The 69,742-nt window shown below is 34.0% G+C and overlaps 6 protein-coding genes across 10 annotated transcripts; 4 read left to right on the plus strand and 2 right to left on the minus strand.

Moving 5' to 3' along the window:
• Positions 1–9,091: 9,091 nt before the first annotated feature.
• Positions 9,092–22,889, plus strand: LOC114275537 (putative LRR receptor-like serine/threonine-protein kinase At1g07650). Its single transcript, XM_082911675.1, is given in 25 exon segments — positions 9,092–9,407; positions 9,547–9,721; positions 14,324–14,395; positions 14,591–14,659; positions 14,754–14,825; positions 15,338–15,409; positions 15,521–15,592; positions 15,977–16,048; positions 16,232–16,303; positions 16,403–16,474; positions 16,560–16,631; positions 17,568–17,639; positions 17,777–17,842; positions 17,997–18,062; positions 18,150–18,191; positions 18,373–18,431; positions 19,059–19,438; positions 19,534–19,729; positions 20,053–20,199; positions 20,787–20,905; positions 21,091–21,301; positions 21,409–21,649; positions 22,105–22,255; positions 22,419–22,446; positions 22,449–22,889. Coding segments are annotated over 25 exon segments (3,066 nt in total). The 5' UTR covers positions 9,092–9,292; the 3' UTR covers positions 22,802–22,889.
• A 1,034-nt stretch (positions 22,890–23,923) lies between these two features.
• LOC114275504 (uncharacterized) lies at positions 23,924–37,936 on the plus strand. 4 transcript variants are annotated; one of them, XR_014358032.1, is made up of 12 exons: positions 23,924–24,261; positions 25,303–25,344; positions 25,450–25,594; positions 27,045–27,274; positions 27,608–27,665; positions 28,378–28,455; positions 28,703–28,791; positions 29,881–29,962; positions 31,234–31,425; positions 31,550–31,698; positions 37,202–37,327; positions 37,476–37,936. XR_014358032.1 is itself a non-coding variant. In XM_082911677.1 (11 exons), the coding sequence occupies exons 1-10, from the start codon at positions 24,092–24,094 to the stop codon at positions 31,694–31,696; spliced, it is 1,233 nt and encodes a 410-aa protein (XP_082767803.1). In that variant the 5' UTR covers positions 23,924–24,091; the 3' UTR covers positions 31,697–31,698; positions 37,328–37,936. The 4 variants fall into 4 exon arrangements, 3 of the variants coding, with proteins under 3 accessions (XP_082767803.1, XP_082767802.1, XP_082767804.1); XM_082911677.1 differs by lacking the exon at positions 37,202–37,327 and having other exon boundaries at positions 37,328–37,936; XM_082911676.1 differs by lacking the exon at positions 37,202–37,327.
• Positions 32,190–33,586, minus strand: LOC145814711 (uncharacterized). The gene is made up of 3 exons (XM_082911718.1): positions 33,133–33,586; positions 32,917–33,035; positions 32,190–32,824 (listed from the first exon to the last, which is right to left on the minus strand). The coding sequence occupies exons 1-3, from the start codon at positions 33,584–33,586 to the stop codon at positions 32,333–32,335; spliced, it is 1,065 nt and encodes a 354-aa protein (XP_082767844.1). The 3' UTR covers positions 32,190–32,332.
• On the minus strand, positions 33,501–34,458 carry LOC145814712 (uncharacterized). Its single transcript, XM_082911719.1, has 2 exons — positions 34,066–34,458; positions 33,501–34,009 (listed from the first exon to the last, which is right to left on the minus strand). Exons 1-2 carry the CDS (start codon positions 34,315–34,317, stop codon positions 33,644–33,646), a joined length of 618 nt encoding a protein of 205 aa, XP_082767845.1. The 5' UTR covers positions 34,318–34,458; the 3' UTR covers positions 33,501–33,643.
• Positions 37,937–40,003: 2,067 nt separating the features above from the next.
• On the plus strand, positions 40,004–54,180 carry LOC145788639 (actin-related protein 2/3 complex subunit 1B-like). 2 transcript variants are annotated; one of them, XM_082911679.1, is made up of 16 exons: positions 40,004–40,129; positions 40,286–40,365; positions 42,425–42,510; positions 42,732–42,808; positions 43,036–43,130; positions 46,663–46,732; positions 48,536–48,605; positions 49,409–49,482; positions 49,586–49,628; positions 51,919–52,000; positions 52,349–52,437; positions 52,532–52,617; positions 53,089–53,152; positions 53,412–53,518; positions 53,673–53,731; positions 53,828–54,180. In XM_082911679.1, the coding sequence occupies exons 2-16, from the start codon at positions 40,296–40,298 to the stop codon at positions 53,890–53,892; spliced, it is 1,137 nt and encodes a 378-aa protein (XP_082767805.1). In that variant the 5' UTR covers positions 40,004–40,129; positions 40,286–40,295; the 3' UTR covers positions 53,893–54,180. The 2 variants fall into 2 exon arrangements, with proteins under 2 accessions (XP_082767805.1, XP_082767806.1); XM_082911680.1 differs by having other exon boundaries at positions 40,077–40,204.
• Positions 54,181–58,202: 4,022 nt separating this feature from the next.
• On the plus strand, positions 58,203–60,937 carry LOC114276117 (G-type lectin S-receptor-like serine/threonine-protein kinase SD2-5). The gene has a single exon (XM_082911452.1). The coding sequence runs from the start codon at positions 58,518–58,520 to the stop codon at positions 60,711–60,713; it is 2,196 nt and encodes a 731-aa protein (XP_082767578.1). The 5' UTR covers positions 58,203–58,517; the 3' UTR covers positions 60,714–60,937.
• The last annotated feature ends 8,805 nt before the right edge of the window (positions 60,938–69,742 follow it).

Raw genomic sequence — 69,742 nt, forward strand, 5'->3', positions numbered from 1 at the left:
CCAAATCACTATAGGATGAGTTAAGAGATGGGAGGGAAAAATGGGTTTTAAGGTCCGAATAGCTAGGTGTAAAAAGTGTACCGAGTGGTGAAAGTACTAAGAGATGGAAGATATCAAGAACAGTGGAGGCCATCATACCACACCGAAACTGAAAAAAAGTTAAAAAGCCATATTCCAAAAGCAAAGAGCGACATAAATAAAAAAAGGGTCTTCAGGAATGATAAACCTGGAAAGACGAAATGCGTTGAGAATACAGAGCTCTTACATGTCCCATTCTCTTGCAGGCATAACCCTGTCATACCATTCCTCCCACTCAGTCCTTAATGTTGGCCAGCAATGATGAGGTCAGTTCACCCTCCAATTTCTCCAGTTAAGCCCTCCTTCATAGATAAGAAAATGGTCCTCCATATGAGGGTACAAAGCAGGAAGTTGGACGGGAACCTCTCGAAAGATAGGACCTAGGACATATTCTTGTTTGTCGCTATGGCGAGGGACAAAGAGGTGTCTGTCTATGGCACTCGACCCATCAGCTTTAAATTTAGTAATCTCTTCCTCAATATATCTTTTCAAAGCCATTGTTGGACTTATACGTTCGCCAGTTGGTGTTTTCAAAGAAGAGGACTCCATTGGTAGCAAGCAGCGAGAAAGAAAGGGTCAGTAGAGATGAAGGGTTTGTGTGATAGGCAAATGGGTGAATTCAAAGCACGAAATAAAAAGGTTTTAAAACTTTTGTGTCTGAAAAATATACCTAGTCGTTTTATGTAGGCGGAATTCATAAAGAAGTACTAAAGGTACGGATGCAAAAAGTTTCCCTCAAAATTGATAGTTATGGAGGGAAACACATCTCAAATACTGATGGCAGCTTCGAAATAAAGTATTTGGCTTCGAAGAGAAGTTTGGTGCCAAAATCAAATAACAAACAGCTTCGAAAGCAGGAAGTCTACTTCGAAGCACATTCCACACCTAAGGATGCAAGAATGCTCATGTATTTGTTTATTTCGAAAGGATTAAAGACCTGTTTTAGGTTTCTTGATAAGAGTATAATCCTTCGAACCAAAACTCCAAATACCTTAAGGTAGGGAACTGTTTGTTCTAAGTTTCAAACCAATAGTTGGTTTGATAGTATACAGAAGAAATCACCGTTTTAGAATAAAACAGTGCAGTCCTTAAAAGAGATTTCCATATTTTGGAAAATATAGACTATTTGTTTGAAACAAAAATTAGTTGATTTTTACTTCATCATATTAACCATATGTTGGGGAATTGAATATGATCAAATCAAGTTTCGAAGGACAAAGTTGGGTAATTCGAAGCTGATAGCTGAATAATTATGTTAGTCCTAGAATCAGTATGAAAGGCAATGCTTGTTTTCTCAAAAGAAAGTATTTCATACTTTAGAAGAGTTTGAGTTGGAATGGAGTCCAAGCACATCAATCATGTAGTTTACAATTGGAATGGTAAATCAGAATTTGATAAATGAAATTCGAAAAGCCCAGTTGTATTGATAAGTGCTATTTACACCAGGATTCATTTGATTACATTCTCGTTTTCGTAGAAATATGGAATGGAGAAAGTTACAAGGTCATGGAATTTAGTCCAGCAAAATTCAATAAATGAATACTCTTTCCCTACTCTATCCTCTATCTTGTTTAGGTTTGGTTTATCTAATTAGTAAGCCCTCAATTGAGAAGAGAGTTGTTGGGCTTTCACTTCGAATTCTATCTCTTTTAGAGCTTTATCTGTGGCGTCCATTTCCTCTTCTTCATGCACTTCATTCATAGCAGCATCCTTCCCATACTCAAAATCCTGACTCTTGAAGGCTTCATATTCATCAAGAAGGTTCTCTGCCTCATACTGAACCTGGATTCGAGAAGAAATGGCTTCATCCAGAGCTTTACTGGTAATGGAAGCATGAAAGTGCCAGTTGAGCAAGAGAGGAAGCTGGTCTAAAAAGGTATAGAGCTCCATTTGGGCCACAAGGTTAAGGAGATGGCTTCGAGACATAATGTCACAAGCCCATAGAAAGTTTTGGTGGGGAATGTCATTTCGAAGGACTTCAAAGGATATATAAGAAAATGCAGCAAGCAATATCTGAGCCCTAAATTGCTGATAAGGAGTTGGAGGCGCCAGGACCCTGAAAGGGAAGAAGGATTGGCCCTCAAAGAGAGTGAGCCTAAACTCATCAATCCAATTTGGATTAGAAGGCTGAGGAGAAGTAGTCGGAGGTTCCCTGGGTGAGTCCAGAAATTCAGGTCTGGCCACACATTCTAGCCAATCAAAGGGCTAAAGTTTTGCCTTTTTGGCTAAAAGCGCAGGACTGATCCCTAGAGCTTCATCAGGATGTGGGACACTTCGAACCATCCAAGATGACAAGATTGAAGTATACCATGATGTATGCAGATTGTTTTCAAGGCTGCGTCTACAATTAATAGGAACATATGAATATACTACAGAACTGTGTTTGGAAGGAGGAATGTCAAGAGGGTCATCGAATTCAGGGAAACGATGATGAATGCATTCCCTTGTCTGAGGTTGAGTAGGGGCAGACCAAGTTCCCCAACCAGAGGCTGTAGAAGAAGAAGAAGCAGCAGCATCTTCGTCCCACGCGGATGGTTTTGTTCCAGAAGAGGAGCTTCCGATATCCATGGCCTCAAATTTGTGTTCCAAAGAATCGTAAACAGTAGGTTCTTGGTTCGAAGGTTGATGATTTGCGAAAGCTTCCATAACTTGCATAAATGGAGGTGGATAAAGGTGGCTAATCAATGCATAAAGGTTCTTTCGAGAACGAACAACATCATCAAATAACTCTTCGTATGCTTGATCAATGTAAGAAAAGCCTTGTTTGGTTATGAAAGATGTATCAGTCTTTTCGAATACTGAGATAGTAGGGATGATCAAAGGATAGAAGAGAATTTAATGCAAGTGTTTCATTGATGAATGACGGTTGCATTTCTGAAAAGTGTAAAGCCCATGCACATTTTAAGACGTGGGTAAAATACCTTGATCCACTAATATCACAAAGTATTGGGTATATTAGTGCGGAGGGTAATGTTGGATACATATTTTGTATAAGCCAATCATAGTTTGACACGTGGCAGGATAAGGGCAATACGAGAAGATAATTCAAATCTTCAATTGTAATTGTACACGTGGCAGTCAGTATTGGTTATTAAAGATCTGCGTAGTACTGGATCGGCAAAGGAATACAAGATGACGTGGCTTTAACGGTTATACATATATTTAAATTCGAAATCAGGAAGGAAGCCTAACTGCAGATATGGCATAGTGGAGCTATTTGTAAGGAAACATTAGCGATCATGGAGCAGTGGTTCGACAGTTAGAAGTTCATTTCGACGGTTGGCATTGAGAAGTATAAATAGCAGAGAAGGTCCCAGAAAGCCCCCAGACTCTGATCCAAAAAACCAGTTTTATTTATTTTATTTTTTCAGTTTTTACATTTTTTGTTCTTTACATTCCTGTATTTTAAATTCCTGCACTGCACTTCGTTCATAAGAGCAGTTTTAAGTAGTTTGTCACTGTAAACCTCTATGAGGCTGATTTGGATCTTTGTAAGTTTTCTATTTTATTTAATGAAATGTTATAATTGTTCTTTATTTAAATCATTTTCTGTTTAATTCTCCTAAAACAAAGCCACCAATAAAAGTCCTCTTCATTGAGGCAGAAAGAACTAAAACACAATCGTCTAATAATTGGTTAACAATTAATATTCTGTAAAGACTGATTGATCCTTACTGGTACGCTCAAAATTACAATATTAATTTTCAAAAACTAAAAAGTCAACAAGTGTGTAATTATTTATATGATATGAGTATTGCATAAAAATTTTAATAGAATTTTTAAAATTTTTAATATTAAGCAAGAGGTTAACATTTTGCTTGTTACTTTCTCTTGAGACGAAGACCACGTGTTTGAATTTTTTTTAAGCTCCCGTTTTGAGCAATGGGTTAGTTGTTTAGTTGTTTTTTATTATTTTAATTTTAGATTAAAAAATCTTGTTTATGATAGATATTTTGATTTTTTTGATTTTTGTAAAAAAAAATAAAATAATTATGGTTTAAATATAACATTTTGTCTTATTAATTTTTTAGTCTATTTAGTCTTTTTATGACTAAAATAATCAAAAAAAAATTATGCCAAATATAGCCTAAGGCATAAGAAGGAATTTTTAGAGAAAAATAAAAAAGAAATGTGATAAAATATTTATATTTTATTTTTTTCACTTAGTTATTTCTATTTTTGTTCTTTATAATTTTTTGATTCAAATACATCTACATATACTTAGAAAATTAATTGTGACGAAACTCCCAATAATGACAATACATTTACAAGCATAAAGAAATCTATAAAAAATGAATGTATAATTCAAATTAAACTACACCTAAACTACGCATTGGTCCCGTGTGCATATTACCAAAAATTTTTTATTTTTATTTTTGTATGCACTTTAACATTACATTCGTGATAAAATAAAAATCATATGGGGAGAGGCAGGCGGCAGCGAGTCAAAGTCTTGTGGATTTGTTTTTATGTTGATGATGTGTGACCAGAGGGTGCTCAGTCTCCACTGATTTGATTCGTTCACATCCGCACCACTAGGGCTGAGCAAGGAATTCGTAAAATTTGTAATCTGATCTAGTCCAGTCCAATCTGATAGGTTTGGATTAGTTTTTTAAATCCGCGGTTCGGTTCCGGATTGAAGAATTAAAAATCCGTAATACACGGATTGGTTCTGGATTGAACCCCAAAGTTCCGGATTGGAACCGATCCGAACCGTATACAAATAGTATATATTTTTATTATACATACTCAAACCTAAAACCGTATAATATTTTCTTTTATTACTTTTGTTTGTTAGTTTTTAGTTTTAATTTGTAATGGTTTAAATACTTATGGTGAAACCAGTTTTCTTATGGTTGTTTAAATTCTAAAACAATATGTAGCTATTATAGAAATAGATGTTGTTATTGTGGAACTAATATAGCGCTATGTTTATATTTTTATGAAATTAAAGTGTTATATATATATTTTTATTATTTAATTATGTGAATCCGTGGTCCTAAACCGATCCAATCCGTATTTAAATGGATTGGTTTGGATTGGTTCTATGATTTAAATGGATTGGATTGGTTTCAATTTTTCAGGAACCGTAGATAACGGATTGGTCCTGGTTTTACCCCAATCCAGTCCAATCCGGACCATGCTCACCCCTACGCACCACAACTATTTTTCCATCATTGGTTCCTGAAAAAGTTAGTAGGTTATATTATAAATTTCCTGAAAAAGTTAGTAGGTTATATTATAAATTCCCATAATTTTATTATAAATTTTTATATTATTAATTAAAAAATATGTAATTTTGTTACAAATTAACATAATAAAATATTTAAAATTTTATGATTGATATTAAAAAAAATTATGATTTAATTACGATATTTTTTATTACGTTAATTTGTAACGTGACAAGATTACATATTTTAATTATTGTTATAAAATTTTGTGATAAAATTATACTAATTTATAGTGTGATGCATATGGTAGGCATCGCTTTTATAATTATTATAGCTTTGTAATCATAGAGTGACAGAAAGTTTGCTATTGAAGTTGCTATTTTGGGAGAAAATTTCAATTCAATGTAAGTTTTTAAAGAAAATGACAGATAAATAATAAATTTTATATACATTAATAATTAAAGTTATAATTTTTTTTAGTGATTCTGTAATAATTTTATGATAATAAACTCATGGATAATTTTTTCGTCATTCAGTAAGCGGAATTTCGTAAGAAATGCACTTTTGCAATTATTACGTCCTTTGAAAAAGAAAGTTAATCTTTTCCTTATTCAGATAAAGGAATGGCTTCCGTTCAATTTGTGATCAGCTTAGAAAGTATTGTTGGATCTGTAAGAGTTTATCATAGGTCTCGTTTTGATAATCTAAACCGTTCAATATATAAAACTTGTCGAGTACTATATGTCTATAAAAAATCACGTTGATCGGATATCGATAGTTATGTGATCAAATCAGATTTTTGTAAACCGTTTATTTTTCACCGTCCATTTTTTCATACAAAATTGATTAGATCACATAACTATTGATATTCGATCAATGTAATTTTTTTTATAAATATATAGTACTCGACGAGTTGTACACATTAAATGGTTCGGATTATCGAAACGGGACCCGTGGTGGGTCTCCACGAGCCCAATAATACCTTTCAGTCCGTGATTGAACTGGAAGGAAGCCATTGTTATTTAGATAAATATTGCAATTCTTTTTATCAAGTCCAACAGTGTTTGGAAAATGTTTTTTTAATATTTTTTTAGTTTTTTAGTTTTTGTATGAATTTAAAAAGTTAAATATGTTTGGTTTGGATTTGCAGAATGATTTTAGGAAATTTTTTTAAAAAATTTGTTTGGTTTGTAAATTTTCTAAAACAATTTTCAAAATCACTTTATCTCTTTTACCTATCAATCAATCACTTTTTCTCTTTCCTCTCTTCTTCTCAATCACTTTTTCTCTCACACACATCTACTCAATTATAACAAAATATCAAATCATTTCAAACTCCCAAACTCCAAAACTACTTTCAAAATACACAACCAAACAAATCAAAAAAATTTCTAAACTCTCTCCTCAAAACAATTTTTAAAAACTACTCTTTCAAAACCAAACCAAACATAAGTGTTTGGAAAATTATTGAAAAAATTAATGTGATATTTAATTTTTTTAATTGATAACAAATAATTTATTTTTAATTTTTTTACTTTTTTTTTCTTTAAGTCAAAAGCTAGTTTTTTTTGTGAGTTCTTTAAGATGAGTTGTGTAGGATCATTTTGATTGGAACTTCTCCTTCTCCACCCCTTAGGACTAGGATAGATGTATATATTGTATTTGAATTCTTTGGAAAAAAAAAAGCTATAAATATCTTCAAATTGGTGGTGGACAAAAAAAAAAAAAAAAAAAACTTTAGGAGAGTCACTTCGTAATTACAAATTATGGAGAGAAAAAAAAATCAATAATCGATAACAATAATACAATACAAAACTTTTTGAAGAGATATGAAAGGACAAATTATGTACCATAAAATTCTCCTAGGAGAAGGTGTGAGGAAAGACACAGAAGGGAGAAATTAAAGAACTAGGATCCGCTTTTCATTCTTTTCTTATTTTTCTATTTGTTGGGTTATTGAGCCAAGCCAACTTTTGAGCTCAATTTTAATAATTTAAACAATTTATATTTTAAGATTTATTAAACAGTTTTTTGAATACATAATTTTTAATATTTGATTAATTTAATTTTTTACATGTATAATATATTTAATAAATCTTAAAATGTGAATGGTTCAGATTATCGAAATTGAGCTCAAAAAATAGGCCCATGGCCTAACAAGTAGGAAAGTAAGGAGAAATAAAAAGGAGAAAATCCTTATTCGAAATTAAAATCAATAATCGGAGCCAGAAAAAAGAAATTGACTAAAAAGTAATTAAAAAATAAATTATGTGGTGCAAATTTATTTTAAGTACAGCACACATCACACTCATTTAAATTTATACTAAATAATTAATTTTTTGATGGACTAAATTATTTTAAATACAACATGCACGACACACTAAGTGTATTTTTTTTGAATTTTTACAAAAAGATGTATAGAAAAGTAAAGAAGTGATGTGATAAAAAAAGATAAAAAGATAGATTATTTAGGGGATGGCAAACCACTCCTAAATTTAAACCAATTCTTTAATTTTATATAAAATTTTCATTATTTTAAAATTTATGTCTCTAAATCCCGTGCAAATCTCACGTTAAATACTCACTAATTATAATAAGTTTTTTGGGATCCTGACTTTAAATAGGACCACCGTAAGTGGGTGGTGGAATTGATCTCTCAAAATTAGTTCACGTGTATATAAATTAATCTAAATACCTTATTATAAATATAAAAAAAAACCTCTTGCATAACATGAGGTTAAATAGCTACTATTTATTAGTAGTAAGAGCATCTCTAATGACAAATGTTATAATAACATTATTATTGTTAAATTATGGTAATGAATAGTAGGAAATGGATGAAAAATAGCAATGGTGCTCAAATAATTCAACTGTCATTTTTGCTATTTTGGCACAAAAACTGGTGTGTCTAGACAATCGGCCGGACGTCCGAACACACCAATTTCTGTGTTTCTTCTACAAAAATGGCACATATGGCAGTTGCCATTTCTCCCCATTGGAGCACATTTTTCCATTTCTCCGGTCAAATTATGAGTTTAGCCACTCTCATTAGAGATGCTCTAAACAAACTCAAAATGGCCCTATTTGGGAAGGTTTATTTGAATTAAAATAGTCAATCAAAATAAAATATGTGAAAATAACTAATAAGATAAAATATTACATTCAATTCATAATCATTTTTTTTACAACCCTTAAATCAATTACAAAAAAAAAAAAATCACTATTTCCTAAACATAACTTTTTTAGTTGACTTCGTTTGGAAATATATTATTTTACTGATTTTTTGATTTTATATAAAAAAATATGTAAAAAAATAAAAAATGATGTGACAATTTATATTAACTTTTTAATTAATTTATTTATTTTGATTAAAGTTAAGAGTTATGATAGGAAGCTCAAATAAATTACTAAATTTTCTACCAAACTTCTCACATGGGTGTGGAACCCACACACATGTGATTTGTGTTGGTCCCACATCTATGTGTGAGATTTGATAAAAAATTTAGAGAAATGTTATATATATCAAATATTTTACCAACTCTCACACATGGGGTGAGACTCACACAAATCTACATATGTATAGATCCCACAACCATATAAAAAATTGGATAAAATATTTAATAGAATATTTAAAATTCCTAACCTAACTAAAAAAATTAATAATTTAAATTTTTTTTTGAACATAATTTAATAATTCATTTGGTCCATAACATTTTTCTAAATTAAAAGTTGCCAAGCCCACTTGTCAGAGGAGGCCAATATTAATCTCACGCGCTGTTCACCCAACTGTCCACTCTCCCATCTCCAATTTATACTCTCTACATCCACTCTGTATCTCTTTTGTTTCAGCTTTGTCTGCGGTCAAAGACCCCATCATATCTTTCTATATTATATATGAATTGTATGTATGCAATCACAATGTGGTCTCTCTCATCATCTCTCTAAGTTTTCAGTAGGAAGGAGGAGTGAGTGAACCTCCTCCACCATAACTGGATCCAACCGACAAAAAAGAAACAAAGTGAACAACTCAATTGGGAGCTGTAATGGATGCTACCACTTCTAAGCTGTATCTTCTTGTATATATCGTGTTTTTCCTTCACTTGATTTTCTTCCATAGCTTCGGATTCGCAGCCACTCCCAAGCTCCACCCCGACGAAGGTATATTATACCTCAACAATATTCAAATCATTTGTTTAATTACAGCATTATTTCGTTTTTCTAGCGGTTTCTCGGGAACCAAACAATACAATGTTGTTGTGAAAATGTAATCATTGATTGATTGATGATTGGGAGACAGTGAAGACGCTGAGAGAGATAGGGAAGAGATTGGGGAAGAAAGATTGGGATTTCAGGAAGGATCCGTGTAGCGGAGAAGGGAATTGGAGCCCTCCTGTTCTCGTGAAGGGATTCGAGACCTCCGTCACTTGCGATTGCACTTTCAACAACAATGCCACCTGCCATGTCGTCGCCATGTATCTACTCTCTCTCTCTCTAGATTAATGATTTATTTACGAATTTATTTAGTCCGAATGAGCCTCTTTGGTTCATACGAATTCAAACTAAATAAATTCAGTGAATGTATGGGTGTTGTATATATATATATAGGCATCTACATCTGCATATATGGATTCTACACATGCAGTTAGGGTGTGTGCTTGATTGGTTAATTATAAATTTTAAAATTTAAATCGCGGTTACTGATTAGAGCGGCACAAATTAATACGAATTAATGTGATTTTAGCAAATTAGATGATATTTTACATAGCCTATCCACAGCAACTTCTACTTGTCAAGTAGAAGAAAGTGGCTACTATACATGTTTTTTCAAACGCAAATTTCGCATAATTCAATGATTTCATTCAAATCCCTTTATTTATTTTCTTGAATTCTAATTCTGGGCTTTGTGGAGATAAATTAATTCTTATCCGACATTTACTAAACAGAAATAATATTTGCACGATTAAAATACAAAAAAATATATTAAAAAAATATAATGAATAGTTAAGATTCATCTTAAATGTTAGGTCATGTGTAAATATAATTTTTCTGGACTTGAATACTAAAGTCACATAAGAAAAGAGTGTATAATGAAATTTTTAATTCTACGCTTAATACTTCACTAATTTAAATTTTAACAATGTTAGGTGATTCAAATTTTCATGACTCGAATGACTCAAATGTGTTCGTTTTAAATGTAAAATGACGTTATTTTGACACATTCGAACCATTCGGACCACCAAACATTTTTCTTTAAATTTGATAATACATTTGTTTGGAACTTGGAACCTGTCCAAACTTTTGCGCTTACTGTTAAAATAAACCGTATATATATTTTTTTATGTCGGTAGTTGGTGTACTTCGAGCATAACACTATTTTTGGATATTTAAGTAAGAAAAAAAAAAAGTGATTTGTTAAGGCTAAGTTTGGGAAGTTGAAAATAATCCATTTTTTTTTTTATTTTTTCATTATATCATTTCTCTATTTTTCTGCACATCTTTTCATAAAAAGATAAAAAGTACATTTATTCAGGTCATCCCAAACAACCCCTTAGTTAAAAATAAAAAGAAAATAAAATAAAATGGCTATGATTTATCTTCCTCTTGCTTGGTTTAATTGGAAAGACAAGAAAATGAAAATATAGTGAGCCTCCGTTTGAAAAGTGGGTTGGCTTTTTGACTTTTTTGGCTATTTGAGCCTGGGCTCAAAAGCTTGGTTTGGGAAGAATTTTTTGACTTTTTGACTCTTTTTATGAGAGAAGAGTGTAATGATTATGGGTTGGATGTGATGTTTTGTATGTTGTAACTCAAATAGCCTATTCTGTTTTTTGTTATTCAAAGAGCCAAAAAAACCCAAATGAATTCTTTTCAAACGACACCTAATTTCTATCCAATCTTGTTTGGATAGATTACATAAAAAAAAATAAGATAAAAAAACTCTTGCAAGTTATATTATTAAAATAATCTTTTATTTTTTTTATTTCTTTTGTGAGTAGATGGACAATTTTAATAATATACAAATTAGTAATCTTTTCCTTTTTTTTTTCTCCCAACCTCTTTAATTTAGAAGAGATTCAAAAAATGAGTTATGTCTATTTCTTTCTTTCTTTCCTTTTCTTTTCTTTTCTTTTTTCTCATTTCTCTCTTATTTAATAATTCAAACAAGTGATTAACATCTGAAAGAGATTGATTTTTTTTTTTTTTTATATATATATATTTTCTCTCCAAATTATTCAATTCAAACTAGGTGTAAAAGTCTCTACTTACCCTTATTTTCTCATCTCGAAAGGAAAAGTCTGCAAAATTTTCCTTGAAAACAATCAATCTCGCCGGAAACTGATTACTCCAAACGAATTCCTGAAGTAGATTGGGGGTTTCCGGGAAAGATAGGTGTGTGGCAATCTAGAATGCACACAACGTTGACTTTAAAGTAGTCAACGATTCAATCGTACCATTCTGTTTTAATGGACAGGTTGGCAGCTGACTTCACTTGTAAAGTTGCCGAAGACCAGATGTACGATATTTTACTCCCACAACGGTGCTAGGGACCCCCACCCCCAGCACCCCCAGTTTTTTTTCATTGGTCCAGAATTTTTTTTTTTTTTTTTTTTTCTTTCTTTTCAATCATCCACAGCCACGTGGGCTGGGGGGTCACTGGGGGTCCGGGGAAAGTGGAGGTCTGCCGCATTAATCTTTACTCCCATATCTGTAGGCCCCTCTCGCGTGCTTTTTTTTTTTGTTGAGAAATTTCGTGTATGTTTGGTTTGAGTAGGGATGGCAATTTAAACCCGGCCCGACGGGGACCCGATCCCCCGACCCCGAAATAAGTGGTTTTTCCCCGAAAAATATCCCCGCGGGGACGGGGATGGTATTAAAAAATCACTCCCCGATCAATTTCGGGCCGGGGACGGGGATAGGCTCGTCGGCCCCGGCCCCGGCCCGGCCCGGCCCCGAAATTTCCCCGATTCATCCATGCCTCTGTATCTCATTGTATTATATAAATATTATTAGTTGTATTATATAAATATTAGTTGTACTTTTGAAACACTCTCACTGACTCACTCTCTCAACTCTCATTCTGTCTCTCACTCTCTCGTCTCTCTCAGTGTCTCGTCTCTCTCGTTCTTCTCACTCTCACCGACACGGCGTCACTCTCATCGACACGGCGACACAGTCACCGACTCCTCTCTCTCACTTTCAGTCACCGACACGGCGACACCACCACCACTCTCTCTCACATCTCGTTTGCTCTCTCAGCTCTCGTCTTCAGCCGCTGATCGCTGGTCCAGTCTCCGATCTACACCACTACCACCGCTGGTCCAAACTCCGATCTACACCACTACCACCGCTGGTCCAGACACTGATCTACAGATCTGTTGTTTGAATCTGTTTACTAGATGATGATTATAGATCTGTTGTTTGAATCTGTTTAATGGATGATGATGATTATGAATCTATTTAATGGATGATGATGATTATAGATCTGTTGTTTGAATCTGTTTACTTGGATGATTATAGATCTGTTGTATGATTACAGATTTGTTTCCACCGCTGGTCAAGACGTTGATCTCATTTTTTTATTTTTTTTAGCCGGGGAATGTTCGGGGTCGGGGAAACCCGATCCCCGTCGGGGGTCGGGGGTGGGGGCGGTGATACGTTCCCCGTCGGGGATCGGGGTCGGGGCCGGGGGAAATTTAACCATCGGGGATCGGGGACGGGGAGGGTGATCCCCGGCCCCGCCCCGCCCCGTTGCCATTCCTAGGTTTGAGTATGGGATATGAGTTCTCGTTTGGGAACAGGCTAATTTAGTAACTTTTTGGCTATTTGGCTAAAATGTGATGTAAAAAAAACTAGTATGTTTGGGATGACTTTTTGGCTTTTTACGAAAAGATGTGCAAAAAGTAGAGAGAAAAGGGAATCTTTGACTTTTTGATATGAGTTGTTGGCTTTTTAGCTTTTTTAGTAACTTTTTGGCTTTTTGGCTAAAATAGCCTCTTGCCAAACGAGAGAAATAAAAAGTACGAAAAGTTGTTTGGTTTAACTTTTTTCAAAAGATGTTTTGAAAAATTATTTTGAGAGAGAGTTTTGAAAAAAGTGATTGATTTGATGTGTATGAGAGAGATTTGTTTGGGAAATTTTTTTGAAAAAATTTATTTAGTTTAATTACTTTTGAAAACTTATTTGTAGAGAATTTTTCCCAAAAATTTTTGGGAAACACAAACCAAACAAGGCCTTCATCTGTGTGTACTTTAAAAAATAATTATAAATTAATAATAAACTTTACTAATATTAATAATTCAATTCTTAAATTTTTCCATCAGTTTGTAATAATTTTCTGGAAATGCAATTGCGTGGTAATTTCATTTCTCTTTTTTTTTTTTTTTCTTCTCTTTTTTTGTGTTTGTGTTTGTGTTTGTGTACAAATTTTTTACTTTTTTTTCGTACAAGTATTCGCATTAGTGCTGTTGATTATTTTATATCTTCCTAAAAGAATTAATTATTAAATTTTGTAAAATTTATCACATATCTGAAAAAAAAAATTCAAATTTTACTGAATTGTTATTATTATTATTATTATTTTTACGGGTACAAAAAAGTGTTTTTAGATACACATAAAAAATTAATGGTGAGAATTGAATAAATGAAATTGATTGACAATGAATAAAATAAGATACAAAAGCTTTAAACTAATCTTAAAATTTAGCCAAATTGTCAAAGTATTATTAAAAGTCTGATAACATATGAACTTCTTTATTTCATATTTTTAAAACCAATCTTTAGGCTTGAGGTAAATAAATTCTCTAACCAATGATAATTTGATTGCACCTCAAACTTGAATTCGGCCGGTCAATGACTAGGGACCAAAAAGTACAAGCTTCAATAATACATTTCTAATGTTGCCAGTGCAGTGGTGAACCCTATTCTTTGAAAGAACAAAAAGGTTTTCTTTTTTTGATCAGTTTTTTTTTTTTTCCTGTTTGGGGGGGGGGGGTGGTGGTAAGTCTCAGTTTTTTTTGTTAATACTGCTGAAGGCTTCTTTCCTCTGCTGCTCTAATTTGTTGTACAAAACAATGCAGGGCTTTGAAAGCCCAAAATATTTCAGGACAAGTGCCGCCAGAGTTTTCAAAGCTTCGCCACCTTCAAACGTTGTAAGCAAAACAAAACCTGTTGTAGAATTCCATATTTTATTTGTAACTCATGGGAAGTTTTGCTGCATCTGTCATTCATTTGATATTATCCAAACAAATCAAAGCAACAAAACAATTACAGCAAATAACGCTAGATTTAACTTCCGATATAAAAAAATAGAAAACCCACTAATCCTGTATTTTTTTGTCATGCAGGGACCTTAGTCGCAACTACTTCAACGGTTCAATACCTTCCCATTGGGCTACCATGCGCTTGGTTGATCTGTATGCACAGCAGCTACCATTTTTAGTATGTTTCTTTTGTTTTTTGAAAAATAATTCACATAAACATGTAAATGTTTGTTGCATGATATTGCAGCTCTGTCATGGGAAACCAGTTGTCCGGTCCATTCCCAATAGTTCTCACCAATATCACCACCCTTGCAAACTTGTAAGTTGGACTCTCTTCTTAATAAAAAATGACTGGTTGATTTAAAAAATGGTTCCATAAGAATCCTGTCCTGATATGTTTGTAACATAGGGAAAAATGCCTCAAATATACATCATGATGATGATGATGATGATGATAATTGATAACAACACTTGAGCCTGGAAACATAATTAAACCATTATAAATTCCAGTCCTTGTAATGAAAAGAAATCAGAAAGTGGTTATCACAGAAACCATAAATTATTAAATATATATTGTCAAATGTTACCCCTCCCAGAGCTCCATCCAATGGGGACTAAACTTGGCAGACTTTTTATTCGTTTTGGAGCCTAATGCAGTTATGCTTTAATTTCTTCGGTCAATTTTAAAGCATTCATGACATGTCCAACTAAAACCAGTTTTTTTCAGGGGGCTGAGTTGGTCTAAGCTAGATTTTACTAGTTCTTGCTATGAATTTTCAACTGATAAATGTAGCTTTGCTTCAAGTTAACGTGAATACGTGCATCTTACAGGAGCATTGAAGGAAACCGCTTCTCAGGGACCATTCCCCCGCAGATTGGGAAATTGATTAAATTACAAAAGCTGTAATTATTTTCACCATGATTATGCACATCAGTTCTTGAAAGTTGGTTGGTAATAACTGCTAATTTCATGTTCAATGTATTGTCTTTATGTCACTGCCATTGTATTTTCAGTGTTCTATCATCAAATTCTTTCATGGGAGAATTGCCAGTGGCACTTGCTAAGTTGATCGAATTGACTGATATGTGAGTATACATTTTATTTTTCACTGATGTTAATCCATTTTACATTGATGTTTTTGATGTCTATTTCACATTAATCATTTTCCATTTGATGAATTAATTTTTTCCTCTCTTACCACATAAATTCACTGCACTAACAATTGGTTTATGAAAAAGACAAAAGAAAATAATAAAACAAAAGATAATAACAAAGGCAAAGGCAAATGTAAAATAATAAAGCTTCCCATGTACAAGCATATTCCTCTTCTCTACTTCTTAATTGTGATGCTATTTTGTTTTGATGTTTCCTTTTCATGGTTCAGCACTGCCATTTGGGTTTAAGAATGCTGATTTTTTCCATAATTGAATTGAATCCTACTAAATGTTTGTCCCTTCGATACATTTTAGGAGGATAAGTGACAACAATTTTGTTGGAAAGATACCATATTTCATTGGGAACTGGACAAAGATTGAGAAATTGTAAGCTTCCTATTTTTCTAAAAGCTTCAATGTTAGCTTCTTCTACTCCATTGCAGGTGCACAGGAAGTCAATAGTCGGGTAGGAAGCCAAAAATAGCGTTCCAATAGGGAATCCTTTTTAGTTGAATTTATTCATCTTATTTATACAAAACGCTAATTATTTACTTATGTCACAACTTACAGGCTCATACAAGGTTGTCCACTTGAGGGACCAATTCCTTCTAGCATTTCTACTTTGACAAGCTTAACTGATCTGTATGTAATCACAATACGTTATTTCTTTCGTATTTCTTCAACAAAAAGGTGAATGTGATGACCTCTTTTTTTTTTCTTTTTTTTTTTTGTGGATTGTAGGAGGATTAGTGACTTAAAAGGTGGAGGGTCTAATTTTCCACCATTAAGTAATATGGAATCCATGAAAGTGCTGTGAGTTGGCTTTGCTGCTTTCTTCTAAGACACAACTTGGTATTCTCTTTTTAAAGTAAAAATTAAACTTAGATGTCTGATGCAGGGTACTAAGGAAATGCTCAATCTATGGAGAGATACCTAGATATATTGGGGATCTAACAAAACTGAAAACTCTGTAAGGAACTTGTGTTCATTTTTTTAATGCTTGTGATTGAAGATGTCACTCTGATTAATGGTTTGGAGAATTACATGCCTGGAGTTAGTGTAGAAAGTCTTATCATAAGTGTTCTTGCTGCACATCATACAATTATTGAGTTTACAAGAATTCTAAATTTCTTTGAAGGGTGCAGAAATGTCTTCCATGTATCTTTTCTTGTCCACTTTTCAGATAATTTCAGGACATATTAGCCTTATTTCATCTCATGTTATTCAGGTTATTTAATACTACATCTTGGATTTCACGTATACTTCTGTATGAAAGATCATAACTCAATTCAATAGTATGGAAAGATTTATTTCAACTTGAAAATCACTGGGATAGGTCGTAAAGGTGCTCTGAATTTACAGGTTTGGCAAGGCATCTGTACCTGACCTAGTTTTGGTTACCATTAGATGGCATTGGACATTGTTTCATTTGTTGTTTGTTTATCAAATTGTCTTCTATTGTCCTTGAATATAGCATCAGTTGATTGTGTGGACTTGAGTTGCAGGATTTTACTTCCAAATAGGAGCAACAAGTATCAGTTGAGTTGTCATTATGATGCTTAAATAGAGCCCAATAAAGGGATCAAAATCTTCGGGTGTACTGGTGTAGTATTTTCTAAAGTGGATTCAAATCTATTCAAATACAATTTTTTGGATAGGTGGTGCAGCAAGATCAGTTATTGCTTGCTCTAGGTGGTTATGTATCAAAACTATTCTATTATACCTGCATACTGCATCCTTTGTTATAACGTTGCAATCATTGAGGTTTTATTTCTTTTGAAGTTAATAGCCAGATTCTTCTGATAAAAATCCAAGCCTAGTAATTTTGCTAAACTATTATGCTATCAGTTAGCATTCATTGATTCTATATTTGGTGGACTTATGTTCGTGCTCTTTGTCAATGTAGAGACCTCAGTTTCAATCACTTGAGTGGTGAAATTCCAACATCTTTTGTCCAACTAGCTAAAGTAGATTTCATGTAAGTGGATCTCTAGCATACATTCTTCTTTTTCCTGACATCTGCTCATTGATGGAGACATGAGAATGTTGTTTGTAGGTATTTGATCTTTTCTTATGTATGTTCGTTAAACGACACTACAAGGATGTTTTTTGTAGGTATTTGACGGGGAACCAACTTACTGGACAAATACCTGGATGGATCCTTTCAAGAAACAAGAATGTGTATGTACACTTTTCACATTAATCAATTTATCATCCGACTTTGACAATTTGTGACATCAATTTCCATGAAAGAATAATGCAGGTTATTGTTCAACTTGTTTAAAGTTCTTAGTTAAGACAAATTTTAATGTTTTCCCTCTATTTTAATATACAGGGATATTTCTTATAACAATTTCACTTGGGAAAGCTCAAGTCCAGTTGAATGTCCTCGAGGGAGTGTGTGAGTGTAATTTTATTTGTTCCTTCTGTTTTTGTCTCACAGAACTACATAGAAATGTAATAGTAAATCTCTTCACTGACTTTTCAGAAATTTGGTCGAGACCTACTCTGCCGCCTCCACCAACAAATTGTAAGATTCTTGTGCCTGTATTTTGTATTAATGTATTTTGAGAAGATTGCCATGTTTCTTTTGCTCTTTGGTGGGTGTTTGCTTTTGGTTTATGAATAATAGCTCCAAACATTGCCTTTTCATTTCTGAACTATAAGCAGGCTACTATTAATGCTTGCATTCCTTTTCTTATATACTGCAGAAGTAAAGTTCATCCATGCCTAAAGAAAAACTACCCGTGTTCTGCTATGGGTAATCAATGTAAGTAAATTAACGATTCAATACGAGTTTCAATCAAAATGATCGAATCCATTGTCGAATCTTAAATTGAAGAAATTGTATTTCACTATGATTCAGTTCAGTTCACTATGATTTTCTATAATTTAGTTCGATTTGCATAATGTATGAAACGATGTCATTTTCGCAACATGAGAGAGAGAGAGAGAGAGAGAGAGAGAGAGAGAGAAATAAATTATGATTTTATTAGTATATACATGTATATAATTTAATTATATTGATATTTATTTCATTTTAAACATTATGTGTGTATTTTTGTAAGAAGATACATACACAAAATTATATATTATGCTAAATAAAGTGAAACTTACGATCATGATTCACTGTTTTAGTAAAACGATTCACGATTTGACCACAATGTATGGGAAGGAAGGGAACTCAGTTGCTTGCTAAAGTTAAACTGGTAAAATTAAGGAATATTGGATAATATCAGGATTTTGCAACAATCCATCAAACTTTTCTTAGATTTCAAGAAAAGGAAAATAATTGTGTATTTCCAATTCAAAGAAAGCACTTACTACAGGTTTGTTTCCCACTATTTTTCGTTAAGCTTGTTTTTGTAAATTCTGTTTAATTGTTAACTCTCAACAGATTATTCCTTGCACATTAACTGTGGTGGCAAGGAGGCAATCTTCAATAACAGCAAGTATGAAGCCGATTTAGAAGTGAGAGGTGCTTCAATGTTTTACTCAGGACAGAACTGGGCATTTAGCAGCACGGGGAACTTCATGGATAATGATCTTGAGGCTGATGTTTACATTGACGCTAACACTTCTACTCTGCATAATGTCTCTGCTACTGATTCAGAACTGTATACAACAGCACGTGTATCACCCCTCTCTCTCACCTACTATGGACTTTGTCTTGGGAATGGGAATTACACTGTCAGACTCCATTTTGCCGAGATTGTTTACACAAATGACCAGACATTCGACAGCCTTGGGAAGCGTATATTTGATGTCTATATCCAGGTAACCAAACTATACATAGCTAGAAAATAAGGGAGTCCCCTCTGAATTTTACATTAATTAATGTTAAATCCATTTATGTGTTTTGGAATATACAGGGAAAATTGGTGCTGAAGGATTTTAACATCGAAAATGAGGCCGGTGGGCCTGGTAATCCCATAGTTAAGAATTTTACTGCCGAAGTAACAAGCCACACATTGAAAATTCACTTTTACTGGGCTGGAAAAGGGACAACAGGCATCCCACAAAGAGGAGTGTATGGTCCTCTTATATCAGCTATCTCAGTTGACCCTAGTAAGCTATTTAAGTTCTCTTTGGTGCATCTTCTTCCTGCATTTCCTTCTGGTTAAAGCTCCTGGGAATTATATACTTGACTTATCATCACATCAAAGCTCTATAATGAATTATGAAATACAAAAATGGATCCAAATCTGTGTTGCTGAAATGGTTCAGCACTTACTATACCAAAAATGGGTCCAATAAAAAATATTTGTATATATGTAATATTTTAACTGGTATTAAATGAGATTAAATTTCTACCATATATATGCATCTATGTATTATTTAAGCCTTTTATTCAGTAGCCGATGAATCTGCAATATTTTCTCCTTGCACAGACTTTAAACCTCCTTCAGAGCATGGCAAGAAGATTTATGTCAGAGTAGTGGCTGGGGCTGTGGTTGGAGCAGTATTTATTGTCTTTCTGGTCCTAATTATTTTGTGGAGGAAAGGCTGGTTGGGAGGAAAGATATCTGCAGATAAAGGTAGAACTCTCTATAGAATTAATCATAGTATCTTTCTCTCCTATGAAGCGTGGGAACTCCCAAAATTACGCCAGACCATGTATGTATAGTGAAATACCTATCCGGTACTGTTTAAAAAAAAAATTGAATGTTGGGTGCAGCTTGGGTACGACATGGGTTCGTATAGGGTACTTTTTGTGGGTACGTCGAGACATAAATGTAATTTTTTTTTTTTAAATATAGGGGTACTGAAATAAATATATAATGTACTTTGGCCAAATGAACTGAAAATTATTATGAGAGTTGTTTTCTACTGAATTCAGAATCCAAAACAGGCTGTGTATTCTAAATTTATGGTTGTAGTTTTGAACCATCATAATACCTCTATCAATCATAGTCCATATAGCATGAATTATAAATATATTTTTAATTTTAAGATAGTTACATCATGAAGCATTCAAAATATCTCTGTTCTTTTGTCATCATTACTTACGATTTTTGTTTTTGTGGGGGTGGCGTGGAGATGTTTTTGTTCATCTTGAATTCTGTAGAAATTAATTTGAACAATTTTTACTCTTTACTGACATCTTGTAATGCACTTGAGACAGAGCTTAGAGGGCTGGATCTACAAACTGGATTGTTTACATTCAGACAGATAAAAGCTGCGACTACGAACTTTGATGCAGCAAACAAGATAGGGGAGGGTGGTTTTGGCTCAGTTTACAAGGTAATTTATTTTCAAAATATATAAACTTGCATCTGCTGGGAAGTGCAGATCTTTGAAAAATTAAGGTGATCCTTGAGTGATGGTATCAACAATTACAGAGTAGTCATTTTTTTATTATTAGAATCCACTAGTCATCCCTAATGATGCTTGAGCATAACATTGGAGTTTTACTTTCACGAATGCAGGGTCTATTATCAGATGGAACAGTAATTGCAGTGAAGCAACTTTCCGCAAAATCTAAGCAAGGAAATAAGGAATTTGTGAACGAAATAGGCATGATTTCTGGATTGCAACATCCAAATCTCGTAAAGCTGTATGGATGTTGTGTTGAAGGAAACCAGTTAATACTGATATACGAGTACATGGAAAACAATTGTCTATCCCGTGCTCTTTTTGGTGAGCCCTGACTCTCAACTTGACCAAGATGTGTATACCAATTAAACTAGTTAGGCAATGTTGATAGACACTAGAGAATTAACTATCTTGTCCTTTTCTTTTAACAGGACGTGATGCAATTTGCAAATTGAAACTAGACTGGCCCACCAGGCAGAAAATTTGCTTAGGCATAGCTAGGGGCTTGGCCTATCTCCATGAGGAATCGAGACTGAAGATTGTGCATAGAGACATTAAGGCTAGCAATGTGTTGCTTGATAAGGAATTTAATGCTAAAATTTCTGATTTTGGCTTGGCAAAGCTTTACGAGGATGACAATACCCACATCAGCACTCGGGTTGCTGGAACTATGTAAGTCCTATAATAATTACCCTCATAAATTGTTCTTATTTCAGCTCAAACTTATCTGATATTAACGTTTGAAATTATGACTTGTATAGATGGAACTGAATACTTTGGCTTAGTTCCTCTCTGTGGAAAAGATAACTAAAAGCTTAACAAGAAGGATATCAATGTTGGGTATTAGAAGAACTCAACCAGACTAACTTTCTTTAATTGAAAAGGAAGAATAAAATAAGAGGAAAAAAAAAAAAAACGGAAAAGTAAATTTTCTACTAAACACCCTGTGGGAATAGAAATGTTTAAATATGGATTAAACAGCCTTTGACATGTGTTCATCTTTGATAATTTTTATCTGTGTCTTATAAAATTAATTTTATGATTTAAGTTCATTCTATACATGCATGGTTTGATACTTGAAACTATACAGATTATCTTAAAACTTCCATTGCCTTTTGTCTATGCAGTGGTTATATGGCTCCCGAGTATGCAATGCGTGGTTATTTAACAAACAAAGCAGATGTTTACAGTTTTGGAGTAGTAGCACTGGAAATTGTCAGTGGAAAAAGCAACACAAACTACAGGCCAAAGGAAGAATTTGTTTACCTTCTTGACTGGGTAATTAAGATCTCTTCAAAATTTTTGTTCTTATTTTTCAGTACCGACTTCCCGGTCTTTGCCACTATTTCAAAAAATTGCAGATTATTTCAATGCTAAACACTTTGTATTCATTGTCAATACTTATTTTTACGGAGTTGATCCTGTTTTGATATTTCTTCAGGCGTACGTTCTGCAAGAGAGAGGAGTCTACTGGAGCTGGTTGATCCAGAATTGGGCTCAGAGTATTCATCAGAGGAAGCAATGGTGATGCTAAATGTGGCACTTTTGTGTACCAATGCATCACCAACTCTTAGGCCTACGATGTCTCAAGTGGTGAGCATGCTCGAAGGCCGAACTGCCGTTCAAGACCTACTTTCCGATCCCGGGTTTTCAGCCATCAATCCAAAGTTTAAGGCCATAAGAAATCATTTCTGGCAGAATCCAAGCCAAACACAAAGCATGTCAACCGATGGTCCATATAGTGACGATGGATCACTCTCAAACATAGATAAGGAAGAGATTAACATCCTTTTAAGAGTTAATTCAGTTATATCTGACAAGTAAAGTATATCATCGTGTTATTAAATTTGTACATAACATTTGGAAAACCTTTTCTATATATCAATTAAGTAAAATAATTATGATGTTTAAACTATGGTTTAAATGCATGGGTGACTGTTTTGACTACTATTTTTTAATTTTCGGAGTTACGATTGTCGACAATGTAATAGGGTATAAAATAAAAGTTTCTCCATGGATAAATTGGAAGGTGTTATTTGAGATTAATTAATTTTAGTCACTCAACATTGGACGATGGAGTTTAGATCAACTTTCTTTTTATGCACCATCTTTTTTATCAAAGAGACAAAGTTTTATTGAGGGGTAATGCTAGGGACACTAAATTTTCTACCAAACAAATGACCAAATGTCTCACATGACACACCCATGTGAGACATTTTCCTTTATTGAGTGTTATTTATATATAAAGAGTGTTAGTTACGCACCGTGAGGTACACGTTTGTCGACGTTTGTCATGATTAACAAAAGGTAGAACAAAATAGGGCATGTTAGGGCATATTACGAGAGAGCCCTCTATGAATGTAGCAACATATTTCGCCTCTTAATACACATACTAAATTTAAATAGTCTAATTACGTCTAAGTAGTAACTTGCAATTAAAGACCAAAGGTTCTTTCAACTTCTAGTTCTATGTTTCAAAAATCATATTGTCATGTTAGTGAGAGACCAGTTCTTATACTCCAAATACTTATATTTTGCTCGTATTCAAGAAACCAGTCACCATTGCTAACACATTATTACACACTTCCTAACGGTATGCTTGCTTACTTAAAAATTTCATCAAATTCTATTTGAAACTTCTAAATTTATTCAGAAGACTTTTTTTTTATCAATTTTGGTTAAAAAAAAAAAAAAACTTATTTTAACCCTTGATTCAATGAAAATTTTGATAAAAACTTAATTTGATACAAATTTAATGAAATAATTGGAGTACAATTTCGCCAATATTTTTATCAAATTTAATTCTAATAAAACATTTGGTAATCTAAAAAGAAAAAAGAAAGTATGTGATATAAACATATAAGTAATTTTTTTTTAAAATTTATATTTTAATAAACAACATCTCCCATAAAAAAATAAAAATAAATAGTAAACATTATATTATAAAAAAATACATAACCAATCAAGTTATTTGTCAGCAAAATTTATTGTACTTTTTTCCCAAGAAAAACTTTGAAGCTCTACATTTTCATCGATTCTCAATTTCTCACCGTTTCTAAACCCTCGATTGGTAAAATCTAGCAAACAAACAACAGAAAAGAAGTGGGAATTATAATGATTCAGTTGAAGATGGAGAGATTCTTCAAATTCATGGTGTTCTCTTTCTTTCTTCTTTGTTCGTTATCTCTCTGTAATGCGATTGCTTCAAGATCTTCTTCTTCTTCATCATCAACCACAAGGCACACCAACAATTGGGCTGTCTTGGTCTGCACTTCTCGCTTCTGGTAACACTTCAATTTCCCCCTTTTCACTCTTTCTCTTTATACTCTGATAAAATTGAAGTTCGAAATTAGGCATTTCTGTGAAGTACATGATAGAGACGACTGGGGTTTGATTTGATTTCCACATTACACATTCTAAATTTTTGAAATGCTATTTTCGAGGGAAAGAGAAGGAATTTTCCAAGTTGATATCGAAATTAGGGTGTCATGCCAAGTGTTTGCTGGGGTAGTGGGGTTATGATAATATGCTCTCAGATTGGGAAAAGTCAATAAGATAGGAGCTTTCAGGTGCTGTGAACCAATAGTGAAGCTGGTTTTTTCTTCTTTTATGTTCTACCGTTGAATGAGGAAGATAAAGAAAAAGAAGAAGAAAAAATGTTAAGAGATCTTCAAAAGCTTCAGAAAGTTTTCAAAATATGTCATTTATTGAATTGAAAGCATTGTAACTTTTAAGGGGTCCAAACTCTAACAGGATTATGGCTTTCAAATTAGAAACTTAAGATTTTGACTTCTACTACTCTTCTAATCCAACTAAAGGCCATATTGAAAGTTTTGATAATGTAACTTGACCTTGACCCAACTTATGATTCATGGATTGTAACTGCATCCTACATTGGGAAAACTAAAGAAAACCTACAAGTGACTTGGGGTATATGTCAACCTAAATGATCATGCAAATGGGTACTTTGTAAAATCTGGAAAGTTGATTATGCAATGTCACAATAGGCTTCACTTTGAAATCAAACCGTTTTCCCATGATTTTTCACATTGTCAAATTTGATTGGTTTTTGCCTGTTGTGGATGTGTCATCAGCTTCTCACAAAATTTAATATTTTCTGTGCATCCAAAAATGCTAGATGTTCCTAAGTTTACCTTCTATTTATTTATTTTTATTCTTTTGATAAATAAGCATTTTACTGTGTCTTTGATGCTGTTAGTCAACAAGATGCCAAATTTGAGCCACCTTGTGATTGGTTTTAAGATTGAGTATTCTATATGACTCTACCTTGAAAGTGAACTTTCTTTTTCATTTTTGTTGTTCAGGTTTAATTATCGGCATATGGCCAATACCTTATCTTTATACAGGTATGTGACCATTTCGTTATCAATTCCTATGTTTATTTTAAATTTTGTCCGGCATACGTAGTTTTTCCAATTAAAATTGTTCATTTTGTGAAATTTTCAATTCAGGACAGTAAAAAGGCTAGGAATACCTGATGAGAGGATAATTCTTATGTTGGCTGATGATATGGCTTGCAATGCCCGGAACAAATATCCTGCCCAAGTCTTCAACAATGAGAACCACAGACTGAACTTGTATGGAGATAATGTTGAGGTGGCCTTTGTTTCTTTACTTGGAACTTGTGAATGTTATTTTGGGCAGTCATATGATCTTTGTCTTATTAAACATTCAAATATAGTTCCCACTTCACATATCAAAAAAGAGCAGAATTTGTTCCTTAGAGGTTCACATTCAAAATGATGGGAGACTAAATGTATATGATGAATAAGATGGTTTTCAAAGCCATGGTTGTGGCACTAATTTTCGGATAGTGTTAACTTCATAAATGTCTCTCAAATTTATGTTGCCTTTACTGTGCTAGTTCTTTATGATTTTATTGATTTGTGGATTTTCTTGTAGAATCTTTTTTATTAAGCATAGTCAATCTTCTCAGTCCCCCAAGTTTGTGTTGGGTTAAGAAGCACGGACACTTCTAAGAAGGTGATGTATCCGCGTCGGACACCGACACTCTTTGGATACTTCCGCGACACATGTTCGATACTCTTCAAAACGTGTCCTATATTTTAAAGACCCGGACACTCTTTGGATACTTGGAGGACACACGTGTGTATCTCTTAAACACACGTGTCTATTGATTAGACACATGTGAAACTAATTATAATTTGAACAAGACAACTTAAGATACAATAATAAAACAAAAAGTATATAAATTTATAGGAATTTGTGTCATATTGTATTTTTTATTATTTTTGAATGATATATTCATATATATAATATATAACAAATATATAAAATTATATATTTCATGCGTGTCTCCCATGTGTCGTATCTTGCATTTTTTGAAAATTAGCATGTCGGCGTGTCCGTGTCGTGTCTGTGTTGTGTTGCGTGCCCGTGTCCATGCTTCTTAGGTGTTGGGTTTCAGCTGTAGTGCTGTGCTTGAGAGCACAAATAGAAGACATTGGATATATGAATGTTTAAAAGGATGATCATATGTTTTGGTTCATGGAAAATTTTTCATTCAAGGATTTGTTTTTAGTTGGCAATATTATGGCCATTAAAAAATGAAAGAAGCTTTTGATTTTTAAATGTTGTTGAATGCCGACATAAATATGGGTATTTGTTTACAGCTTAACTACCATTTCCACCTTCCTCTTTTTTATTTACTATTGGGTGTATTCATTAAGCAACCAAGCCGTTGTACTGGATGGGCTGGTCCTCTGCCTTCTTTGTTGTTGATATTATCAGCAGCTTTTCTTGTTAATAGACAAGTGCAAAGTTCCCACAGTTGCCAATTGTGATGTCAATTTCCCTGATATTGTGTATATATGAGATTGGCTTTTTTTTCATGACTATAAAAGGTTAACTAATATGCTGCTAATGCTTAATGCTAAACATTAATCCACTCTTTAATGTATCATTCATTTAGTGTATTAAGCAACTAGCATGCCATTTTCGTATTTGGTAACGTAATTTTAGAAGTTTTCCTACACTTGCACATTCTAGATTGTATTCTGATTTTTCTATGCTCTGATATTGTCAGGTAGATTATCGAGGTTATGAAGTGACAGTTGAAAACTTTTTGCGAGTTTTAACAGGACGTCATAAAACTGCAGTTCCAAGGTCAAAACGGCTTCTAAGCGATGAAGGAAGCCACATACTTCTATACATGACAGGACATGGGGGAGATGAATTTTTAAAATTTCAGGACTCAGAGGAGCTTCAAAGTCACGATTTAGCCGATGCAGTGAAACAAATGAAGGAAAAGCGTAGGTGAGAGCACGTCCTAAATGCTACATCTGTCTGTTTGGTCTTTTCATACTAATTAAATTTCATTATGTTTTGATTGTGCAATAGAAAGACAATATGGTTTCAAACAATCATGACTAAGCATATAAATATAATAATTGCTATTAGTTAATTGTGATTCTAGAAAGGTCTGTTATATATATATGTCGGTCTTATGTTGAAATTTTAATAGGTATATAATATAATGAGGCCTTCTTCGTGGGTGTATTCAATTACAAGTTAAGAGCTCCTTTTTAAATGTTAATCTTCACTTTCAAGTAGTGAGCTTACACGCTCTTGATTATGATCAAAATTCAGATTCAAGGAGCTGTTGATAATGGTTGACACTTGCCAAGCTGCTACTCTCTTTTCTCAGGTTTGTGGTTATCTTTCTAAATGCTGTGACTATTCTATTTGTGTAATATTCTACGGACTCCTATTCAAGTTTTAAGTTCACATTTTGTCTGCTTGTTTGGGAATTTAATTTAATAGACCAGTTTGAGCGAATATCCTGGTAAGTGGTTTGAATGAAATACCAATTTTACCCCCAGTTTCTTGAAGATGCACACTCCACAGTCCATATGATATAGACTACAAGAAACCTATGAAAAGCCAGGGTAGCGCCTTGCTCATATTCACTTTGTTTCATACCTTCTTTCTTAGACAGTTGGCTTGGCTGAATCTCCCAGTTTTTTAGAATACATATTAACCTCATTAACTCTTAAACTGGTCTGCTTTTCCTTGCTAACTGGTGTTTTGGTTTCAAAATGGTCCTTAATGGTAGAGAAATTTCACTTGCATTGGTTCTGGGTCAGCCAGTTTAATCCCCATTGGAGGAGGGTCTGGAAGGGGTACATTGGTTACATACTTAACCTTTGACATTATTTGAAAGTGGTTGTCCTCAGGTTTGAACCCATAATCTCAAGGTTGATAGACTGAGCTTTAACCACTGAACTATTGTCCCGCTACTTCCTCCTTTTATCTTTTAATCAAATATCTATGTTGTTGATTAAAAAATATATATATATATATATATATCTTGAGAATTAGTCTTGATGTGGAGTGGAATATCATTTCTTTCCTTGCAGCTTCAATCTCCTGGTGTTTTGACTATTGGAAGTAGCATGAAGGGAGAAAACTCTTACTCACATCACTTGGACTCTGATGTAAGTATAGACTTACTGGCATTTCCATTTTGCAACTGATATGTGATGGAATAATTTTATGCTTGGGGATGCTGTAATCCTTTTTGTTACAATCGTTGTCTATGTTACTGTAGCTTCTTTTTTATTACAATCGTTGTCTATGTTTCATTGTGTATCTTTGGTTACTGTCTCTTATTACAATCGTTGGCTATGTTTCATCGTGTATCTTTGGTTACTGTCTCTTGTTCAAATTGTTTCTTTGTTACAGGTTGGTGTCTCTGTTGTGGATCGTTTCACATTTTATACCCTTGCTTTCTTTGAGAGGCTAAATATATACGATAATGCTCCATTGAGCAGGTATGCTGCAATATGACATTTCCAAATGATCCACTTCTGCTGTTATTGCCTGCAGGCTGTTTTTCATTTTTCTATTATTTCCTTAATTAATCTAGTCTTCACCTTAGTTGCCTTATTATTGGCTTGTGGCCTGTAGGTATGGTTAGTTTTCCCTTTTTTACTGCAATATCGGTGGTGTCAAGCACTGCAACTCCTGTGGTTTGCTTTGGGTTGGAGTTCAACAAGGCTCAACACAAGTTATAGTGACACTTGATGGAGGCCAAGCCGAGGCCGACCTCCATGTGGAGATCAACCCTATTTCAATTTTATAAGATCGTAGTAATTACCAGTTGCATATAAGATTGGAGCTAGTGAAATTGGATTGGTTTGACATGGGGTTCTAAAATGATATTCTGTACTTATTTTCCTTCGATGGTTGTGAAGTTCAGTACTTAGAATGTATTTTTTCTTCTGTTATTCATTTTCTATGAGAAAGGAATATCAAGAAATATAGAACTAATGGATCAAAGAATGGATTTTCAATAACCTAAGACAAAATGAAAATTCTATGGGAGTATGAAAATGAATACTAACAAATCCTAGAAAATTGACTTTTAGAAAGTTGTTGAATTTCTTGCCTATCAGCAACTGGTCAGATTCTGGAGGAAGCATGTAGGTGTTATACTCTCCAAACAGAGCAGAATGTTTCTTGAACTTCCCAATATCTTTGGTCAATAGTTACTCTAGAGTTCAATACGGAAAATTTTGCATCTCCTGCCATGATGCAAGTGCTATCTGCCCTTAGCCTTGTGGTATGGATTCAAGACACGAGAGTTTTCCTCTCCACTATAAAGTGGCGGTAAGGCTGCCTACCTTCTACCTCTCCCAGACCCTCCTGTAAGCAGGAACCTTGTGCATTGAGTATGAACTTAGGTGCTCCATTAGGATGACTTTGTCCATTTAAGATATATTGGAACGCTGTTTGTTCTGTCAGTTGTACTGGAAATATCCATTTTGAATATTTATTCCGGGTGATCTTCTGGCAAGATTATTTGTTTGCATCAATTTGAAACTTGTACAATGAATGATGAATTTTGTGGTTATTTGCAGTCTTTTCGGTTCATATAATCCAAGTATGTTGATGTCAACAGCATACTATCGAACAGATCTATACCAACGACAATTGCAGGAGGTATGAAGTTCCAAATCTGCTGTTTTCTTTTTCTATTTTTATTTGGATGGCTAATTAGATGAAATATTGAAGTGAGGAAGGGAGACCAACCCAAGTACACCACAAAAGTATAAAAGAGCTTGACAGGACCAGCAAATCCATGGTGATTTTAGGGGAAAGAGGCCTTTAAAATAACTATGGTTGGAAAGATAGCATATGAAATCTTACTCTTAATGGTAAAATGATGGAAACCCAAGAAATCAAAATACATAACTATAAGAAATTGTTGTGACACAGTGATAGTCAACTTTGATGAACATAAAAGCTGGACCTAAACAGAAAATGAAAATGAAACATTAAACCTTTTCTCAAGTTAAGCTCTACCTTTTAGCTAGATTTTGCCATGATTACTTTATTATTGTATACAGTGTTGTCAGATTTGTACAATATCCAATACATGTCATATACATTATCACTCAGTAGATTAGTAGATTATGTATCGTATGAAGAAAGATACGTTTCCATATCGCACCTTTGAAGTAGTTTATGAATTGTCAAAATCATCTCTAAAGAGGCTGTCCAAACTGCAAAGGACCACCTTGGATGGAACTTTCACCCATGTTTCTATATCACTTAGTAGCAATAAATCAGACAATATTCTGCATTCCTTGGTTAAATTGCAGCTTCAAGCATTCTGCAGCTTATAGTCATTTTCTTTAAGAGTAGACATGATGGCCCCAACCCAATGCCACAGAAACAATTTTTTTTTTTTTTTTTAAAAGAAGATTTTTTTGTTACTTGTATTCTCTTTAATATGAGTATCCAAATCATGCGATTGTTTTTCAACATATCTTTCTATAATCGAGAACTTCCATTACCTTTAGCCTCTGTTGGTATCTCATTTCTGAAGAGGAATCTTATGAACAATGTTGGTTGTCAAATATTTCCTTGCTTGATGAAATCTGCATAAAAAAACAAGCACAGCTTACAGCTTTATAGGAAAAGGTTCCTCAAAATTTATATTGTTATTTTTTTTCTTGGGGAAGGGGTTGGATAAGTTTTTTTGGTCCTATAACACTTTCCAAAATCCCAGCCATTCTAGTAGTTTCTTTTTGCATAAAATGCTAATGACAATTTTTGAGATCCATCCACGTGCCATAGGTTATATGAGCTGTACTATTATGTAGTGGGCTTGCGGTTCTTATAAACCAACCAAGATTAAGCATTCCTCCTAAAATAAATTGATCTAATTGGAGGAAATTCTTACTAATTTGCCGTTCCCACCTCATTAGGTTCCTGTCACAAACTTCTTTGGTTCAGTCATGGAAACTATTCACACTGATTCATCTTATAGAGCCCTCTCAGGCAGAGAGTCCCGCAAGGATAAAATCAAAATGCCGTTTGATCCATCAGCCAGCCTGCATGAGCAGAGAACATCTTTAAATTCAAATGGCCAGCAAGAAATTAATGACTCAAACAAAAAGGTGAGTTCTGTCAGATTCTTTACAAGAAAAAAGTGTCCTATCAAAATTCAGTTGCACTTACTTGTGAATCTTACTTTGTTATACGGGTGATGATGATACTGAGGGCAAACGATGCATGTTGTAGGATCAAGAGGTTGCTTGTCCTTTTACACGCATGATGACTACATTTCATGACAAGATGGAAAAAATTGAAGATGTTGACACCTTGGTCAACTACGGATTTGTATTAATGCTGCCATTGGTGGCAGTTTCCACTTGGTTATCATGGTGAAGGTGAGATGCGATTTCCTTTCTGTTTGGTTTTTCTCTTGTGCCGAAATATTCTGGTGTTTGCACATAATAAGCAATCAATATATTTTTCATTTTTAGTCTAGATTCGTCAAGTTTACATAGCCTAATTGATCTTTCCATCTCCGTGGACAGCCTTTAGGACACGATACGGACACTTTGAGTTCGTTGTCATGCCTTCTGGGTTGACCATGAGCTTGTGATTTTCATGGATCTCATGAACCACGTCAGTGTTTTTAAAGGCTCCAGGCGCACTAAGGCGCTGAAGGTCTCTCGGGGCCTAGGCGCAAGGTGAGGTGCGGGTTTTATTGAAGTAAGGCGCACAGTCTTTGTAAAAAATAGAAAAATTAATATAGATTAATCATTCATAGTACTTAGACAATTTTTTAAAAAATAAAAAGTAATCAAGATTCAAGACAAAATATAGAATAATTCTCAAAGCCATGAAAGTGCATATTACATAACATTCCAATTTTTAAAGATCAAATAATCCACATTCAATAAAATAAAAACATAAACACTAAACATCCAAAACATAAATATTCCGCAAATACTAATATATGTCTTAACACTTAAAAACATCAATATCAAAAGAAATGGTAGGTTTGGTCGGTGTCAGTCAATCATCATCCTCAACATCAATGGCAAGCAAACTATCATCTTCTTCTCCATCAGTTGATTTGGATCCCTCAACATCTTTCTTCTCTGTGTCATCTGAGCCTGCTTCCTCTTCATCTATTAATTGAAGTGGAGTCAATGTTGATGATTTAGATATCCTCGGTTGTGCCTTTGAGCGTGAACTTGTTGCTCTATTTGCATGGCTACTTTTTTCTACTCCAGAAGCTCTAGCAACAGTGGCCCACGTCAAGCCATCATCATCATCATCATCATCATCATCATCATCATCATCAAACACAGGCTCATTATCTTCATCTAATTCTCCATCCATCCTCCCAAGCAACCACTCATTGCTTTCATCAATATTTTGCAAAGATATGGGATCAAGAGTGTTGCGCATGTCATACCTAAATCTCAATGTTCTATTGTATTTGACATACACTAAATCATTGAGACGTTGTTGTTCCAATCTATTTCTTTTCTTGCTATGAAGCTGCAAGTATTAAAAAGATATTAAATTCTATATAATGAGAATAAAAAATATTTGAATTGAACAAAAAATTAGTTAGAATGTTAAATACTCACATGTTCGAATACACTCCAATTTCGTTCACAACCCGATGAACTACATGTTAGACTAAGGACTTTTATGGCAAAAGTTAACAAGTTTGGAGTATAAGAACCATATGATGCCCACCAATCAGCTGCGATAATCTACTAGTTAGAAATAATTGTTACCAAGTATTAAGTTTTACTAAAAGTATTACTAAAAATAAACTCTATGAGTCTATAATATATTACTTGGTGCTCTTGTATTTCTTTGCCTAATCGCAACAGACTTGCCAAAAAGACTCTCAGCCTTCGTATAAATACTCATCTCATTAGTGATCAAATCTTGAACAGTGATATCTGGGACCAACCTTTGCATGCATTCATAAAACCCATTCATCACTTCATGATCTCTTTGCACCTCTAACGCTTTTGGGTAAAAGAATTCTGGGTTAAGAAAATGCGCAGCTGCATGTAAAGGCCGATGCAATTGGACATCCCATCTTTTGTCGATGATTTCAAAGATTTCATTATACTTCTCTTCTTTATGATCAAATGAACTTGCAATGCATTCTTTTGCCCTATCCATTGCCTCATAAATGTATCCCATGGGAGGTTTCTTTTCGGTATCAATCAATCTAAGCACTTTGACAAGAGGACCCGAGACCTTAAGGGCAAACACAACAGTATTCCAAAATGAAGGCATCAACAAAGTTTGTGCTATTCTTTTACCTTGTGGCTCCTTTGCCCATTTGCTTGAGGTCTAGTCTTCGGAGGTGGCCGTCTTTCTCAAATTGTTTTTTTGTTGATGCATCCTAGACAAAGTCAAAAAGGCGGTTGCAAATATGATTTTTGCAGGCTTGATCAAATTCTTCAAATTTGTATAGCGCCTCATCATGTTTAGCAACGTAGGCCGATTGTAAATGTAGCCATGTACTGCAATACCCCTTTCAAATGTCTTTTTCAGTCTAGGTATCTTGAAAATGTCTTCTAACATCAAGTCCAAACAATGAGCAGCACATGGTGTCCAATACAAGTGTTCATACTTAGCTTTCAAAAACCTCCCTATAATGTAACAATAATGAAGAATTATTATTTTCAAGTTTTTAAATTTTAAATACAAAACAAACTATGAGTAAACAATTTTGATGTAAGGAATGAAGAAATATTCTTACCCGCCAACACATTAGCTGCAGCAGTATCAGTGATAACTTGCACCACATTCTCTTTTCCAACTTTCTCCACAAACTTGTCCAGTAATTCAAATAGTTTTTGCCCATCCTTTGAATAGTTAGAAGCATCAACCGACTCAACAAACATGGTTCCTCTTGGACAATTAACTAAAAAGTTAATCAATGTCCTTCCTCTCTTATCAGTCCAACCATCAGCCATTATGGAACACCCGTATTTTGCACAATCCTCTTTATAATACTTCATCAAATCTTTAGTATGTTTCACTTCTTTTTTGAGTTAGGTAACCCGCACTTCATGGTAAGTCGGTGGCTTCATACTAGGACCATATTGGCCAATGGCTTCAATCATTAGTCCAAAACTCTCATAATTTACTGCATTAAAAGGGATACGAGCATCATACATCCACCTTGCAAATCTTTGTAGTGCCCGAGCTCTCATTTCTTTTTTGTAGGGGTCATTTGTATCAATTTTAGTTTGTTTCCCTTTTGTTTGGTCTTTTCGATTTTTCACCACTGATTCAGGATTGGGTGTGAAGTAAACATCCATAGGCCCTTTTCTCTTTGGCATTTTTGATTTGGATTTGGATTTGGATGACCCTTGGCTACTACTTGTCAACTTGCGGTGTTGATTGACATTGATCTCAACGACATCTTCATCTTCATCTTCATCTTCATCTTCCATGTCCATGTCATCGAAATCAGGCAACATGTTCATTTCTTCTTGTTGTGTCTTTTTTTAAGCCATGAACTCTCTAATCTCTTCTCTTACATGAGAAGGACACTTCGGGTAAGTAGTAACATTCCTATAACCTCCCGCAAGGTGTTGTTTCACCCGATAAACACCTCCATTTGATATTTTACCACAAAAATTACACTCAAACTTGTTTAAATTATTCTCCTCCACCATATGGGCATATTGCCACGCCGGATCTTTTCTATTACTTTCCGATGTCATTTTCTACTTAGTACTTACTACACAACACAAAAAATAAATAACAGAAAAATAATTTCAGTATAATGAATGTAATGTATGTTATGTGATGAATATGAATTAATTAATGTATGTAATGTATGAATCAATTTTCTATTTTTTTAATTAATGATGAATTAATTAATTAATGTACATTACATTCCATTACATTCATTCCTATGTTACATTATTTTTTCTATTAATGTATGTAATGTAATGTATGTAATGTATGAATTAATTAATGTTATGATTCAATTTTCTATTTTTTTAATTAACTTATGAATCAATTTTCCATTTTTTTAATTAATGATGAATTAATTAATTAATGTACATTACATTCCATTACATTCATTCCTATGTTACATTATTTTTTCTATTAATGTATGAATTAATTAATGTATGTAATGTAATGTATGAATTAATTAATGTTATGATTCAATTTTCTATTTTTTTAATTAACTTATGAATCAATTTTCTATTTTTTTAATTAATGATGAATTAATTAATGTTATGATTCAATGTATGTAATGTAATGTATGTAATGTATGAATTAATTAACTTATGAATCAATTTTCTATTTTTTTAATTAATGATGAATTAATTAATTTCAGTATAATGATGAATCAATTTCAGTATAATCATAATGAATGTAATGTATCTATTTTTTTTATTTATGTATGTATGAATTAATTAATTTATTTATTTGTTTATGTAATAATCATAATGAATGTATAAAAATAGATCCACTGAAGAAAAAATAGAAAAAAATAGACTCAACTCAAATAATTGAAAAAAAAAAAAAAAAAAAAGAAGCAAAACAAAAAACAGAGGAGACAAAAAACAAGAAGTCGAAGTCGAAGGCAAAAAAAAGAAAAGGAAAAAAAAAAAAAAAAATGAAAGTCGAACCAGTGTCGAAGACGAAGAAGAAGAAGAAGGTAAGAGAGTGTCGAACCTACGAAGCCGAAGTCGATCCAGTGTCGCTGTCGAAGTCCAGCTCTTATGTCGCAGTCGTAGTTGCAGACGAAGTCCAGCTCCAGCAGCTCGAACTCCATTGCGAGGCGAAAGAGGAAAGACGACTTCGATTAGGGTTCATCTGAGTCCTATTTGGCTCATATGGTACATGAGTTCTAATCCTCTGTGATTACGAGCCATTTGAAAGGTTCATCTGAGTCGTTAGATCAGATCTACAGATTAAACACTCAGTCGCGCCTAGGCGAGGGCCTTGCGCCTCTCTCGCCTTGCTCAAGTCGTGGCTAAGGCGCTCACCTGGCTTAAGTCGCCTCGCCTGGTACCTGTACAGGCGCAGATGGTGCGCCTCGACTTGCCTTGTGCCTAGGTGCGACTTTGACAACACTGAACCACGTTTAGGGTTGCAAATGAATAGAATTGTTTGTAAACAGACTTGAGTTCGGCTCAGTAAGAGCTTGTTCGAACTCGGTTCATTAATTTTTTTTTGTGTTCGAGCTCGAACTCGAACTTGAACTCGAGCTCGAGCTCGAGCTCGTTAGATTTTTAATAAACAAACCCAAATATGCTAAAGCTCGACTTATAAGCTCGGCTCGTTAGCTGGTTTGTTTAACATTTATTATTTATATATTAAATAATGTAAAAATATGTATAAAAAATAAGATAAATATGTTATTTATATATTTAAAAAATATAAATGTAAAATAATAGTTAATTATAGATAGTACATTTACATAATAGTGGTGATAGATATTATTATTTTGGTAAAATGTTGTCTTTTTTTAGTATGTTTATATGGTTGTATATATAATTATCTAATCGAAATTTTAATTGTAACTTTAGTCTCATACACAAGTATGAATTTAAAATTTTTTTGCTCGTTAAGGCTCGAGCTTGAGTCAAGCCTAAGTCAACTCAGCTCGAGCTCAGTTTGTTAAATTTTTATGAAGAGCTCCAACTCATTAAAATTTTAATAAATAAAGTCCAAATAGCTCGGCTCGGCTCAGCTCGTTTGCTGCCCTAACCACATCTACCACCCTTTCCTGGACCATTTATATTCTGGTGTTTGCACATAAATAAGCAATCAATATATTTTCCATTTTTAGTCCAAATTCATCAAATTTACATGGCCGAATTGGATCTTTCCATCTCCTTGGTATTTGTTGATTTTTTTTCAATTTGTGTCCCACAGATGAAATGTAGTCTGCTTATTTGTTTTACATACTGGCTTCTCCATTGATGAGTTTCAAACATCTTGATGCACGACCTTTGTGTTATTCTTATGTAGAACTTTATCGGTCCTTTTAAAAATTTTCAGGTACACAATTAGGAACTACTTTCATCCAATTCAGACTAGACTTCTCACATTTGGTCTCTAAGTGCCGTTTTTTTTGGGATCTCTGTCCTATACTTTATCCGATTTTGATCTATTGCACATGCTTGGGGTTTACAAAATGGTGTTGCAGGAACTAAACAACCTCTGAAAGGCACGGGTTACGAGCAAATTTATTTAATCAGAGGAAACTACCAATCAGTGAGCGTGGGTCATCATAGTAGCTGTTGAAAGTCTTGATGGGACAGAGAACTGAATCAGTGATGCACATTACCCTCAATCTGCGCTTGCCGAGCATTTCAAGAAATGTCTGGGATCCTACCTAGCAGTCATTAATAGCTTCATTTTTTTTTTTTTTTTAATCTTCTCATTTACACAGCATTAGAACTTCAGTTTATGCCTGCCTCTCTCTCTCTCTCTCTCACTCACTCAGGGACTGGACATCCTTCACTAACATAATGTGTTGTTTCAACAGTTTGATTGGTTCTTGCAGATACTGGGATCTCAAAATTCGTAAATGGTTGATTTATTTGGTTGTTGAAATCACAACAGAGAAAATTTTAACATTAGAAGAAAAACAAAAAGTTGGTTTCTCAGTTGTGATGCTTATGAACTGTGATTTATTTATTTCTAGTGAACGATGCCAAATTTATTGTTTTGGTCTAGCTTATGATCTAAGTTTTCCAACCGTTTAATGCTACGTATCATGAAAAAAATATCATGAAAATGATCATGAAAGATTTTCTACCGTTAGATTACACATACAAGAAAACACCACAAATTAATTAAGGGATAGAAAATCTTCATGAAACATTTCATGATATTTTTTTTATGATCCCTAGTATTATTCTTTCCAACCATATATGATACCATTGACGGAAGTTCCTTGTGGATCGCCAGGTGTTTAGTTTGGAGAGGAAAAATTCCCAAGCATGAAGAACGAACACCAGTTTACTAAAATGTTGGGCCGGAAAAAAAAATCAATTTTTTTCATAGAAGAACCATATAGAGCCCCAATCTTGTACATGATACAAAACAAGTAATATGTTTTTGTTTTGTTTTGTTTTGTTTTGTTTTTGTAAAAAATAAAATATTAAGAACCTATTTGCTCTTAAAAATTGATTGTTTACATTTGGATTAATTGATACAAAATAAAAATAACTAAATGTATTATGATTCAAATAACAAGGACTACATTAACAAATTGATTTACTTGGTTTATTAGTGAAATCTGTCCTTTTCTTTATTTATATGGATACCGACAGTTGTTACTCGTGATATTAGAGTAACAACTACTCCAAATTAGGTTCCATATTATTTAAGTTCCATCATAAAAAAATTAAAAAATTCCCTATTACTTTGTTGTCAATGGTGTAAATAAAGACCTATTTATAATTTGGGACAATTGCTTATATTGTGTAAAATAATTCGCACAATGCATAATGAATTTTTGGATGTAAATTTGACAAAGAAAAAATAACGGGAAGATTATAGTGCACACTCTCAGCGAGTGTATATCGTATACACCTTGTAAATTAAAAAAAAAAGGGTGTAATTTTATATTTTTTGAGTCATAATTAAAATAAAATAAAAAATCATAACTAAAGACGTAATTAAAAATACCATAAGTTATAATAAAAAAGAAAAATTAGTGATAACTAAAAAATAAAATAATATAACTAGAAATACAAATGATACGTACACCTCCTTCAAGGAACACACACAGTAGAATTTTCAAAGGATGATTTTTTGTATACTTATGCCTCCGTTTGGCAAGAGCTAAACGGGGTTTTTTTGGCTATTTTAGCCACAAAAGACAAAATAGGCTATTTTAGTCACAAAAAATAAAACATCACATCCAACCCATAATCATTACATTCTTCTCTCACAAAAAAAGCCAAAAAAGCCAAAAAGCCAAAAAGTCCTTCCCAAACCAAACTTTTTAGCCCAGGCTAAAATAGCCAAAAAAGTCAAAAAGTCAAAAAGCCAACCCACTTCCCAAACGGAGGCATATAAGAAAAGATCTATATACACTTCATAAGAAGAGATCTATAACAAATTTATACTTATATATAAGAAAAGATCTATATACACTTCATAAGGATGATTTTTTTTCCTATCATCCAACTGATTTGAGATTTTTTTTATAATAATTTAATAAGATGTTTATTTATTTATTTATGTATTTTTTTTTTATAGATTGAAATGAGGTGTTAACCTCTATAACTAAAATTTAATTTGCTGTTTATTTATATTGTATTTGATTGGAAGATTTGTGAAAGAAAGAAAAAAAGTGTACAAAATTAAGTAAAATAGAAGTATATTTTATTTATATTTCACCTATATTTTTTCTAATTTTTTTAAAAATCTTTTCTTAAATCTCTAAACCAAACACAATTTATGAGAAATTTAATTAATTAAAGCCTAAACTTTTGCCATGTCGGCGGTAAATAAAGGGTTGTTTGGGATGATTTAAATAAATATAATTTTTATTTTTTTTATGAAATATGTGTTAGGTTAGAAATAATGTAATAAAGAGGTGATGTGATTTAAATAAAATATTATGACTTAAATAGAATAATAATTTTTTAATTTTTTGACTTTTTAATTTTTTTTTTTTTGTTTATGTCAAACCTAGCATAAAATTTAGGAATAGTAAATAAATGGTAGATTATTCCCAAATCTTTTTCGATCGTGTCGCTCATTCCTGCAGGCTTCTCTCTCCGAATTTAGTTTCTCTCTCCGAATTTAGTTTTGGGAGAGCCTAAATTTGGATCTTGGTTCCAGGTTCAGATCTCTCCCCAATTCGCATTCTAACAAACACACTTTCGATCTCCTTTTCTTCTTCGTTTCTATCACTATGTATACTCTGTATATTCATATTTTACATGAGCTGAAACAGTTATTATAGATCTCATCAAGATCTAACAATTTGAATTGCAGATAAAAAAAAATGTCCGCAATTTCAGTTCATCAGTTTGCTCAGTGCATAACTTGCCATGCTTGGAGTCCAGATTACTCCAGTACTTCCTTCTCTTCTAATCTCTCTCTTTATTCCATTCCATTCCATTCCATATTTATATGTATGTTTATTTATGTTTTTATCATCAATGTATTGAACCTTGATCAAAATGGTAATGGGTTCCTTATGTGGAAAAAATTAGGTTGATTGCTACTGTAAAATCTATGAAATGTTACCTGAGGATGTTGGACTTGTTACCCTGTATAATAGTACTAATCAATATTTCTTGGGTAAATTACACTAACTTTTCTTGAGGTTTAGGACAATGTTTGGTGTAATTATTGGGTTTAAGGTTTTAATTAACATAACATTTAGCCTCTTTTCAACATAAATTTAATGTTATCATCTCTCTTTTATGTGAAATGCATGTTTTACCTTATTTATTGCATTAGATTTCATACCATCTCTATTAGTTGTGATCCCTTTTGTCTTACTAAAAGTCAAGTCAAGTCAGTTTAATTTTGTTATAACTGTGGGTTTGTTTGCATTGTTATTTGTGCCTTTTGTTGATTTTACTTGCAATTAAAAGTTTTTGGGTGTGCCATTGATCTGGATTCTAGGGGCAATTAATTCCATCTAGTGCACGGGATTGAAAATCATGTCGTATTAATTTATGTGAATGTCCCATTGATTAGAGTTTATTGTTAAGCATTAATGCCTTTGGTGCTTGCATATTAATTATCTGGCATTTGATGTCATTAGATACCCGGTTTTAAGAATTTTGTTCTTACAGTTCTGAATTCTAAATTTGGCTGGCTGATGCCATTAATTTAGTTTTTTGAAAACTCGGGAATGATAGGGAAAGCTCTATGTTATTGAAAAATAGTGTAGGCAAATTGTAGGAACAGAGTGTGTTAAACTTCTATCCCATGCATCCTTTATTTTTATTTTTTATGTTATCTTCCCTCAATGTTTCAGGGGCAATCAAAATATGGCCGTACAATTGTAAATTGCATACTTCATACTTGGTTTCCCTTTGCTAGATTTCATTTACATTTTGGGCTTTTCCTATGCTCTACTTAATGACACTTGATGAGGCCAAATTGTCATAAATTGTGAAGCTTCCATATGTAGTCGTTTGAAATAAAAATATGCATATCAATAAGTTTTTGGAAGATGTGCGAAAAATGAAAAATTTCATGGCTCCGATTGCCGCAACTGTTATGCTACGCCTATTACACCGCGCAACTGCTATGCTACGCCCATTACACTGCACAACCATTACACTACGCCCATTACACCCAACAATCGCATCAGCGCTACCATTACCGTTATAGCTATTGCACCGTTATTTGAAACCTTGTCTGACATTTTCATCCGCTGTCCATCATTTTTACATTGTATGATATCTTAATCAGTTGCTTGCCTTTCATTTCCTATTTTCAGTAAAGTACACCACCACATCTCACCTAAGCACTATGGAACCTGCAAATATGCTTATTCAGTTCATTACACCACAAATATTCTCAGAATAGGTGAGAGATTCTTCAGGGCATAATGATATTGTTTGTAGCAATTTATAGCATCTCCACAGCATAAACTTTATTCTGTCCCGTCAAAACAATTTAACATTTTTATATGAACTCTTTAGTTTTTGCAAAATCCTTTTGTTTAACATCTCACAATCTTACGTCAGATTTGCATCAGTCTCTGAAGATAACTTGAATCTTATACCCCAAGAGCCTTATGATAATAGAATTATAGGAAGAGCCACTCTAGCAATAAAATAATAACTGGAAACCATTATTCATTTTGACTATTTGTGTTTGTGAAAGCTGGTGAGCTTTTGCAGTTATGTAGTATGGTTTGTGCACTTTTTTTTTCTTTTCTTTTTTTCTTTTTTTCTTTTCACATCTTAGAATGAGCAGTCAATTTTAGTATATCATTCTGCTGCTTTATTTATTTGTATAATTTACATACTTTTTTATTTTTATTTTTTAAACACAATTTTCTCTCTTTGGAACAGTTATATGGGGTTGTATCTTGTATCATTCTTTTTTAGCCTTGTATGATGTTTTCATATTTTATAGATTTGTGATATATGCTTATGGCCTTTGCAGTGATTTCCTTTTGTCCAAACAATAATGAAGTTCACATTTATAGAATAGTAGAAGAGAAGTGGGAGAGAATACATGTTCTTCAAAAGGTATATTCACTTGGATTTCTTGTTTAATTTATTTGCTTATTCTCATTGTTACGGTATACAACACATGCATGTAACCCACATCAATTAGTTCTATGCATACATGTTACCCCGTTGGTAATGGAATTTTTATTTTCTGTTCATGATTTGATTACTCATTTAATTTGGATGGTAACTTTCTCCAAATGATGTTCCTGGCTCTTTTTTTTTCTTTTTCTTCACAGCATGACCAAATTGTTTCTGGGATAGATTGGAGTGCAAAGTCCAACAGAATAGTTACTGTATCTCATGATCGAAATTCGTGAGTGACTGCTCATTTGAAAATGTTGTAAAGTTCTTTCTTAGACTTAATAGTTATAGATACAAAAGATGGTATTAAAATTCATATGTTTGCATGCCCTTCTATCTGTGAATGTGTGTGTGGTGGTGGTGTGTTCTTTTACTTCCTCTCCCCAGAAAAAAGGAAAAGAAAAAAAGAATTTTTAATTATTTGAATCTACATTGTAAGAAGTATGCCTTGTCTTCCAGATATGTTTGGAACCAAGAAGGAGCGGACTGGGTGCCAACCCTAGTTATTCTTAGGCTCAACCGTGCAGCACTTTGTGTTCAGTGGAGTCCAAGAGGTATTGTTGTATATTTCTCGTCACTTCTCAGATTTTCACATTGAGTACTGATTTTTTTGGGGCCTCTTCTTCTTCTTCTTCTTCTTCCCTCTCTATTTATTTATTTTATTATTATTATTATTATTTCTGTTATTAGAATCTTACAATTCACGATTCGAGTCGCAATTTTTGACAATTTGATATGAATCTATGAGTGAATCTATTTTGAAAGTAAATCTCTACTGAATCGCACAATTCATAATTGATTCATGATTTTTGAAACTATCAAGTCCGACACATTTTGAATATTTTTTTCTCCATTTTTTTAGTTAAAATGACATAATACAACTTCTAGTAGTGTTTAGTACAAAAATAACTAATATATATATATGCATGATTTATTGTTATTTTAGAGATTATTTAGTTTTTAATAGGATTCAATCAGATTCAGTCAGACCCAACATGCTTTTAATCATTAATCATAATATATATTCTAAAGATGTTTAATGTTAAAGTAACTTGCAATACGAATTATCTATTGCTATTTTATTGAAATAAAAATACTTCAATATTACATGGGTGAGCTCAGTTAAATCTAATAGTTTTGCAAGCTAAGTTACACAGACTCCTTGTTTTCGGAGAGGTACCTGTGTTGACACAACACGACATGGGTACGGGTGTGGGATACGGCTGAGATGAGGGATAGTGAAGGATTGTTGAGTTACTTACAAGATACAAGATGGTGAGAGTTGACCGGCGACGGTGACGGTGACGGCAATGGTGGGAGTCCATAACCCATTGTTGTGCACTTGACCCACACCCTCTTGTTGAGAAAAGCCATCGGTGACGTGAGATTAAAGTTGGGATGGTGCCGAGAAAAGCCATTGGTGATGCGAGATTGGAGTTGGGAGAGTCAACTATTCTCTAATGAGAGAGCTTTTTATTATTATTGTCTTTTAGATGAGAGAGAGAGAGAGAGAGAGGTCAAAATAAGTCTAATTTTTAAAACAATCTTATGAAATTGGGGATGAAAATATCTTATTAGTCCAAAAACAATATGCTTGGAGAGATCAAAATATGTAAACATTCAGAGCAATAAATTATTGTAACTTTAAAAAATACATAATATTTTTTTGACACATTCATATTTAGCCGTATCCATGTACCCGTGTCTAATTTTTGGGTACTTTTTAGATGTACCCGCGTATCCCCTCATTTGGAGGTTTGCCGAGTCCGACTCCTAGATACATACTAGCACACCCGACACTCGTACCCGAGTCCATGTAACGTATCTTGCAAGTTCTTTATTATTGGGTTATTGTTACTTGTAAATGTATATATGCTTATAAAATATTAACATCGTTGTTAAGTTATTGTTACTTGAAAATTGAGAGTTTATCTCTGTTTACTTTCTTTATTAAGAATGGTTGATAAGTAATATCTTAAAAAGGGAAAAAGTAAGATGGTGATCTCACATGGGAACGTATGTTAACTTCTTACATATTAGACCACATTATCATCATTCAAAATAAATTTTTCATTGATTAAAGTCTAAATATTTTATATTTATAAAGTGTGTAGATATATTTTTCTAAGTAATTTAGAAAACTGACCGAATCTTTACGATTCACGATTCGATTCGATTCGATTCACTTCACGATTCGGTACAAGGCCATTTCGATTAACAATTGGATTCACGATTTGAAAACTATGATTATTATTATAGTCTTTTGTCTTTTGCCTGAATGATGCACATAGGTGATTCTTTTTTTCAGTATATCTAATTAGTGCTACCAACCTCCTTTTATCATTGTATTTTGTTTGTTTGATGTTGTTACACGTCTCACTATCTAGAGGACCCTAAACTCAAGAAATTGAAACGATTTGTTTTGTGCACTGATTTATAATAACATGCGTTTTATTTGCTTATTGTTAGCTTCTTGGAATTTTACCGTAAGTTTTATTGATAATTGACCATAGTGTGTAAAGGATGGTTGTGAAAGAAACTGGTGCTGGAGTAAAGGATGCATCTAAAAGTTGGGTATGGGTACAGAGATTTGTCTTAATATATATATATATATATTACATATTGTATAGTATTTTTAATTAAGATGTTTTAGTTTATTTAGAAATGTACTTATATTAAATGGAAGTTAGGAAAAATATGGAATGTATATATCATTTGTATGAGAAACTAGAAATGTTTGTGTACTAGCAAATGTGTATGTCTTCTTTGTCAAACATCATATAAAATTAGAGGATCTAAGTGTCTAAATTGGGTACGAGTGTCAAATGCATAACGCACACCCTTACCCTTGTCATATTTGGAGGACATGTGTAGATTGTGGGAAGTAGAAGAGTCCATGTAACAGAGGTAAGAACGACATGGTTCAGCTTAATTGCTTGAGAAGGTGAAAAGGGACATGGTTGAGGTGTTTAAAGAAGGTATTTTTGCCTATAACATGATGGTATGGCCCTAGATATGATTGAAGTTGCTAATAAAAATTGATGTAGCGCATATAGGTGGGACTGTTGGTATGCTTGTGATTTATTTTCTTCTTATTAGGAGCCGAGTGCAATTGGCTGCGGTCAAACCCTTGTGGAGTGCAAGGTGAAGGTTTATGAGGTCATTATGAGTGATGTACTTCAATGGAACCAGTTGTTGGATAACAAATGCAAATAGTCTTTGTGCCTAGCTTGACAAGAACTCTTAAAAGCTTAATCTATAGAGGTGAATTAGGGAAAAAAGATTCAATTAATTCATTAAAAGTTAGGTTGTCCTAAATAGAAGTCGTTTTTCGAGTGTGTAAGCATAGATTTCAATCATTCTGGAGTTCTCAAACAACTAATATCTTCTCCAAATTTTGGTTCCAAAACTCTTAATTAGTCTTTTTGTTGCTGATCAAAAAGGAAAAAAAGAAGAAAAAAAAGAGAGTTTTGGAAGAATGCAGTATTGTTGTTATCTACTGAGAAACTACATGACATTGCAAGAGTTAGTATTTAATATTATTAAACTACTATTATGTTTTGTGTGGATTGGATTATAAATATGGAACTCCTCTCCTTTATTTATTTATTTGTTCTTTTTTAACGACTAGCCTTTATTATTTATTCAGTTATATTGGCTCTCATACAGTTGTCCTGCTAACTCTCTCCAACTACTATTATTAAACTCATTATGTAGGTGCAACTTTCTTCAACACCTGATAATTATTTATTCATGAATGAAAGTGTATAATTAGGCCAATGCTTATCATTTACCAACTTTACTTGATCAATAAATACGATGGTCCAAGATTCTTTTATACTCATATCTTCATGATTGTGTATATGGTTCATCAAATATAAACCACGTGTCCATGATTTTAGCATCATCCATGTGTAGAAGTTCGAGAGTTGTTGAATGATTGTTCCGTGGCCATATTTGAATTCAGTTCATACATTGATGTTCATGAATCATGGAACTTTTCGAATGACTCTTCTGTTAGATGATGTGTCACTAGATTTAGAATCTGCTCTCGATCCTTATCAATTTCATTAACTTTTCTTTCAGAAAACAAGTTTGCTGTTGGAAGCGGGGCTAAAACTGTTTGCATTTGCTACTATGAGCAAGAGAATAACTGGTAATTAGCATGCGTTTGTGGCACTTTATCCCCAACTTCTGTTCTGGATGCCTGTGGTTTGCCACGGTTTTATCTAACTATATGCTTGCACTTTTTTTTTTTTCCAAATACAATTCCATGAATTTCCCTCTTGCGTAAAAAGATATTGCTAATACTGACCTTATAATGTTTGCTATAATTAATGTGGATCACACTTCGACCTTTATTGGCTGGTGTTAGTGATCTGCATTGGACTGAAGTTCGTAGTCTTAGGGTTAGGGGCTAGAATTAAACCAACTTGATGTGTTCAGTAAGATCATGAATACTAAGAATTCAAAGATAGGGGAAACTCATTCAGAATACTTATACTTGTATGACTTTTGACATAATTTGGTTTTGTGGTTGTTATTGTGGAATCAAGCTCATGAGTCATGTTGTAATGTATTTGGAGAGACAAGAGAGTGAATAATTAGATCATGACATCAGCTAAATTTTAGACAATTGCGTTGATTCATCGTGTTGAGGACAAATATTAACCATGAAAAAAAAAAACAGAAGACCTTGATATAATATTTAGAATCTGAAAATGATAAATATAGATCTTTGGTGGACTTGATGGATTTTATATGAGAAATATCAAATTGATGTGTGGCTCTTCATGTACTCGTAAGTTTAGTTATGACAAAGGAGACATATCAAGATTGCATCACAGTAAACTTACACAGGTTGAAACTGAGGTGGCCTTTACCTATGGTCTTTTTCTTTCTTTCTCTATTGATTGTTACTTAAGAGATAGCACCATGTGCCTAGGTGGGTGGTTGCCTGGACCACTGCTAAAATTACAAAATATATATATATATATATATATTACAATAGTAAGGCACAACCTAGTAACCGGGGGTTTGGCGGACATAATACCTAACACCAGAGTAAAAGAATTATGGGAGAAGAGTCTCATCAACATGTAATGTTTTGTTTGACCTAATACATCAATCGCTAATTAACTTGGGCATGAATGCAAGATCCTCAGTGACAGTCCTCTTTAACATCAACAAATAATTTGCAAGAGGACTGGAAGGTTAGTTTCGTTTGCAAAGGTGGTTGGATAATCCTAGTTGTTTGTGAAGAATCGAGTAATAAAATTCTTGATGAACAACTGCGGAAATTATTAAAAATCCACCATTTTTTTTATAAGTGAAAATAACCCACTGTTTCCTTGGGCTTAATCAAATATAACAATAATCTTCTGCTGTATATTTGAGGACAACCACAATACTGTAATAGCAACTTTACATTAAGCTTCCAAATATATTTTTTGATGAGTAAAGCTATTATAAAAAAGAGGCACCAAGGGGATGCAACCCATATACAAAAATATGCAATCACTCAAAGCCCTCTACAGCATCCAAGAATTGGTTAAAGGATGGATCACTATTTCTCAAGAACCAATTGTACTAGAAGGATAAAATTTTACCCTTCAATCTAAAACTAGGCTCTACATTCCCATCAAAAATCATGTGGCCCTCACCCCAACAATCCCCATCAAAGCTATTGGCAGCAAAAACCAAGCATTTCTCCTTGTCTTCCCTACGCTAGCTCCCCTCCAATCTCTCTCTTTTGGTGGTTGAAGAGAGCTTTAGGTGGTTTTTGTCGTAGAAATATGCTTGAGTGCCAGTAAATTGCATGTGTAATGGTTTTAGCAATGCAAATAATTCCGGAATGATACTAAAGTTAATCTATTTAATGATTACAGTATATGGAGTTTATCTTGTAATTCTGACTACTAACTTTAATTGTTTGTGTATGTCGGATGCATTTCTTCAGGTGGGTCAGTAAGCTTATCAGGAAAAGACATGATTCTTCTGTGACAAGTGTTGCTTGGCATCCTAATAATGTGCGTATATTCCTATAAACCACTTTAGATCTATCTTTGTGCCAATTAATGCTAAACAAACAAAATCTTTAATCAGAATTCATGTACAAAATGACAGTGATTTTGATGTTCATTTTATTTCATGAATGTGCCTTTGCCATGTCATTCTGGTGGATACTCATATTTAAATTCTGTTTGTAAAGACCATGCATGATTTACATTTGTCACTTTGACATCATTAGAGGTTGAAGTCTAATTCTAAACCAATGCTTCCTGTAAAGAAAATTTGAGATCTCGTGGGGTTAGTAGGGTTCATTTCTCTAAGCCATTTCTTGTTACATAGATGGATGTGACATAATCACATGTAGGCATATTTGAACCTTAGTAGCAAGAAATCCTATAGGGGCATAGCTCCTTGATCTGGAACCCTGCCCCTACCCCAGCCCACTCCTGCTCCCAACCTTAAACTCTTCTATAAGGCTCTCGGTCTCCCGCCCTCGCCATTGAGAATCGTACTGTAGTAAAAAAGTGGCTGGTTGCTTTCTATAGTGCGGAGAGTGTACATGATGTAAGGAAGTTTTGTTAATATGTTTGATGTTTTGTTTTAGTTTGTTATCCCATTATCAATCATGCCTAATTTATTCAATTGTATTTCTACATACTTCCTCTGTTTCCAAAAAAAGTAAAAAATACGGAATGTTCGGAGAGATTATGACAATAGAAGTTAAATAACAAAAGCAAAAAATATAAAAGAGATTATGTACATAGAAATTCTGGTTTTCTTGTGTACATGGTAAGAGAAATTTATGTATTCTGGTTGTTAGATTCTCCTTGCTACAACTTCTACTGATGGAAAATGCCGAGTATTCTCCACTTTCATAAAAGGTGTTGATACAAGGTATGTTTACTAAGGTTGTGGAGCATTCTTGGTTTTGCTAATTAATGTTGTCCTTGAAATACTTGTACTAAATTATGTATGTTGCTATTTGGCAATAAAACAGGGATTCAGGAACAAGATCCACAACGGATTCAAAATTTGGAGAGGTTCTATCTATATCCCTTATGTTTATATGTTATCTATATTTCTTTGTCTCAGTCATATTAAAGGTTTTGGTATGATTAATTATGGTATGAGTAGGGCTGCAAATGAACTGAGCCGAGCCGAGCTTTGCTGAGCTTGAGCTCGGCTCGTTTGCTTGTCGAGCTCGTTTATTAAGCTTGAGTTCGGCTCGATAAGAAACTAGGCTCGAGCTCGGCTCGGCTCGGCTCGTTAACATTAATGAAGCTCGAGCTTGGCTCGATAATTTTTTTTAATATTATTTATATAAAAATATTTAAATAAAAAATATTATTTAATATATATAAGATATTTATTATATAATTTAAATAAAGATAAACGAATCGAGCTTGACGAGCCGAGTTGATGCGAGCTCGAGCTCGGCTCATTTACTAAACGAGCCTAATAATCGAGCTCGAGCTTGGTTCGTTTACTAAACGAACCGAGCCGAGCCCTTAACGAGCCGAGCCGAGCTTGTTCATGAACAGCTCGGTTCATTTGCAGCCCTAGGTATGAGCAACTAAGGCCTTCGATTCTCCATGGGTAGAATGAGTTAGTATTGAAACTTGAAGAAAAAAGGTCTATCAGAGCTTGTCAATAGGCATAGGACAGAGTTTTCTGCAACCTTTATAGATGGAATACAATTGTTGATACTAAACAAAAATAATCCTAAGGAGTTGGCCTGGTGGCAAGGCCTTGGGTCTTGGGGTAGTGCTCCCTCCAAGGTTCAGGGATCAAAACCTCTTAGGTGCTGACAATTCTTTGGGGTCATCGGATTTGGGAAAAACCTTTGAATTAACCATGGTGCACTTGCGGGAAATTCCTTGCTAAGGGACTGTGCACCCCTGGGGATTAGTCGGGCTTTGATCTGGACACCCCGGTGCCAATAAAAAAAAAAACTCCAAGTGGGTAAAAGATTTGACTTTGATTTTGATTTTTTTTGACATTGGCACTACATTCATCTTTAATTTCACAATACAAGGAAGATGGAAGCTTCCTAGCTACGTATTGGATTGTAGTATAGCCAAGAAATGAAATGTAGAATAAATATTAAAACCACGAAAAATAATTATTTTTTTTTTACATGGATACTTATAGATACGAAAAACATGACAAGGGCATGATATGTGTGCATCAACATGACAATTTTTGAGAAATCAGGATGCAGATAGTGGGAATATAGTGATAAAAAGACATTTTATTATGGAAATTAAGTAAGCATAAGCAATGGGCTGGGCCATCCCAGAAATTTAAGACCCAAGTCCATCCTAATCCCAGGCCTAGGCCTAATAGGTTTTGAGTAGTCAATGAGCTGGGCTTGTGCCAGGCCATTCTAGATTCTTAAAAGCACAAGTCCTACCCACGAGGTTAAAAATATTGGTTATGGGCATTGGAGTGGGCTTGGTCCATGTGGGCCTAATTTGGTCTTTTTAGGCGACTTTAATGAAGCACAACCGAGATGGTATAAAGAGGTGCACGTCCTTTTTTTAAATTTTTTTTTTTTTTTTAAATAAAAATAAAAAACCATAATAGTTTCTGCCTTCACATCATTTTGTCTCAGAGGCACCATATGTATTATAAGCGGTATATTGACTTTTTTCTAGCAAAGCCCTTGAACTGTTTAAATTTTTTCTCATAGTGTAATTCAAATTTCTGGGAGAAAGAATTGTACATATTTATTAGAAAAAAGTTTCCATACATGTTCAACACATTAAAAATATTAACTATCAAACTTTTGGAAAAATAATAAAATCAAAATAAAAGGAAATTTAGAAATCGCGAAGGGAATGATCTTCACTTAAAATGGGAACTAAAATCTTCTATTTATTAGTTAAATACAAGTTTTACTAATTTTAAATTTTTAGAACCTTTTTTTTTTCTTTTTTTTTTTTTGTGTTGATAAATTTTAAATTTTCAGTTCTTTCCCTTCCAAAAAAAGAAAAAAATATTTACAATTAAAAATATCTCTAAATAAATTTAAAAATATTGACATCCAGGTATTGTGGAAGCAGAAAAGGTGGGAAATTGGTATATAGGATTGTTATGAATTGTGATATGTTAAGATGACTATATGTTTTGATTGATGTCTAAAACCATGGTAGCTACTATTACCAGCCAAGCGTACTTGTATTTTTGTTTATCTTGTGAATAAATTGTTCTCGATTGCAGTTTATGCTTTGGTTTGCATGGTTCATGTGTTTGACTGGAAGATAAATCCTTATTTTTTGTGCTTTACTTATTTATTTATTTTTTGGTTTTCCTCTTGTGTTGGAGCAGCAAATTGTTCAACTTGATCTCTCATTTTGCTGGGCATTTGGTGTCAAATGGTCCCCAAGTGGGAATACGTTGGCCTATGTAGGTCAGTGACATTTTACCTTCTGTTGTACTTTCAAGAAACTCATTATTTTCAACTTGGCATGAGCTCAGATGCTGCAACTTCTATTCCTCAGGACAGCTAGATTAGACATTTTATGTAGTTTCATTGTTTCATTCATTAGATTACTTTCAAGCATTGGTTTGAAATGAGGTGTATTATTTAGTGCTCTTGCATGTACATATATATATTACTGCTTGACTTCATTCTGATTTATAATTACTTCCATATATATACTTTTATCTCTTTATAGTTTATTGGTAGTGCAGTTAAACTTTGGTGTAGCGTTCTACAAACTTTTCTCATGTACTCATGATTTGGACATCTCCTCAGGTCATAATTCGACGATCTATTTTGTTGATGAAGTTGGTCCTGCTCCTTCTGCTCAAACTATAGCATTCCGCGATTTGCCTCTCCGTGATGTGGGTCAGCGTCCATTCGCCAGCTATTCTACTTCTTCCTTTATCGTTATATTTATTTATATTGATAATTAAATCAACACATGGGCGTCTCCAGGTCTTATTTGTTTCTGAGAGAATGGTCATCGGTGTGGGTTTTGATTGCCATCCAATGATTTTTGCTGCAGATGAAAGAGGATTATGGTATGTGATGATAATTATTTAATATGATGTTATTTTTTGAATAGGAATATTTATTATTGTTTTGCTGCCTGCATGTAAAATTTTGTTGTTTTTGATTCTCTTGTGCTACATTAATATCATTGGCCAATTCTTGTATCTATAATTATCATGGGAGATTCAGAAACAGCATTCTTAGTAAGGAACTTTTCAATTTGTCTTTTGGTACAATATTTATTACAAATTCCAGTATGGGATGGCTTTTATCCTTGTCACAAAATTGAGTTTCTCTCTTTCAGGTGACATGAACTGATGATATTTGCAATTGGACACCATCATAGGGCATATCTATCTGCATGCTTTAATGAGCTTTCGTTCATTTTAAATTGCCATAACAATTGAGTCCTGCACTTGTACTGAAAATGGAAATTTATCATAACATTTTACTTGTCAACGAAACTAACGAAGAATTTATTATTATTATATATATTTTAGGAGCTTTGTTAGGTTCCTTGGTGAAAGAAAAACATCATCTTCAGGTGCAAAATATGGTTCACAGGTACTTATCTTCATCTTCATGTATTTTCTTGTAAGCTGTATTGAGGCTTTCAATCTGTCAACATCGATAATTTCTGAAACTGGAAAACTTAGTCTCACAATAGTTCCGTCATCATTATCCTACAGTAATTATCCTAATTGAAATGTTCTTTTGGATATTCGTTCGTCTTTAACGTTCCTTTCATCTTGTCATGTTTTACATAATAAACTAAGGTTTCTATGGAGTGTTTTTCTATTTTTTTTTTCTTTTCTCATTTCAGTTTTCTGAAGCATTTGGGAAACTGTACGGCCAATCAAAACTTGGAATCAGCAATGATATAGTTGAGCCTTCAAGACCACGTGGAGGCATTCACGAGAACTCTATCAAGTACTGATCTTATCTATACTCATTTATTGCTATTTCTTTTTTTCTTTTTCTTTTTTAATCTTTATCTATCGATCTACTTATTTTCATGTCTTAACGAGACTTGATGAATTAATATTTTAACTTGGGATTTTAATTACATTTTTTTTCTTTATAGCTGTATTGTGCCACTTAAGAAAGAAGGGGATTCTACAAATACACGATTCAGTACTTCAGGTTGGTATAACGAAACTCCATTTTTGCATAATGTGCATGAAACCTGTTGCTTTAACTTTTGGTAGTACTCATGTTTTTCTGATGGGCTAAAAACAGGTCTAGATGGAAAAGTTGTTATATGGGATTTGGAGAACCAAGAAGATTTATCTGAATATTTGTAAAATTTGAAACTTATCAACCTCATCGATGTTGAAGGTTGTTTCAAAGCTCAAGTTCATCTGGGACCTCTTTTTCTCTGCTACTACCATGTATTCTGTTGTGAATAATTGTCAATTGCTTTACAGGTTTAGCCTACACTGAATTTAAACTCCAGTTGATTTTGATTTGTAATACAAATGTTGTTTCTAATCTGCATATCTGTGCACTGGCTGCAAAGGGAAGGTTGTTTATTTTGTAGAATGTTTTAGATACACATTCACATTCTATACTTGAAAGAACTTCCAATGGTATATTCTTTACTTGAATGTTCATAAAATTGATAAAGCATAGTGCCTTTTCTTTTGTTGTTTATTGATTGTTGTCATTGGCTTTACAAGATTTAAAAATGAATTGGACTAGTAAGAGAAAAAAATGACACTAATTTTAGGATATATTACACTACTGTCCTCGAATTTTAGCTTTGCAACGTTTGCATAATGATCGGAACTTCTCAATGAATTTGAACATGTACGATGTCAAGTCTAAATCTTTGGTAACCTAGAAATTTGATTTGCTAGTTTGTGGGTTAAAGTGTCACAAAGGTTTTTTTAGCTTCGCCTTGAAATGTTTTTTTGCACTATAAATCCTTTCCTTTTTTGTGTATGATTATTTATTTCATGATTGTTGGATGTTGCCATTGTATACTTTAATCTTTTAATCATTCCTTTGATTATCAATCTCATTGATCATTTCTTTTATTAAATATATATATATATATATATATTGTAAAGTTCTAAAATAACCGAGTGATTAAGTCACCATAAGCATTGTTTAAGTAAACAATGCAATTTTAAACCAGACAGACAGCCAGGGGACACAGGTAGTATAAATTGGAGAATAATTTATAATAATCATAAGTGGACTTTGAATTCAACTATGGATAAAGTGGATTTTGTTATATTTGAGCTATTTTGGAAAGATGGTTATATTCAGTTTTTTGACAAAAAATTGTTTATAAGTAATTTTTTTGTGAGAGGAGAAGTGAGTTATAATCTGGGATGTGAATTATAAGTTATTTTTCAAAATAGGTCAAAAATAGGGTTAAGATATTTAGATCCCAAAATTATTTACTTTGACTTGACTTGGCTTGGCTGTCTTATTCACCCAAAAAAGACTTGGCAATTTGACTTGTTTTTATCTTTAGCAAATATTTTTATAATTCACTCAAATAACCATACATTTTATATTTGTGCAATCCCAGAAGTTTAAAATTTTAAATTTCAGAAAAGACGAGAAATAAAATTTTGCTAGTTTTTTTTATAATTTTTTTTTTAAAATAGACTTACTTTTGTTATTAATGATTTTTTAAATTTAAATTCACTTAATTTTTTTTAAATATTTTAAAATCATCTAATCATTTAGAAAGTATTAAAAAAAAATTTACTTGAGAGTCGATCTTTTTTAAAAAAACAAATAAACAAACTGACTTTTTTGACTTTGTGAAATGAACACGGTTTCGGTTTCGCTACTGTTGGGTTTAATGCAGACCAGCTCAAGGAACAAGCCAACAATGAAGAAACACGGAGAGGGACCTACCCAATTGAAGCAGTTTCTAATTATTGGAACACAATAGTTGGCCACACTGCACTAAATACTAATCTCATTCTTGTTGATCAAAACTATATATATGGATTAAAAAAAAAAAAAAAAATATCAGTATGTTTGGTTTTAATTTTTTAAAAATTAAAATTTTTATTTTTCTTATATTTTTGTTTTTAGTGAATATTTTTAAAATTTTAAGTCATTTTTTTTCTTTTTTAAATGCACATTAATTAGATGTATGTTGTAACGCCCTCAAAATAACAACATTAAACCCATCTGTTAAGACATGCATTTACATATAAACTAACCATATTCCTTTATTCTTTAGAGTTCCATTACATAAGTATTACATGTTCACCTCATGACAAAATGCCCTACGGGCTTACAACTCTCCAAGTTAACACTTGGTTACAACAAAGAGTACTAACTCGTTTACACATAAAGCCCTTGGCTTGAAGTTACATGTAATACATCAAAAGTAAAACGACTACACTATGTCCGCCTCTAGCCTCCCAAGCTATGTCCTTGGAGGTGGCATGCTTCCTGTACCTGAAAATGATGTTCCCATATAGGGTGAGCCACAGCCCAGTAGAAATACACTAAACCAATCATGAACAATGACTAAAATATTAGCAATTGATAGATGGCCAACACTGATACAATCACATAAATCACATATTTATGTCATACGACTTATGAGTCCAAGTTTCCTTTCATTTTCCCTTTTTCAACAGATAAGCATGCTAGCTCTATCATCATTTCCACAGATATGTATAAAAACTATATCTCACATTCACAGATAAGCATAAAAGTTATATCCACATTCTACAACAGATATGTATAACAACAATATCCACAGATAAGCGTAAAAGCTATATCCACATTCTACAACAGATATGTATAACAACAATATCCCACATTCACAGATAAGCATATAAGCTGTATCCACACTTCACAAGATAAGCATATGAGCTCTATCTTCACTTCTCTAGACAAGCATATGAGTTGTGTCTACGGAGTTCATCCCCTATCTCCTCCCAATACCTATCCGGTTTAGAGGTACATCCCCTATCTTCCCCTAAACCGCGGAGTACATCCCCTATCTCCTCCTCTACACATAACGTATACAAACACAAAGGTTCTATATACAATCACTCAATACATATAATTAATGTATTCTATCAACCGTCAAGTTCCATGACACATTTCATTGATTAGTTTCAGTGTGCCTAATCATCATGCATTGTCTACAACAATCACGACTATCCTCCACCGATAGCCCAAAGCAGTTATTTCTAAACAGAAAATAAATGCACAAATGGATATTCAATCAACATTTCATTTCTTCATTCTTCTCAATTAATTATCCCAATTAATTAAACAATGTAATTAGGTCAATTCCCATAATTAACATTTCAACCCTTAGGTCCCATTTTCATCAATGATTCAACATTTATTTCATTTCTCTATGCCAAACATGCATCTAGGTTTATTATGAATAAAACCCCGACTTTTGTAAAATTGCACAAAAGCCCCAAACTTTCACAAAATTACCAAACCAAGCCCAATATCTCAAAATACCAAAATTTAAAGACAAAACCCATAGAGAGGAGTAGGATATCCCTACCTCAAAGTTTTAGCCCAAAAGGAGATGAAGACTCCAAGATCAACTTGCTCCAAATCCAAACTTTTTCAGATTAAATCGAAGCTCTCAACACCCTCTATCTTTTTAACAAAGGCCCTAAGCTAGATTCACACTCTAGGGAGATCAAATCTTAGAGAGAGTGCAATTTTAGAGAGAGAGAGACTCGGATTTAGGTTTTGCTCAAAGAAAAGAGGTGAAAAAGTGATGTTTAAGACGCTGCTGTCCGCTGATATAAAACACGCTCGCTCGAGCGAAGGATTGGTCGCTCGAGCGACCAGACACAGAAACTCTCGCTCGAGCCAAGAAGTTCTCGATCGAACGAAGAAAAACCCAGACCGCTCGAGCCACGAAAAGCTCGCTCGAGCCAAGAAAGACAGCTCTCAGGTCCAGAACCAGGTGCAACCGCTCGCTCGAGCGAGCCACTCTGGCTCGACCCACCAGACACGAACCCACTCTCGCTCGAGCGACCAACTCCTCGCTCGAGCGAAGGTCCAAAATTCTGGGCAGCAACACTATGCTCCCGAACACAACCAACCTGTAACAAACCTGCCCAACACATCCTATAACTCAATAAGAAGTAAAAAGGAATGTAAACACGATAATAACCAACTATCAACATCCACGGACACATGTCCGGATCACTGTACAACAACGGTAAACCCGGGATCGCTATATATGTAAATAATAAAATATTTATAAAAAATTAATAAATACACAAAAATACAAAAAATGTACTGAATTTTAGTTTTTTTTTTAATATATATTTTTGGTATTTAGTGAATTTTTAAATTTTTTATCATAAATATTATACTTTTTAAATATATTTATATTAGGTATGTTTAAAAATTAAAAAAATTAATTAAAATATTAAAAAAATTTATTGAAAATAAAAATATATAAAAAATTAAAAATTAAAAATTTCTAAAAATTATTTTCTAAAAATCAAAACCAAACCAGCTGAATCTCATGCTCAACAGCACCAAAAGGAGAGGCCTTTGGCTTTGGTTTTGGTTTTGGTTTTGGTTTTCTTCCCAAGTGTTACAAGTACTCTCTCTCTGTCTCTCTCTCTCTGATAATATGGATCAACCGAGGACTTGTTCGTGTTGCACTACTATTGTTCTGCTTTTTACAATTCTCATCTATACCTATTCAATTCCTGGATACTTGGTGAATGCCTAGCCTCAGACTCTCAAGGATTACCCAATTGCCAACCTATTCACTTCATGGATCAACACCCCCTCCTTATCTGAATTCAGTAATGGCTCATTTGTATTCCAACCCATCCTTCTTAGAGGAAGCTTTGGCACGGGTTATGGTTGCGGCTTCTACTGCAATTATACTTACACTGACTGCCTCTTTGCTGTGGTCATCCATAACCTAGCCATCTTCGGAAACACTTCTATGTCATCTAAACCACAACTTGTTTGGTCCGCTAATCGAAACCGTCCTGTAAAACTTAATGCAACCTTGCAACTTACTCAAGATGGGGACTTGATCTTGACAGACTCCGATGGCACTTTAGTCTGGTCTACAAAAACTGGAGGATGGAATTACTCTGTCTCAGGCTTGAATTTGACTGAAGATGGAAACTTGGTGCTCTATGACCGAAACCATGCAATGGTTTGGCAATCTTTTGATGACCCAACAGACTCCTTACTTCTTGGGCAGAAGTTGGTTCCGGGGCAAAAGCTGACCTCCAGCATATCAGCATCAAATTGGAGTGAAGGTTTGTATTCGCTTGCTGTTCATTCTGATGGTTGGTTTGTTTATATAGAATCCAATCCACCCCAATCCTATTTTGGATCTTCTTTAGGAGAGAGTCCATATGTCAAATTTGAGAATGGAAGCATCAACGGGAACAATGTTCCACCTGCAAATGCAAATACAAATACATCTCAGTTCATGAGGTTGGAGCCTGATGGCCATTTGAAGGTTTATGAGTGGGGAGGATATGATTGGGGGGTGGTGGTTGATCTACTGACTGTGTGGGGAGGCGAGTGTCAGTACCCGATGGTTTGTGGTGAATACGGCATTTGTTCAAAAGGACAGTGCGGCTGTCCTGACGAAACCAACAGTGAAACAGGCACTTTCAGGCAAATAAATTTTAGGCAACCCAACCTTGGATGCTCTCTTGTTACACCCATTTCTTGTGATCATTCACAATATCATAGCCTTTTGGAGCTTAAGGATACTAGTTACTTTAACTTACATTTAGGTTACTACAGTAACCAGACAGAGTTGTTTCAACAAACAGATGTAGAGGGTTGCAAGACGAGCTGTTTGAGAAACTGCTCTTGCAAAGCGGCTATATTTGCAAATGAGTTTTTCTGGCTCTACAATAGGACGGCAGGTTGCTTATTATTGTCTGAAGTATTTTCTCTTAGAAACAACGAGGGTGGGTTTGATAATGTTACTGTATTTCTTAAAGTGCAGAAATCTTCGACTCAAAAGAAATCAAAGCATGCCAAAATTATATTAGGATCCAGTCTCGGAGCTTTCGTTGTTGTATTTTTTATGGTTGCCTCTTGCCTTTACCTTTTTAGAAATAAAGGAGAATCTGAGGAATTTGATGAGTTCAATGTGGAGCAAGTACCGGGTATGCCTACCAGATTCTCTTATGAAGACTTGAGAGCCATGACAAGCAATTTCAATAATAAGCTTGGGGAAGGAGGATTTGGGACAGTTTTTGAAGGGACATTAAAAGATGGCACCAAAGTAGCAGTGAAGCTCCTCAATGGTTTTGGTCAGGTTAAGAAGTCATTCTTAGCTGAAGTTGAGACAATAGGCAGCATTCACCATGTCAATTTGGTGAGATTAATTGGATTTTGTGCTGAAAAATCATATAGGCTTCTAGTTTACGAGTACATGCCCAATGGATCCTTGGATACATGGATCTTCCATAGGCACCAGGAGTTCACTCTTGGGTGGCAATCCAGAAAGAAGATCATCATGGATATAGCCAAGGGACTAACCTATCTCCATGAGGATTGCAGGCAGAAAATACTTCACTTGGATATCAAACCCCAAAACATTCTCTTAGATGAATACTTCAATGCAAAAATTGCTGATTTTGGATTGTCAAAACTAATTGATAAGGACCAAAGCCAAGTTGTAACAATGATGAGGGGAACACCAGGTTATTTGGCTCCTGAATGGTTGAGCTCAATTATTACCGAGAAAGTAGATGTTTATAGCTTTGGTGTCGTGATCTTGGAAATGTTGTGTGGGCGCAAAAATTTGGATAGGTCTCAACCTGAGGAAGATATGCATCTACTAGGTCTATTTAAGAGGAAAGCAGAAGAGGAACGACTTCTGGATATTGTTGATAAATACAATGATGACATGCAAACACATGGAGCAGAAGTTGTGGAGATGATGAGGGTTGCTGTGTGGTGTCTACAAAGTGATTTTTCCAGGAGGCCTTCCATGTCGGTGGTGGTGAAGGTCTTGGAAGGTTCTGTGGATGTTCAAAGCAATTGGGATTATAGCTTCACAACTCCTGTTGCACCAAGAGCAATCATAGTTGCTGGTCACCAAGAGGATCACATTGGTGCTGCTACTCCTTTATTTGCATCAGTTTTATCAGGACCAAGGTAAAGAAAGTAGACTAGGAAACAAATTACAGTTGATTGTTTAAAGTTTTTCTTTTTCTCTCATTTTTTTCTTTTTGTCTTTGTTTTTGTTGGATTGATAATTTCGATTTACTCTAGAAACATTGCAATACAAGGGAAAGAAAACTGTCAAAACATGCCATGAAAGCTTTGTAAAATTTCTTGTTCACACCATTCTAACTTAAGTCTGGTACAAATTTTACTAATAAATCTTACAATCTGGTTGTGGTTTGAAATTTGTTCAAAACTTATCTAAGAGTTGTATTTTTGCTTAATTTAGTGAAAAGTCTTGGTAAAATTGCATGTTCACTCACCCAAATCCTCTAAGGTCTTATATATATATATATATATATATATATATTTTGTAGTGAATATATAGTAGCTAAGGCCCTCTTCTACTCAGAGTGCCTAATTGGGTGCCTAAGTTGCCCACCCCTTGAACCACCTCCAGTATGCAGTAGTAATGCACGATAGTGTGGCCAGTGTGGACTACATTTGCCCTATTTGATGAAGATAAATGACAAGCATCATAATCTGGGATGTTCTGAAATTACTCCCTTATCCTGCAAAGCTTCAAAATATCACAAGCTCGTAGAGCTAAACAATGTTACCTGCTATTACCCATATAATATACATAGTTTTTACAATTTTGGGGGGTGCAACCGCTTACCCTCACCCTCCCTTGATCCATCCATGTCAGGTCAAATACTATGAATACACAGACACGAAGAGTAGTTGCAAGCAACACGTTTAAGTAACTGCTCTTGCAAGGCTGCTCTGTTTTGTTCAAGTGAAGTGTGCAATAAAAATTCAAGTGGAAAATGCTCTATATATACTAACAGAGATGATCTCAATGAAGGTCAATATAAAATGCAGGTTAAGTCAACAATCAGACTTGTAATCAAACTGGTATGCAGTCTTGGAGAGTTTCATTTTTTTGCCCAGTCTATGTATCATATATAGTTTCTCTATGTGTTTTCCTTTTTCAAGGAAGAAAAGAGGAAGTGATGAAACTGAGGAGGATTGTTTAGATCAAAAAGTGCCAGGAATGGCCATGAGATTCTCTTAGGATTGAGCTCAAAGCCACTGACCGATATAACTTCAAAAGGAAACTTTGGCAAGGATGGTATGGATATTGGTTGTTGAAGGAACTCTCTTCTAAGCAATGGCAACAAAGTTGCAGTGAAGCATCTTGATGGCTTAGGGCACGTCAAGAAATCTTTTTCTTGGCTGAACAAGTCAAGATAATAGATAGTACTCACCATCTAAACTTGGTAAGATTGGTGGAACATTGTGTCGAGAAATCACTGACTTTTAGTTTATGAACGATGCTGTTTGGTGCAGTTTATGGCACTGTTTATAGCTCTCTCTTTTTTATGTTGAAAGTTTATGTTTGTTTGGTACAGTTTTTACTAATAACTTATAAGACAAACATAGCTTAAATAAGTTGTGTTAAAAAAAAAAAAAAAAACTTATTATGAAGAAGCAAGGGGAAGGTGTGTCATCGTATTGGAAATCCTTTGTGTATGGAAAAATTAAGAGGGTGTACTTGTTGTCAATTCCACCAGTACCAAGCACCCTAGAAGTTGTTGGCCAGTGCTGTCTGCTACTCACTTCATTGCTGTCATTTGTGCTATGTTACAAAATGCTGAGGGAAATTTTATACAATAAACCATAAATATTACTACAAAAAAATCAATAACTATATTGCAAATATGTAAATCAAAAGTAAAGTGAATAAATCTTGACTTGTGATTATGAGAGACACGTAATCACTTTTCCAAAGTTGTTATTATCTACATACACGAATGTATTAACGGACACTAGACAACTCTAAGATACAACCCAAATTACTGTTAGTCTTGCCGACGTGTGCGCACATTGAAAAGGTTAAAACTGTTTATGATCAGAAATATATATGAAAATAATAAATAAATAAACAAGAGATGAAACCCAAATTCATATGTTGAAAATTAAAGAACTTTAATGTCTTATATGAACGTTGTCGTGTAATTTTATTAGGGACACATCCCTTATGTTTTAAAAAAAACATAATTTTTTGTTTATGTCAAATTTATGTCACTTATTATATTTTTTTTAAACGTCCCAAGAGATCTGTGTAATTTACTCGAAAACATGAATCAAATTTCAAACAAAATTCGCGTATAACACGGGTAGGAAATTACAAAGCAAGTAGACATAGACATTATCCTAGAAACTGCATAGTTGGAAAAAGTTTTGTTGCCATGACTTCTTGTTAATTAATGGGTCAACATTAAAAGAAAAATTAATAAAAATTTAAAAAGATTAGTTGGTAATGTCCATCTCTGCATCATGCATGGTTGACTTATGACTTAGGGTTGGTTTGAGAAACAATTTTTAAATAATTTTTTAATTAAAATATAAAGTAAAAAAATTAAAAATTTTGAGAATAACTATTCAGTTTTTTGTTTTTTTTTTAAATGTACAAAAAGTAAAAAGAATGAAAATGAATTTTTAACTTTTTTATATGATTTTAATCTTTTAGTAATTTACTGAATTCAACCTATTATCACACGTAGCCTTTCTATGATTCTTTTTTTTAACAGTAGTTATATGATGTTTGGTTTAAATTTTTTTTCGTTTATTATTATATGTGATTAAAGTACAAATCAAAAGATCATGCAATCTTAATGCTAACTTAATTATTGAAGTCACTTCAATTAGGCAAATTAATATCATTAAATAAATATGGGTCAAAACTCAGGAGAAGTGAGTCAACCAGAGGATTGAACCAGATCTGAGCCGCTTGGGCCAAATGAGTCGTGAGCAAAGTCCAAGAGAACTTGTTGAGGTGCTATTTGCTGTATAGCGTTCCGGGTTTTGACCGACACTTTTGTACCGTTGCTATTGTGTTTTTGAGTCTGGATCATCGGCCGCACTTTCCTGCGGCCCTCTCCAAAACGACGTCGTTTTAGCCAAAACGACGTCGTTTTATTTATTGTTATTATTACTATTTTTTTCCTCCAAAATTTGACTTTTGCCCACCCTCTCTTCAGACGTCTTCTCTCCAACTTCTCCTTTTCTCTCTCTTCAAACTTATCTGCAATTTCTTTTGTGGGTATTGTTCTCCAACATCTCCTTTTCTCATCTGGGTTTTCCTCCTCAAATCCCTCATAAACCCATCAATGACTTAAGAAAACAAGTGAAAATTAACACAAAAAAAAAAAAAGCCATTCAAACACCCACACACACAGAACACACATTCAAACAAAAAAAAAAAATGGAGATTTTTAATGACATATATATATATATATATATACAAACAAAAGCAAAGAACAACACTTAAGAAAACAAGCAAAAATTAACAACAAAAAAAACCATTCAAACACCCACACCCACACAGAACACACATTAAAAAAAAAAAAAAAAGTCAGAGATTTTTAATGATATATATATATACAAACAAAAATAAAGAACAACAGTCGAAAAAATTTCCTCTCCTATTTGAATTTGGATCTCAAATCTTTCATAGACATTTTGAAACTTTGTTTTTCTTCATCAATCCATCTTTTTGCATTTCAGATCTAGGTTGAAACAGGGGGAAAATCGAAGAGAGAGAGAGAAGGGGGCTCGCGGCTATGGAGGCGGCGATGGCGGGTTGCGGCGGCGATGGCGTTGTAAGTGAAGGGAGGCCAGAGGTTGTCGCCTGTGGGATGCCATTCTTTCTTCTTCTCCGCTTTCTCTTCCTCTATGCTTGAATCTTCTTCCCCTCTCTTCTTTGGTTTTGTGTGTGTTTTGTTTCTTTTTTTTTTGGTGTGAAAATTTGCCCCAAAACGACGTCGTTTTGGGGCACCACAGGGACCGCCGCAGGAGAACGCGACAGGTGATACGGACTCCACAGGAACAAACTGCAGCATTTTCTGATTTAGCTGGTCGCTCTCGCAGCAGGCCGCCACCAAAATGCACCTTTAGGTCCATGTATGGGGCAAAAGTGCGTGGGCCGCGAGCAGGCCGCAGGGGGGGCTCGAATGTGTCGGTCGCCCCTGCGATAAAGCCAGCTGGGCAGCTCGCGCCTGTGAGCTTTAGTTCGCGTCTACGATGGCCGTCAGCCTATATAAACCTGTGCAACCCGAAATTACCTATTTTTCATCTCTTTCTTCTCCCAAGCTGCTCCAGACGCCATTTTCACCTTTTTAAATCTAGCTACAAACATCTCCTACCCCTACTCCTTAAGGCTTTTGAGTAGAGCGAAGTTGGGGCTACGATTTAATCGAAAAATTTCGGCTTTGTTTGGTAGAGCTTTTGAAATTTAATTTTATCCCTTAGTTTGAGTGTGTTGTTTGGTTATAGTTTTAGAAAATTAATTCCACTCACTTTTCAAAACACTCACTTTTCAATATTATATGTCACATCACTCAATTCAAACTCTTTTTAAAACTCATAACCAAACAAATTTTCTACACTCAAATCATAATTCCAAAACTCATAAACTCAAAATACAACTCTATTCTCAAATCATAATTCTAAAACTCTACCAAATGCAGCCTTCTACTTTTCACTGTTGTTGATTTTTGACTTCTCTTTGGTTGCTTCTCGAACTTGAGGTGTGGACTTTTCTACACTTTTATATGATTTTTAGCATAGTTATTTGTCTTTTTAAAACAACTTTGTGATTTGAAGATTTTTATACAAATCTAGGGTTTGGGATTAAAATTCAAAAGAGGGGTTATCAAATAAATTATTGAAAATGGTTATGGGATTGGAAATATAGTTGGAATGTGATGAAATGATGGATTTTATTCTTGGAATTGATTTATAAAGAAAATGGGGTTTTGCCCTAAAATCTCAAATGTTGGTTTTGTAAAGAGAAATGGAGTTGATGATGGTTTTGCGAAATTGGATGGATGTTGATGAGGATGGCGGAGTTGGATATGTATTATCACTCCCATCTTGAAATTTTGGAAAATATATCTTTATTAGAAATTTATTTATCTGTTTAAATATATTTGTTTTGAGCTATCGGTGGAGGATATCTATGATTATTGTAGAAATTGCATGAGAATTAGGTGAATTGAAACTAATTTTGCATTGAGTATTGTTGCATATTTAATACTTTGAAAATATTTATTGTTTTGAGAAAAATGGGTGAATACTATGGTGAATCTAGGTAGGGGGTGTAGTTATATTATTATGTTAGCCCGTGTGTCCTTGGTGAAAGTCCAGAAACCCGTGCGGTTAAGTGTCAAGCCTTCCGGTTAATACCTATAAAAATGACAATTGGTAGTACTTGTATAGTCTACTTGCAGACACGTACGTAGAGATTTCCAGAGTTTTGATTCATTGCCTTATTTTCTATTGTAAAGGAAATTATTTTATAATTTTGATATAAACATGGCATTGCATGGTTTTGGAAAGAGATGTAAAATGTTTTGGCACGAGCATTGCATATGCATTCACCTTATGGCTTTATTAAGATTCATATATTGTGTTGCACTATCTCTACTGGGCTTTGGCTCACCCTATGTAGGAAAGTCCATTTTTCAAGTACTGATGACATGCCTCCACCAAGAACATGACTTAGGAGGACTTGGAGTTGAAGGCTTCTTTTGTTTTTTTGTTCTATTTATTTTTGTATAAGCCTAGGGCTTTAATTGTATTGAGCTTGGACTCACATTTGTTGTAACCAAGCATTGTCTTGGAAAGTTGTAGCCTTTAGGGCATTTAATTATCTGTTTATATTTTGATTTAAGTCTCTTATTGTGGCATGTGCTATAGATTCAGGGTAGGACTTATGAATTTATAATTGCATGTATTATTTTAGTACAACAGAATCACATGAATGAATAGATGTATATTCAAAATCTTAATGTTATTTATTAATGTCGCCGATGGTTTTATTGTCAATTATTTTGGGGCGTTACATGCCAAGGTTTAGCTGCTGAGGTAGACCAATGGCGCCACCTTTGTCCATGTTAAGGGAAGGGGAGCCGTGGCAACTCCAACCTCTGCAACTATCTTCTGAGGCACAACAACCTTCGAGATAGGCCTCTTCCATACAAGATAACACACAGACACTTGGCGCTGATAATAGGTACCAAGTCACTAATAGCCAACAGTTGATAGGAGACCCAAAGCACATATAGTTTGGCGCTAATAGCAGGGCCCAAGGATTCCAGTACACCATGGCAATCCCGTGAAGATGAAGCAGGGTAGCTCGAAAATAAGAGACTCCCTTTCCATATACCCAGGTTAGGGACCTATCTTGGTTGTACAGGCAGGACTAAGGAAGTCCCCTTGGGCTTGGTACGAGGCACAACCCTTGCTGTGGTCCGTATTCTGGGAAACTAGGGAGTTTGTGGTTAGGTGGCTAAGGGTGGAGGAGTTGCTGAGGTAGACATCAATATGGCTGATAGTAGGTCGTAAGTCTTAAGAGTGCATGTCTTAGGAAACATAACTAAGAAGGCAGGTGTCGCGGCAACTAGGACATCTACTGAGGTTTGTACCAAAGAGGTATATGCTGAGGCTCGTGCCAAATAGATAGTACAATGGCACTTGTTGAGACTTTGTGCCAAACAAATAGTACATGTCAAAGGACATGTGTCTACCAAGGCCTGGAGGTTCAGGACGCAATATCATGCAACATGTGTCATCGCACTATTTGGTCACTTGGTATATTCTGATATCAAGGAAAAACCTATAAATAAGGCCCAATTCCCAAGGTTTAAAAGAGAATGTTTTCAAGATTGGGGGGATACGCTGCCTATTTTTTTTATTGCATTGCCATTTCCTTTTTTTGGATCACTTGCTCTGTTCTCACCTGGCTATCCACACTCTGGTCAACCCAGATTATTGACATAGCTTTGCCTCTCTAAGTGATATTATTATTACTATTTATTTTGGACCCCTTACAGTTTAAAACTTACATTTCAAAATTCAAATATTAAAGTGATCTTGAAAAGCCAGGGTGTTCTATATTTTGTGACTTGATAAGTTTCTTTGTCAAGATTTATGCAATTTTGCAATATATTTAGAACCTCTAGTCAATGTGTTAAAGACATCTTCACTTTTATTTTTAATGGTATTCAATATTATACTTGGAAGCCTATTTTAGATAGGGTACGTCATGCCGTCAAGATTATGTGGTGTCACATTTTCACTCATTGATTGACACCACAATATTATGTATTTTTTTCTTTTTTTTTTTGGAAAATTTGGAAAACCCCCTCTATTGGCCCTTCTTTGGTGAAAAGGACAGTCCATAAATTTTTCCTTCATAAACTCCGGGTAATTCTATTTCCACACATCAAAATATCTCACTCCACATCATCTCTCAATACACACACCAACTAATTTTAAATTTTATAATTTCACTCATTTCATAATCCTTTTTGTCAAAAATATCCCTTTCTTTAACATTGAAACCCTAAACCAACACCCATTGTCACCTGTTGCCTATTGCCATCAATGACCGTGCATCGACGATGGCAGCGGCTCTGAGTTACCCCTTTTCAACCCCCTTCTACCGCTGTCGCCGCCTCTGCCATTCCCTCTACCCTTCGCTAGTAATTCTCTAGACTAAAAAAAAATTCAAACTTTTAACATCAAAACCTTACACAAACATATATACAAACACATAGTATACATATATATCCTTTTATTTTTATGTTTGTTAATCTATTTAGTTCTTCCTTGGCTCATGGAAATTAAGACGTCTTATGTAAATTTCTATCTACTAATTATTTTTTGTGCTTTTTAAACCTTTGATCCAGGAATAACTTGTTATGCTATTTTCCCAAATTTTTTTCTGTCAAAAAATTGGGAATTTTTCAGTCCAACTATAATACACTTTATCAAAATCAGGGGTGTCAACTCTGAATTGGTTTTGTTTTCTTTCTGGGCAGAAGAATTCAAATGGTAAACGAGTGAAAATATCTAGGTCAAGAGATGAAAATGGTGGCTCAAAATATGAAGTTGAAGCAGATTCTAGGCCGGAGAGCAAACCTGCTAAGCAAAGCACAAAACCTTCTGAGCCTCCTAAGGTTAGGGTTAAGAAATTAGGGTTTTGGTGGAGAAGATAAGGACACTTCAGTAATTTTATTTTAGGACAAAATTGTAATAAAAAAATAAATCATTAAGTGTGTACAAAGAGGTAAGTAGGTGTGTGGAAATAGAATTTCCCATAAACCCCCTTACCTAGAGGGCCATACTTGATGGAGGACACATAAACATTTTTTTTTTCTTTTTGGACAATCTTGCCCTCCCATATATACGTTACAGAGAGAGAGAGAGAAATGAGATAGAGAAAATTCCTGACGAAAGTGTTCACGTCGAGCAGCTAGTGAGTTGTGTTGATTTGGGCGAAGCTTGAGATGTCCATTGGGAAGATCTTATTTGGGAACCCCTTCAAGCATTTTCAATACTTCACTCATGAGATTATCATCAGAAGGATCTAAAATTGTCTTCATCATCGAATATTGTTTTATGATAAGAGAAACTAATTCTTCAACATCTTCATTCAAATTCATATCCTTCGTAGGAAAAATATCTATCAAAGTCGATAAATCAACTGTAAGTTTGTGAACAGTATTGGAAATTGATTCGGTTTGCATGAGAAGCCCTATCTTGCTTCTGCTGGAATGATCTTCAATCAAAATCTTGACTCGCTTCAAAACTATATACAATTCTTCAAAGCACAACAAAGCAGAAGGCGAAAAACAGGTCAATTGATTATGATTAACTCTTCGAACAGGACCGAAAGCAGCTTCATTGAGTTTGTTGATTGTTGTTTGTAAAGTTTCCTTCAAGTATGTTGAAATATTGTTGATTTGTTTGTGAACTTGTAGTGAAGGAACTTGTAGAGCTTCCTTCAGTTTATACTATGTTTTCACTTAGATATCAAACCCCAAAACATCCTCTTAGATGAATACTTCAATGCGAAAATTTCTAATTTTGGATTGTCAAAACTAATTGATAAGAACCAAAGCCAAATCGTAACAATGATGAGGGGAACACCAGGTTATTAGGCTCTCAAAT

This window comes from Camellia sinensis, unplaced genomic scaffold (assembly GCF_055761805.1).
Source record: "Camellia sinensis isolate YWXY unplaced genomic scaffold, ASM5576180v1 Unanchor12, whole genome shotgun sequence".
NCBI lineage: Eukaryota > Viridiplantae > Streptophyta > Magnoliopsida > Ericales > Theaceae > Camellia > Camellia sinensis.

Bases quoted from the DNA above. Each gene is read 5' to 3' on its own strand.
- LOC145788639 (XM_082911679.1), top strand. From the start codon at position 40,296: ATGTCCGCAATTTCAGTTCATCAGTTTGCTCAGTGCATAACTTGCCAT. The intron at 43,131-46,662 runs GTATTGTTGTAT...CTTTTCTTTCAG, and splicing joins TGTTCAGTGGAGTCCAAGAG to AAAACAAGTTTGCTGTTGGA. The intron at 52,001-52,348 runs GTCAGTGACATT...ACATCTCCTCAG, and splicing joins GAATACGTTGGCCTATGTAG to GTCATAATTCGACGATCTAT.
- LOC114276117 (XM_082911452.1), top strand. From the start codon at position 58,518: ATGTCATCTAAACCACAACTTGTTTGGTCCGCTAATCGAAACCGTCCT.
- LOC145814712 (XM_082911719.1), bottom strand. From the start codon at position 34,317: ATGAAGTATTATAAAGAGGATTGTGCAAAATACGGGTGTTCCATAATG. The intron at 34,010-34,065 runs GTGTTGGCGGGT...GTTTACTCATAG, and splicing joins CTGATACTGCTGCAGCTAAT to TTTGTTTTGTATTTAAAATT.
- LOC145814711 (XM_082911718.1), bottom strand. From the start codon at position 33,586: ATGCCTTCATTTTGGAATACTGTTGTGTTTGCCCTTAAGGTCTCGGGT. The intron at 33,036-33,132 runs GTAATATATTAT...AGATTATCGCAG, and splicing joins AAGAAATACAAGAGCACCAA to CTGATTGGTGGGCATCATAT. The intron at 32,825-32,916 runs GTGAGTATTTAA...TAATACTTGCAG, and splicing joins ATTGGAGTGTATTCGAACAT to CTTCATAGCAAGAAAAGAAA.
- LOC114275504 (XM_082911677.1), top strand. From the start codon at position 24,092: ATGATTCAGTTGAAGATGGAGAGATTCTTCAAATTCATGGTGTTCTCT. The intron at 27,275-27,607 runs GTGAGAGCACGT...ATCAAAATTCAG, and splicing joins CAAATGAAGGAAAAGCGTAG to ATTCAAGGAGCTGTTGATAA. The intron at 31,426-31,549 runs GTGAGTTCTGTC...TGCATGTTGTAG, and splicing joins TTAATGACTCAAACAAAAAG to GATCAAGAGGTTGCTTGTCC.